General features: G+C 29.9%; 1 protein-coding gene across 1 annotated transcript; it reads left to right on the top strand.

Moving 5' to 3' along the window:
- The first annotated feature begins 30,733 nt into the window (after positions 1-30,733).
- On the top strand, positions 30,734-54,335 carry LOC148303304 (peritrophin-1-like). Its single transcript, XM_088270174.1, has 4 exons — positions 30,734-30,791; positions 51,559-51,623; positions 52,717-52,842; positions 54,066-54,335. Exons 1-4 carry the CDS (start codon positions 30,734-30,736, stop codon positions 54,333-54,335), a joined length of 519 nt encoding a protein of 172 aa, XP_088126300.1.
- Positions 54,336-72,089: the final 17,754 nt, after the last annotated feature.

Below are 72,089 nucleotides of genomic sequence, written 5' to 3'. Positions count from 1 at the left end.
GTGATGCATTAAAAGTTGAACATGCTAGTTAAAACAGAAATTAATCATTAAAATTTAAGATTATAAAGTTATAAATGAACAATATTAATAGATGAATATTTGAGATTTCAACATAGATGAATCTTTATAAACTATGCTTCTCTGCGTTGTATGTATGTCTCGTCCCTACTAGAATCAACATCACACACACACACACACACACACACACACACACACACACAATCATTCGTTTGCTAGATCTACACTAAATATTTTGTACTAATCTTTATGTTTCTGTGGTTAACTATAATTGGCTTGTTTAATGTATATCTTTTAATTGTTTTGTTTTACATATGTTGCTGTTGTTAGCCCAAAAAAAATTAAAAAAGGCTGTTCTGTCTGAATTATAGATTTCTGGGCATTTACAGGGCTTACGGTCGTCATAGGCTCGTTTGAGTGATCTTTTTACACACGTGTAACATTCACATATTCTACCCATGATTGACAATCACACTACTAAAATTCTTGGAACTTCTATACATACATATAGTTCAATCTCGAAACATAGTGCTTCAATTACTAGAATTTCACTAGAGACATCTATTAGTGAGACCTATCATCTTCCATATTCTTCTTCAACTTTCTTGAGATGTCAAAACATAAAATGAAAAATAACACATTTAATTGGAGACAATCCAGATTTGTAAACAAGTATTTGGACACACACAAAATCTTGTAAATATTAATGCCATTTATTATATCAGTCTCCTCCGTAATGTAAAAGTCAGTTCGCTTACGGTGTTTTCATATTAATATTTTCTTAGTACTACCCTGGACCTGAAGTGCAGGGATGATCGTATTTCCTTCATAAATTAACGATCAAGATAATACTGTGTTTATATGATGCACTGCCCTATGCGCCATCGGGTGCAAAGGGCACTGCATCAACTTATATTTACATATTTATGTTTATTATATTTTATGTTTATTTTATTTATTATTTAAATTAATTATATTTTGATATTTTTCAAATATCACGATATTTATCAAAGGTGTATCAACTGAGTATCCATTTTTTTATGAGTATGTGAAATTTTAATATTATTAACATTAAACACTTGAATATACCACTTAAATGAGTTTTATTTATATTTACGACTAGTTTCGAAAACGACAGATGTTTTCATCTTCTAGTACAAATTAAAACATATTGAAATTTTAATAGTTGAGTAATTTTTACAAAACCCATCAAATAGGAATTTAATAAAATAATGGCTTTTTTTCTTCTTCTCATATTCGGCTAAGATAATGAAATTAACGACATTAATCTCGCTTTCATCCCTCTTTTGCTAATTCTATGTTTAGTTTCCACATATAAATGTTAAACCTAATTCAATATTATGTTACCGTTTTATATTATTTTTTGGGATAAGTATGCGTTTGAATTTAGGTCGCATTTTTTTTAAAGATTGAGAATCTTGAAATTTTTATGTATTTTTTTCTTAAGTTTATCCAAAAGGGGAGTAAATATCAGTAGATACCCAGTTAAGGGATGATACCGAAGCTATTCCGAGTAGGAGTTAAATGAGAAAATTATTCGAAATCCATAACTTCACGTTAATACTATTGACGCGAGAAAAGTGAACGTTACAAAGTTTCTCAATTTAACATTACATGAAAAATTAATTCAATAGAATTTCAACATTTATATAAACCTACGTCTAGATATAAAAAATGATTTTTTTGTGCAATAGTGGAAATGTAACTTTTTGGTGAGGACATATCGCTCACTCCTTTCAAGAACGTCATAAATCAAAAATCGTCAATTTTTAGTTGTGCATGTTTTCGAAATGCCCAGAAAATGTACTATATCCTAGCAAAAGCGGCATATTTTTAACTTAATATCTACACGCTAAAGGGCAGAAAGTGTTGTTTATGCATTTTGAAGAAAAGGTATTATTTAATTATTTTTTTAAAAATAAACTAGTTATTTTACAAATGGAGAAAAACCTTCTGGTTTAGCCTAAAAAGATCTGTTGCACAGTTAAAAGTTCAATAAGTGGCTTGATATTTATTTTTAATAAACTGTATTATATTTTTAAACTTAAAAAACGATCTCCTGAAAATCAAGTTTTTTGATTTATGACGTTCTTGAAAGGAGTGAGCGATATATGGTATAAACATGCATAAATACAAACAAATGTTTACAAAAATAAAATATTCATTTGTGTATAATTTGATGAAAAATTAATCCACGAATTATTATCCCAGTTACATAAAAAAATAACGTTAAAATACTTTAACACGTAGATCAATAAAATAGGTTATTGACACATTATTATTATTAAACCATATCCACTCCCTAGGTGGAGCATATGTAGTCCACAAACTGTCTCCAGACTTTTCTTGCATCATCCCAAGTCAGATCCGCGTTCCGAAGTTCTGAGGAGAACTGCCGACGAATTGTCAGCAGTGGTCGTCTTGGGCGGCGCCAACCTGATGCTTTGTAAAAGAGGCCAGCTTGATTAAGGCTCTCAGGAGGCACGCGGAGTACATGGCCAAGCCAACTGAATCGCCTTTTCTTGACGACAGTTTAACCAAGATTTGCTGCGTCATACGCCTTATCTCTTCATTCCGCACAATATGAAAGAAATGTTTTGCAAGTGACAATTTTTTATTTGATTTTTTTAATCAAATTTCCAATTTTTTTCTCTAGTTTTCAGAGCATAAAAATGAGCAAGTGTAAAAACCCTTGGAATAGCAGCGTGAACATGAAATGATATGTATTTTTCCGCAACTCTCAACCCCTACGAATTTATAGCGAAGGGTTTGTTTCGTAAACCGTTTTAGGATCTCAGGGGGATGCTTCATACTCCTCTATACACACCGACTTCGCCTTTATCTAAATTCCTTTTATTTCTGCACCTTTCCCTACCTTCATGCTTTACTCGCAAATTATGAAAATTCGGGACATTTCACCTTTTCTATGGAAAACAGACAGCGCCTTTTGTTCAAGGTGAACGGGGAGTTTAAGAAAAGCCTAAATTCCTTTTGGTGTTGATGAAACCTTTCAATTTTCAAATTGAAAAAAACGACTATATTTTAAAATTTGTTAAAAAAATAACCCGCTGAACACTTTTCATGTTTTCATTTTAATGTAAATTTTGAACTTTTAATTAAAACTAACTAAATAACTGTCGCACTGCTTCCACACAGGGGTAGGCAGAGAGAATAAAACATATTCCGTTTAAGATTTAACATGATTTCTAATGTAAGATTTAAACTTATAAATGAAATATTATTTTTTGACATCTCATCAAAGATGAAGAAAATATGGAAGTCCGGGCAGGTTTAAGTGATCACTTTACACACATGTAACATTCACCAATTCTACCACACTACTCAAATTCTAGGATGTTCTATATATATGAACCAATTTAGAGACCTTGTTCTTGAATCAATGGAACTTCACTAGAGACATCTATTGGTGAGATGTAAAGAAGCTTTTTACTAAGCAGAAACTCTTATATTAGTATGTGAGGTCCGAATCCTGGATTATAATCACACACATGAGAAACGCCAGAAAATACCATTTTCATTTTTATTATTAAGCTGTTAATTTCACCAGATAATTCATCTACAATATATTTATAATTATTGTAAATAAATTATAATTGAAACATAAAGTCATTCAGTATCCCGCCGGTTCCTTACAGGAGTTGGCAGAGAATAAAAATAAAATATGTTCAACACTAAACACCATTTTTTACGTAACATTTAAACTTATAATTGAAAAACTCACTAAATCACCATTGCACCGCTTCGCCACAGGGGTAGGCAGAGAGAATAAAATGCCACACCAATCTGCTTTTCGCCTATTTCACATTCACGCATATCCTCATACAAACCCGCTGATTATTCTGATTCCTGACATGATCACTTTAAAGTATTTGAAATAATTGACAATGCCATGGTTTCCACGGACTACCTCTGCTTCTTTTACCAACCACATTCACCTTATAAATTTGTTATACTATCCTTTCTTCACTCATTCGATTCACATGCCCAAACCATTTCAATACACCCTTTTTAATTTTATCTCAGCCTTTCCTAAATAAATAATAATAAGAAATATGTAGGTACTGCTTACATTACAACATAAACCAATGAATCAAAAATGCCATCTATTTCAAAATTATAAGAATTAAAAGCTCTTTATTTCTATTATTATTTTTGTGATAAAACATATAACGTACATAATGTGATTTATGTATTAATTTAAAATCAAACACAGATTTTTGAGTCTACAAAGTTGTATTTTATTATCAAAAACACATAAAAAATTATATTTGACAATTTTTTCGCCTTGTTAGGGCATTATCAAACGAATGTGAAGATCAAATAGACTACGGTCCTTATGTAGCTATACAATTCTAAGTGACAGTTTTAACACGTGCAGCAATTATTTATGGGAGACAACAGTAGCTAATGGGGGATGTAGGTATGTACCCTTATATTTATTTTCTGGGAAAGGAAGAATTTATTGACATGGCCATATTTTGGAGAATTAATATTTTAAAGCTTAATACAATTGTTGGTAATATTATTTTTAAGAATTTATATATGTAGATGTAATTATTAGTTTAAATTAAAAATTAAACTAATAATTACATCTACATATATAAATTTAAAAAATTAATATTACCAACAATTGTATTAAGCTTTAAAATATTAATTCTCCAAAATATGGCCATTTCAATAAATTCTTCCTTTCCTATATAGAAAATAAATATAAGGGTATATACCTACATCCCCCATTAGCTACTGTTGTCTCCCATAAATAATTGCTGCACGTGTTAAAACTGTCACTTAGAATTGTATAGCTACATAAGGACCGTCGTCCATTTGATCTTCACATTCGTTTGATAATGCCCTAACAAGGCGAAACAATTGTCACAGTATAATTTTTTATGTGTTTTTGTTAATAAAATACAACTTTGTAGACTCAAAAATCTGTGTTTGATTTTAAATTAATACATAAATTAAAATGGAGTTCTACAAATTAAACGCCAAATCAATAAATAAATACATAATGTGACTATATGTAGGAACATCATATTATTATATGTTTCTCTAAATTAGAAATTTAAATTGTCTAGTACTTTTATAATAATTCACCGTTTTAACTTCATATTTCGTTTATTTTTTGTCCACCTCCGTAATGAAATGGTCAGCACGCTGGAGGTCCTACCGTTCTGGAGGTCCCGGGTTTGATTCCCAAGAGGAGTAAAATAAACAGAAGTGATTTTTTCACTGTAATATTTTTTTCAATATTACCCTGGACTAGTACCTGAATCGGAGGGATGATCGCCTTTCCTTCATGTGTAAACGATCAAGATAACACTGCGTTTATATGACGCAGTGCCCTATGCACCATTGGGGTGATGATAAGGGTTTGATCATTTTTTTTATTATTAACTATGTTTTTTCTTATTGCCCCTACTATGTTTATTCGTGTAAATAAACTGTCCTAACAATTTAATTTATACTTTATATTTAAAGCATAAACATATATTGTACAGATCGACTTCGGCCATTTGTAAATAAAAAAAAATCACCAATTCAAAACATTAAGCCATTTCCAAGATATTTTTTTCTAAAATTGTATAATCTTTATTTTAATTTTAGGAAAACCATCAGCTACAAATACAAAACAATAAACAAAACAATTATAGGTCAACACAAAGCCAATGACAGGTCTTATAAATATAAATTTATATAGAAATATATTTATAAAAAAATTGATATAAATATATATAAAAATATATAAAAATATGTAGAATGTATTATGTTGTAGAATGTGATAGAATAATCTTAATGTAAAAGTTTATTCGATATTCCAAAAAGCTTTTTCTTCTTCGTTAAAAGCTTATTACCTGACACAACGTAGTACGCCTCAGAGGTAAAGATATAACATATCTGCGTGACCCCTTTGAGTTTGGGTCTACTCCATACATCTTATATGTGATTATTTTCTTTCAGATTCCCAATAAATAACATGATTTATTACAGGCCGGTAAACGAAGGATTTCACTTTAAATGCTACACAGGATACAAGTCAAGGAATCAATTTATCTTGTTATTATAGATAGGGGTGGAATATTTTGTTATATGTTTATTTTTAAAAGGTCACCGAATGCGTCATAAAATTAAATAATTAAATTTTTTGCATACCGAAAAACTGTATTAAATCTAACGAAGAATTTATGAAGTTACAAAATATTTAGTTTTGTAAGACTACATAAAAAAATGGACAGATTAATTTACAATATAACAACGGTTCCTTTTCATATTTAGTATTTAAACTAATATTATTAATTGATGCGGTATTCACTTTGTGGAGTGATATGTTAACTATTTAAAAATAATTAAACACTTGTATAGTGCCGGTTATTGAGTTTTATTTCATTGTCAATTGTAAAAGTCATAATAAAAGGTATTGGAAAGAATACAATAGATACTCGTATGAAAAATATAAAACGATTAAAAGTGCCAATATAAAATACAAATATTTGATTTCAACAGAAAACTAAAATCCTTAAAACAAATATAAAAAAATAGTTAACACTGAGTTGAAACGTACAAGATATTTCTTTATTAAACCCTCCATCCGCACACGATGGTGCATAGGGCACAGCATCATATAAACTCAGTGATATCTTGGTCGTTAACACGTGAAGGAAAAGTGATCAGCCATCCGCTTTAGGTACCAGTCCTGGATAATATTGAATAAATATTAAGGTGAAAATATCATATAAATTTATTTAATCTCCCCCATGGGATATGACCCTGGGACCTCTAGTACCGTAGTCAAGTATGCTGACCATTACACTATGGAGGCGGACAAAATAAAAAGTTATACAATTTATATTTGAAGCACTAACTTTGTGATTTTCCATTTTATAAAGGCTTTTATTTAAAATCACTATAAATATTTTATTTTAACTTAATTATAATGAAGTTTCGAAGCTAACCGCTTCTTTATCAAGACTAATTACTACTTGAAAGTATTTGTCAGTCTCGATAAAGAAGCAAAACATTTAAACTAAGTTAAAATAAAATATTTGAAGTGATTTGTAAACAAAGCAATACTTTAAATATAGAATAAAAAGTTATTTGAGTAGTTTAAATTTCAGGATTTTCAGTGTTCCGAACAGTTTTCATAGCCCTGAAATGTTGAAGTGTCTGTCTCAACAGTCTGCCAATCGCGTGTGATGCTGTGGGGACATAAATCATTTATCATCTCGTCATCCTCACCCCCTGGCACCCATCCGAAGGTGTCGGAGGTCACCCGGAGTTCGATTATTTAAAAAGCGGTGACATTCATAATATTATATTTCATCTAAATTCTCAACTTAGGAATTCTTGTCAATATCTCAAAGTGAAATGTGTCATTCTGGGGCCAAATTCAATTTCGCAACTTGGATTTGAGCCATGATTTGTCAATTTAGCTTAGTTTTATTTTTTAACCCCTATCCGCATCCGAGTGGTGCGAAGGGCACCTGAAAAAAATGATTCGGTGTTAATATAATAGTTTTTATTTTATTTATTAAATTTATTTATTTCATACATACATACATCTTTTTCTATATGTATTACGGCTCTTTAGGCATGGCCTGTGTTGAGCCAAAATACTTACATGTTAATACAAATTTTTATTTTTGTTTATAGTATAAAGGCAAGGTGATCAGTTCTGTAATCCAGATTTTTGGATAAAATAATGAAATATATATTTATTTAAATTATAAATAATTTTAAAAATTATAAGATTACTTTTTGAGTTTCACGATGAAGATGTTTTCATCAATAGGTGAAAGTACAACCTATCACTTTATTTTTTGTTTGTTAATTTTATAAATGTAAAATGAATTTATGCAGCAAATAAAGTTGGAAATAGAAGCAGAAGAAGACCGAAGAAAACTGGGTACGATGAAGCATTTCAAATACTTGTGCGTGGTCAGGTCAGAAGCCGGAATAATTAGCGGATATACGTATATGAAGGAATGCATGAATACGGAAAAGGCGAAGGTTTCCAAAGACAGATTGGTATGGTGTTCTATTCTCTCTGCTTGCCGAGAAACAGTGTGATGGTTAGTCACCAAGTCAGCTAGTTATACCAAAGTAAGATAAAATATATATTTTTTTTGATGTATGTAAATCAAAACATGTAAACTTAAAATGATTAAGGAAACACTTATTTTTATACCATTTGAATTTATTAATAACTACTAGTTTCGGAAGCTGAACTTCCATCATCAGGTCTGAATAATAACTTATAATGCAATAATTCCTTTGGTGTGTTATTATTCAGACCTGACGATGGAAGTTAAGCTTCCGAAACTTATAGTCATTAGTAAACTCAAGTTGAAAAAAAAACAATAAAAAATATGATTTACTTACACTGAAACCTTACTTATTCTACCTACCCCTGCGAGGTTAGTTAATCAGTTGACACGTGGAATTCTTATGAAGTAAAAAGTATCAAAATATATTAGTTATTTTTATTTTGTATTTTCGATAAGGTTACTTTATTTTTATTTTTAATACTAATTAAAAATTCATTGTTGACTGATTTTTGGTGTTGTTTTTTTTACTGGTTTAAAAAAACTGGTTTAGAACAACAAATCGTAAACAAACACTCAACAACTCAGAGGTTTCTTAAATAAAAAAACAATAAAAAGCTCTCATCATTTTCGCGTTCAAATGCCTGGCATTTTAACAAGGGAAAAGGTCGGGTTTATGACAACTTTAACAAGGAATAACGCTCGAAAATAAGGAAAGAAACTTATTCTAAGTTCAAGTGTAAAACTGGGCTGAGCAAAGTTTGAATGGTATCATAACTGGGTTTATGTGGTCAATATAGGACCCACCGAACTCATTTCCTTCAACTCGCTTTAACAAGGAGTTTTAAATGATTTAAAAAAGCGCTTTTACTAGCTTCTCTTAAAATAAGTACGTATATTACACGTTACGTACAAATGAAACTCTCAGTTATTATTGGAAATAAAAAAAAAACATATCGACAATTTACTACAAACCGAATTTTTATTTTTTACCCTTCAAAATGATCGTGTTGAAAAAAGCTTTATAATACAATAAATTAAAAAAAAATAATATTTTGAAAAAAAATCAGTGTTTGATTTAACATTTAATAATAATAATAATCCGCACCCCAATGGTGCATAGGGCACTGTGTCTTATAAACGCAGTGTTATCATGATCGTTTTACATATGAAGGAAAGGTGATCAGCCCTCCGCTTCAGGTACCAGTCCATGGTATTATTGAATAAATATTACAGTGAAAAAATCACTTATATTTATTTTTACCCCCCTTGGGAATCGAACCCGGGACCTCCAGAACGGTAGCCGAGCGTGCTGACCATTACACTACGGAGGCGGACAAAACATTTAATAGATAAATTAAATTATATTGCGTACTCAATTTTTTTTTATGTTTAAGGTATTTTTCGCTCGCAGAAATTTTCGATTCAGAGTTTGGAGTAGGATATTATCACTAAAGGGTATTTTGCATTTAATAAGAGAATAAAATTTAGTAGGAAATATTTTAAAATTTGTTCATTGTAAATATTTTATTGAATAATCATTTCCGGTTGAAAAATTAACTGCTGAGTACATCCGTTGTTTTTTAAACAAGTCGTGTTTTCATTGATAAACTCAAAAATATCATATGCAAATATTTAAAAAGTATTTAAATCATCACGTTATTCCACAATGTAAATAAATACTAAAGAATTAACCAAAACAAGTAAATTCAACAACATTTTGCGTATGCTATTTGTGTGTAATACTTGTTCACAAATCTGGATTTTTTCCAGTAAGGAGTTATTACATTCAATATATGTACATTTTCATTTCATACATACATTTATTATACGTATTACGGCTCTTTAGGCATGGCCTGTGTTGAGCCGAATACTAGCATGTTAATACAATTTTTATATTATTTATTTTTATTTTTTAATAACATTTTTTAAAATTATTACATTATAAACTTAACGTACAGGAGATACAAAAATAATTTACAGTTTAAAGGTTTTTCAATAAGATAATTACACCTGGACTTTAATTAATTCACTTTCTACCTTGTCCCTTCTAATGCTAAGCAACCATCGACGGACACTGTTCTTAAAGAACTTATATTGTCATTTAACAAATAATAAAATAAAACTTTATGTTTTGTTTCAGTTTCCTTACAATGCACACACACATACATATAAACAAACACACACATATAAAGTCAATACAGTCAGTCTGCAGTCTTTTCTCGTCTGATCTCAGTACCTTTCACATTTTACTTTTTTAATGTCTAATGTATTTATTTTAATTGTAAACGTTTGCTTTGTTAAATTTATTGACCAATTAATATGATTTTATGTTACTCATTATTTTGTGACTTTGTAGTCATATCAATTTATTTTTAATTAAATTTTTGCTAAGTAAATACCTTTATTTCTCAAAATCTATTAAGAAGATGGTTTGTTGGATTTAGCATTAATACCACGGTGCTTGATAATGAAAAACTATATGGATTTTACTAAATAAAATGATCCTTAGCAATTAATTATATTTAACGCTCTAAAATTAAATATATTTTAAGTTTAAGAAAATGAATACTCATAGCAATTGTAATTTAAGAATTAAGCATAAATTACTCATCGTTAATTTCGAATATAAAAGTGATGGACAAATTTAATCTTAAATTATTTGAAGTCTAGTGTTGATCAAATTATTACTTTTGTGGTAGAAGAGAATTTCTCTTCAAATTTCTGAAAGTTTACTTAAAAGGTTTCGAAAGTAGCTTCAATAATATTTAAAATTCAGAGGGCAATGCCCAGTGAAAGCTTTATAAATTGTTTATTACATTTAATTTTTATCTCTTTCATACTAAATTTGGATTTTTAGTTAAATTAGTTTTGTACTCTAAACTCCACTTAGAAGTTTTTTATTCTACTTATTCAGAGTATTTTGTGATATTATATTTTCATTAGTTTATTAAAAATGACGTTGAAAGAGTTAATGAAAAATCGTCAATTATTACAAGATTATAATTTTGATGTTTCTTTAAAAAACGAAGCAGACTGTTATTATACAATGGAAAAGATTAAAATAAAAAAATATGTATAAAACCCTATTTAATTTTTTTTATTGTTTTATTTGGCAGTAAATTTACAGTTAGTGAAAAAATGTATCTGCCAGTATAAAGTCATATTAACAAACAAACAAAAAAATATATTCAAACGAAATAAAACTCAGACATTTTGTGTAGTTTTGAGTGTGTAAATTGTACTATGTCAAGTCAATACAGTCAGTCTGCAGTCTTTTCTCGTCTGATCTCAGTACCTTTCACATTTTACTTTTTTAATGTCTAATGTATTTATTTTAATTGTAAACGTTTGCTTTGTTAAATTTATTGACCAATTAATATGATTTTATGTTACTCATTATTTTGTGACTTTGTAGTCATATCAATTTATTTTTAATTAAATTTTTGCTAAGTAAATACCTTTATTTCTCAAAATCTATTAAGAAGATGGTTTGTTGGATTTAGCATTAATACCACGGTGCTTGATAATGAAAAACTATATGGATTTTACTAAATAAAATGATCCTTAGCAATTAATTATATTTAACGCTCTAAAATTAAATATATTTTAAGTTTAAGAAAATGAATACTCATAGCAATTGTAATTTAAGAATTAAGCATAAATTACTCATCGTTAATTTCGAATATAAAAGTGATGGACAAATTTAATCTTAAATTATTTGAAGTCTAGTGTTGATCAAATTATTACTTTTGTGGTAGAAGAGAATTTCTCTTCAAATTTCTGAAAGTTTACTTAAAAGGTTTCGAAAGTAGCTTCAATAATATTTAAAATTCAGAGGGCAATGCCCAGTGAAAGCTTTATAAATTGTTTATTACATTTAATTTTTATCTCTTTCATACTAAATTTGGATTTTTAGTTAAATTAGTTTTGTACTCTAAACTCCACTTAGAAGTTTTTTATTCTACTTATTCAGAGTATTTTGTGATATTATATTTTCATTAGTTTATTAAAAATGACGTTGAAAGAGTTAATGAAAAATCGTCAATTATTACAAGATTATAATTTTGATGTTTCTTTAAAAAACGAAGCAGACTGTTATTATACAATGGAAAAGATTAAAATAAAAAAATATGTATAAAACCCTATTTAATTTTTTTTATTGTTTTATTTGGCAGTAAATTTACAGTTAGTGAAAAAATGTATCTGCCAGTATAAAGTCATATTAACAAACAAACAAAAAAATATATTCAAACGAAATAAAACTCAGACATTTTGTGTAGTTTTGAGTGTGTAAATTGTACTATGGTGATGAAGGGTGGTATTGTTTGCATGATGTGGTAGTGATTGTCCTGACGAAGAGACAGGTACGTCTCGAAACAGGTAGACATGAAAATCTCGGTGAGTGGTTATAAACTAATATTATTAACATTTTTGTAAAAAAAACTCACAATTTATATACATACCTATTTCAGTAAAAAAACTTTGATAATTTTGTAATAAACGTGTAAAATCTGTTATTACCCAAAAAGTCATTAAAAACACATAAATGTTCAATATAAAAGACAATCATAAATAGATAATGGAGATGTGCAGATTTGGAATAGATTGTATCATTCGTACATGTCGTATTTGATTGCATAAACAATTTCCATTCATTATACTTTTATGAAGAAATATTGTTAAATTTCCTCGGCACGAGAAAACTCAGTGAGGACAAATTATTAAAATTTATAATTTGTGATGAAATAAGAAAAACAAATTTATGAGGCGAATGTAGGTGGAAACAGAAGCGAGAGAAGAACGTAGAACACTAGGCATGATCAAGTATTTAAAATACTTGATGGTGATCAGATCAGGAGTAAAAATAACACTAGCCAATAAAATGAAGAAAAAAAACTGGTGCCGGAAATTTAATAACTGATTTTTAATGTTTTCAATCTGTTGATTTCAAATTTTTAAGTTATCCGCCTTCGTAGTGTAATGGTCAGCTCGCTCGGCTACCATTCTGGAGGTCCCGAGTTCAATTCTCAGGGGGGTCAAATAAATATAAGTGATTATTTCACTCTAATATTTATTCAATATTACCCTGGACTGGTACCTGAAGCGGAGAGCTGATCACATTTCCTTCGCGTGTTAACGATCAAGATAACACTGTGTTTATATAATGGAGTACCCTATGCACCTTTGGGGTGCGGATAAGGGTTTGAATTGAAATTGAAAAAAATTATATCAAAAATGCCACCAGATTTTTTCTATCAGCTCTAGTTTTTGAAATACAGGTTAATTGATGTTTTTTCTGATACAAGCCAAAAACGAAGAAAAATATATAACCTGAACGGCTAAAATAGAAATTACCTACTAGAAATTAGAATTTAACTATCCAAATATATACCTGGAATTAAACCTGATTCAGGTTTATGTTGATCAGGTACAGGTGATTTAGGTTGAGACAACCTAAACAATAAATACTGGATTAACAGAAATTGGCCATCAAGAGACATCATGATTCGAGGAAGAAAAAAACGTAATTGACGAAGCTTTGGTTAGAGAAAAAATATTACTTTCACCTTTGCATATTAAATTGAGGCTGATAAAGCAATTTATGGATGCTTTAAATCGAAATAAAAATTGTTTTAAGTAATTTCCTGGGATTAGCACGGAAAAACTAAAATATGGTATATTTGATGATCTTAAAAAAAGTTGTTAAGATCCACATTTCACTACATCAATAAATGAGGCTGAATCTTGGTATTCATTGGTTCAAGTTGTAAAACATTTTCTTGGGAATCATAAAGCAGATAATTACGTATAAATTTTAATGTTCTCGGTTGTAACATTAGCATAAGTTCACTACCTCCAAAGTCACCCAGATAGCTTTCCAGAAAATTTAAGTAATTTTAGTGAAGAATAGGGGTTAAAGATTTCACTAGGACTAAATAATAAACTAAGGAAGATTGATATCAAGGATGATGGAATATCCGTATGATGGCCGACTACTGTTGGAGCCTTAAGCAAAACTAGCCTTCTTAACTCAATGCTAGAAAGTCATAAAAAAAGGAAATTTTCATGTGATAAGCGACTATGTAAATTTTGCAATAAATACTTAAATCTATGTTTTCCTCTTAATGAATACTTAAATCCATGTATTTTTTAAATCTAGCAACAGTTATAGTTATAACGTGAAATGACATAAAATTTAAAAGTTCATATTTTTTAATGTAGCATATCTCAAAAAAAAAGATCTGAATGAATCTATTTCGGATGCTGCATCCAAAAATTAACGAGAAACAGTTAAAAATCGCAATATGTGTTGACCTGTGTAGTCGGCGTATATGTACGAGGAGATGCACGAATGGGGATGAGCTGAATAACGTTTGCCAAGACAGAGTGGTGTGGCGTTTATTCTCTGCCTACCCTTGCTGTGTAGCGGAATGATGGTTAGTTAGTAAGAAGAAAAATATCACAAATAAATCATAATTTTTATTTTACTTTGATGGTTTTATTTATTAATTTTTTCATTTATTTATATAATGAAAGGTTAAACGAATTGATGAGGTGCATTTTGTTGTAAATAGGAGCAGAAAAAAATCTACGAAAGCTTGGCATGATAATGCAAGCAAGTTAAGTACTCATGGCCAGGTAAGGAGTCATGAATGTGGAAGAGGTAAAAAATGTTTGCAAATACAGGTTGATGTGGCGTTTATTGTCTCTGACTTCCTTTGCTGAAAAGCGGCATGATGGATGAATATTTTTATCATAATTAAATCAACATGTATATCATATCTTTATGGTATTACATAATTTCTCGTCTGTCTTTTACAGTCATATTTTGGTGTGCTAATATTACAGTTATTTATTTATGTTTCCATTTATTATTTAAAGTAAATAAGAAACCTGTTTGAATTTTAATGTTTGAAGAGGAATATAAATCAAATATATACATTTCTTAAAACATTGAATCCTTTGAATGTCGAATTGAGAGATCGGTAAATGTTTTTTAATTTGATTTGTTTTTCCTGAGAGTAAGTTTACTTAATTTCATTATCAAGGCTGATTTTACAGCTAATTTTTAATATTTTAAAATCAGTAAAAAAAAATATTCTAAAAATAATATAAATGAGTTAAAAACAAGGTTTGTTTTATTAATTTTATAATGTTAGTAAAATGTGCCATAAGTGAAAGAATTTTTTTTTAAATACCCAACCAATTTATTTACTAACCATCAAGCCGGTTCTCTACACCGGTAGGCAGAGAGAATATAATATAACTCCAATCTGTCTTTGAACAAGGTTTGCCTCTTCCATATTCATGTGTGCCCTTATACATATCCGCCAATTATTCCGACTCCTGACTGACCACACACAAGTATTTGAACTAATAGATCGAGCTATGTTTTCCTCGATCTTCCTTTGTCTGCCTCCGTAGTGCAATGGTCAGCCTGCTCGGCTACCATTCTGGAGGTCCCGGGTTCGATTCCCAGAGGGGGATTAAATAAATATAAGTGATTTTTTCACTCTAATATTTATTCGATATTACCCTGGACTGGTACCTGAAGCGGAGGGCTGATCACCTTTTCTTCATGTGTAAACGATCAAGATAACACTGCGTTTATATGACGCAGTGCCCTATGCACCACTGGGGTGCGGACAAGGGTTTATTTTTATTATTATTTCCTTTGCTTCTATTTCCAACTAAACTCGCCTCAAAAATTTATTTTACTATTTTTTATTCACTCATTCGATTTCTATGCACAAACCATAAAAACGCACCACTTTTTAATGAAATAGATAATGCTTATCTCAGGCCTGCATTCATTCCTTGTATGAAAATTCGAACATCAAAAATCGTTATTCTGAATAGTATATGCCAAGTCTTCCTCGATCTTCCTTTAATCCTATTAACTAACAACTATGTTAACCCTTTATACACGTTTTAGCATTCTTTCATCATTCATTCGTTGCACGTGCCCAAACCAACTAAACACGACTTTTGAAATTTTATTCATTGAGGTAATAATTTTATAAATTATTATTATTTATAATAAAAATACTGTTTTATCATTTATTAAGGATACACAAAAAAAATCAAATCTAAGTTCCTCTCTAAGCACAAGAGCTTAGAATATTTTTTGGAGAGGTGCAGCGTGAATGGTATAAGATACTACTACTACCATCACGCATAGGCAGAGAGGATGGAACGCCACATACACTTCTGTCCTGACATACACTCCTCGCCTCCTTCACATCCATATATCTAGTCATACATGCCCTCCGATTACGCAGACTTTTGACACCGCCAGATTTTAGGTTCTGATTGATCTGATCGTGCCAAGTCTTTTTCGGTCGTCCTCGTTCTGTTTTCCCTCTCACATTTGCCACATATATTTTCTTAGTGGTTCTCTCGTTATCCATTCGCTCCACATGTCCATACCACCTCTCTCTCTCTTTTTCTTTAAGATACATATGTAATGATATTGAAAATGTCTAACAAATGTGTTAAATTGTTATTTTATTTTTGAATTATGTTAATTAAATATTAAGAAGTATTTCCATTTAAGCTTCTACGGAATATCGTTTTGCCGCATATTCGTCTGACTATGTCGTTATTTCATCTAAAAATATATTTGAATATTTTTTCAATGTTCAGGTTACTAGTCGTTTCAAGGGTTATACAGGATTGAATAAATTGTCAACAAAATGCAACAAAACGCTAAGCGCTCTCCTAAACGTTAGCCTCTCTGATACCCGATACCCACCTTATTCCAGGCAAATCTCGCTCAGAGACAATGCACTTAGCGTCCCATAGTGCACAATGCATACTGCACACCTAGAGGTACAACCTGGGCATTACAGTTTGCTTTCAACTTCACAGACAGATTCAGTACTTGTTTATTTATTTATCTCCCCTAGAGAATAAGATTTCCTTGTACTGCCAACGTATAAAAGTTTCCAATGGATTTGGATCTCATTTCGGGAGATTTATTTGAGAATACCAAATTTCTCCAAGGGAAAATTAAGTCTCTTGTTACGGTATGTTCATGAATATATAACACACAGACACACACATATATATATATATATATATATATATATATATATATATATATATATATATATATATATATATATATATATATATATATATATATATATATATATATATATATATATATATATATATATATATATATATATATATATATATATATATATATATATATTATATATATACATATACACACACACATTTGTATGCACACATACAAAACAAAACCTAACCTAACCTAACCATCACTCCGCTTCCTCTCAAAAAAAGGCAGACAGGATATAATGTCATTCAAGTATTCGACCTATTTGATTATGCCAAACTTTTTTCTATCTTTCACTATAACTTTATCTACAATACATTCTCCTAATACATTTGTTTTATCATTCATTCCTCACCCATTCCTTCCACATGCCTAAACCTTATATTTAGCTTTCCTTATCACACTATTTGAACATCTTACAAACATCGTTTTATACATTAGTTTGGGAGATGGCGTTCTGACAGCATTCAGTCATACCAATTAATTCAACCTGTTTTGATGTTTAACATAATGAGACTGCATCAATACGATGCAGTGACCTTTGCACCATTGGATGAAAATACGGATAAGAAGAAGAAGAACAAAAAAAGAAAACAGTGGATGTAGACGTCGTTTTGATAGTTAAAAAACATACTGTTAGAAATTTCGTTCAGTGTTTTTTGCTGGATATTTAAATTGGATCAATAAACATTTTGTCTGAAGCTTGGCTGGTAGCTTTGTGCATTGGACCCGATATTAGAATAATTGAATTAATCCCATTGAATTATTTAATCCTTACTTTGAACGGAGTTCAGTCTAGCTCAAGGGTAGTTTGAAAATTGACACTGAGGAGGTGAAGGTGAAGGCTGAAATAGGTGTGTTCTATTTTTTGTAAATTTAAAGCATTGTTAATTTTGTGGTATGGTAATATAACACGTTCTTTATCATTCGTCGTTCACTTTGTGTAATACCACTTTAAATATTACACAAATTGAACGATAAATGATAAGGACAGTGTCAGGTGTCTTCTATTTACTTTATATTTTTGACATCAACCCGGGACCTCCAGAACGGTAGCCGAGCGTGCTGACCATTACACCACGGAGACGGAGGTTTCTAACTACATATATTCGCTTCATAAATTTGTTTTACCGTTTTTATCTAGTTCATTCGTTCCACATGCCTAAACCATCTCAACACACCTTTTTCTCAATTTCATCGATAATGCTTTTGGTCTTATAGCCTTACATCCTTTCTTTATTTTTCCATTCGAACATCTATCATACATCGTCTTGCCACACATAAGTCTGAGGGATCGCATTTTGATTACATTCTGTCTATTTTTGTCCTTCTTTTGCCAACTTAATGCTTCATTTCGATACGTAAGAGTTGTAAGAAGGACGTCTTACGTTTACAATATATTTATTAAAACATCTTATATCTTTTTAACTTGCAATATTGTGTCCTCACTGGGTTTTGCCGTGCCGACGGCACATTATACAATTCTCGAGAAATTAAAAGCAACTTGTTCACCAGGAACGATTAGTACATCAATTTTAAAATTATTTTAATTATTACTTGTCTCGCACGCTTATAAAAAAATGTTGGATCTAAAAATGGGTCAAGAAAATTAAATTTTTCATCGTTACGCATAAAAAAAAAACAAACCAAACTGAAATTAATTCGAGAAAATTGATATGGCATTTAGTTTTAACTGGTTAATTTTTTTGCATTATGACAAAAGATATATCTAATTGTATTCTAAGTATTTTCAACGATTTTTTTTGCTTTATACTAAATTCTATTTGAAATATTGTTTTTTTAAAATAAATGGCGAATATATCCTAACTAGTTTAAAAATATAATAAAAAAATCTTCATTCATTAATTTTGTTAAATTCTCATTTGCAATGTTGCGTTTGCACATAAAAACTAATTAATTACATAACAACCATTTATAGGAGAAACTTTACTGTAAGAGTGTTTGTTTTTGTTGTTGTTTTAACCTTTTTTAATATTTGTTATTTGATTCCTTAAAAAATAAAATAAAACTCAATGTATAATAATACATAAAAGTGCGATGATTGATTTAAGCATAATATTAAAAATAATATCATATTCAATTAAAAACTTACAACATCCAGTTCTTTTGTCTTCTATGCTTCAAACGATATTGTATTTATGAAGATCTTTTTTTTCTCATTTGAAATTATAAACCTAATTAATCGTTTTTTTCTGACCTCTCTACATAGATGATGAAGACTATGGAAGTCTAAGTATAAACTAAAAAAATATTAAAATAACTCCATGGGGAGAAAACTTAGATTTGTGAACAAGAATTTGGACACACTCAAAATATAAGGAATCACCATCCTTTATACTACAGGCTTTTTAACATATTACTAACTTGACCACTACTTAAAACTTTTTACTGTCAAAACATATTTAAATCATACGATCCAGTTACAATATCTAACGGCTAACAAATAATAAAAATAACTAACTAACTAACCATCACGCCTCTTCCCCGCAGGGGTAGGCAGAGAGAGTAGAACACCACACCACTCTGTCTTTGCAAACATTCTTCGCCTCTTCCACGTTCATGCATCTCCTCATACATATCCGCCGATTATTACGACTCCTAACCTGACCACTTTCAAGTATTTGGCATACTTGATCGTGCCATGTTTTTCTCGGCTTTCCTCTGCTCATTTTTCCAATTACGTTCGCCTCATAAATTTATTTTACCGTTCTTTCCTCATTCATGCGTTCTACATGTCCAAACCATCTCAACACACATTTCTTAATTTTATCGATAATGCTTATCTCAGCTTTGCATTTCTTCCTAATTTCAGTATTCAAACATCTATCATAGGTACATCGTTTTGTCGCACATTCTTCTAACAGGCCGCATAATAAATAATAGAAAACAAAAAAATTAAATGTTTACCCCACACAGGCCATGCCTTTGTGGGATTTTTTTTATTATTATTAATGTTATATTACATATTTGTACTTGTAATTGTAATATATTGTGAAATAAAAAAATCACATTTTGCACATAAAAAAAATCATAAAAGCACCAAAAAAATTATGACAGTATCATCACTTTATGCATCTTTGTTCGTACAGGAGCTATTACTAGGCATAAGAAAAGAGCGTCAATTCTCAAACCAAATAATTCAACTATTTGTTTGTCTAAAAAATATGTACCTATCTAAAATGTATTAGACATTATCCATCCGCGACGTGGTAAATTTTGCAGAAGCATCATTATTCGCAGGGCGTTTCGGTTTCAGGGTCTGGCCAGATAAATTCTTTAATTATAACATTTAATGAACTCGGTTGTGTTTCGCGAACAAAGGCTTGCCCTAAGGCTACTCATAATAGAAGCATTAAATCTTCAGAACCTCATTAATTTTGAAACAAGCAACCTTATAACGCTGACATTTGATATATTTTTTTAAATCCCTTATTATTAATTAATGAAATGCCTTCAGAAATTAATCGAGTTATTTGTTCCCAACGTTTCCTTGTTATTCGTAATTAAAAATGGATTAGAGTATTAAAGAGAGATTCATATTTTTCTTCATCTATTTTGTGTGTCGGGTTGTAGTCGGGTTGCTTCACCTACACATGACAACATTTGTAGTTCTAGAAACTACATGTTTACATTAATTAACTCAAAAAGTGGTCTTATACAACCGTTTTATTTTTTTATTTATACTACTTAGCAATGCCCCTTAAAATAAATTTCTAATGTGGTAATTAAAAAAAATGTATTAACAAATAAGTATTTCGGCTCAACACAGGCTATACCCAAAGAACCGTAATACATATAATTTAAAAAAAATGTAAAAATAAATCTATGAAAAAAAATTAAGATAATTTAAAAAAAGAATGAGCTAGAAAAAAAGTAAATAAATTTATAAAGCAAATGTAGTTGCGAAAAAGAGTGGAGGAAGACCAAGAAAAACTTGGCATGATCAGGTTTGTCAAATACTTGAAAGCGGTCACATCAGGAGTGGGTATAAATCGCTCATTTGGTGCAAAATTGGCATAATTACACTTTTAGAAATATTACAGGAGATGTCATTTAGACGTTGTAGCAACAGAAATGACGCTATTTTACTCAATTCTTTAATGACACTCGCGGCATCTCGCAGCATTTCACCATAAAATCAATTCTGTCCATGTTTCTCCCGCTGTAAATAGTCTTTCCGCACATTTTAGCATATTTAACTTTTTTAAGTGTAAAAACGTAATTGCTGCACCAACTGAGCGAATGAGGACACGCGTAAATGTGGAAGAGGCGAAAAATTATTGCAAAGTCAGAGTGGCGTGGCGTTCTATTATATGTGCCTACCTCTGCGGGGAGTATTTCGTAGCCAAACGCTCAACCCACATTACAGTAAACCCCCCTATAACGTTGAGATAGGTACCGCGTTGTCGGAGGAAACATTATAGGAGGATAATATTTTAAAATTGTTTTTTTAATTTTAAATGATTTATTTTAAACTTTTCCGCTGGTTTAAATGTGAATACTTATTCAATTTATAAATATTATTTTAATTTTTATCATATTTCCCTCTGTAAACACAAGTACCTAATTAGAGAGGTAGAAACGTTGTATTTGAAATGTATTGTATATTTATCAACTATTTTGTATTTTTTAAATATGTACTTTGTAAAAAAAAACATTAGTCCCATACAAAGTTCCCTCCGATAATGCGGTACCTATCTCAACGTTATAGGAAGGTTAACTGTACTAAGGAGGCAGACATCGCATTAAAAAAATGTGAGAGTGTTTTATTTTATTAATGGAGCTCGAAATAGCGAAGTAAACAGAACATTAGGGGAAATTTCTTTCGGACCATATAGTACGGAAGCACTAAGGTATAAACTGCTTTAACAACCCTGTACTAAGATAAAGTACGTAAGGGATGTATGATATTGCCGCGTGATATGTAATAATGTGCCTTACGTACGCTGGCGTGTAGCCTGCGGCGTACTGATGTATAAGTCTACATACGTCACCTTCTTCCGGCCAAACGTAGTAACGCACAAAAAATGGATGATAGATGTTCATATATATGCGCACACATATTGTAAGTCTTATTTATTAAATGTTTCGACTGTTTGTATGTAAGTAGGAAGGGTTATTGACGAGAAGCAATTATATATTTAAAATACTTTAGACAGTGAAAATTACTCGATGGTGGTCAAAGTTTGAAGCTTTTACAGCTGTTTAAATAAGAAGGAAGATGTAGCTTGTACGTTCATATTTACAATTTTTTTTAACAAGATATAAACAAATACACAAACAAGGCGTATGTATGTATATATATTTATATAAATGTATATTTATATATATATATATATATATATATATATATATATATATATATATATATATATATATATATATATATATATATATGTATGCACCAACAAACATGATTTCATTACATCATAAGAAAATATTGTTTTTGAGGATGTTTCTAATTATGTTGCAATTGATAGAAAACCACGGATTTAAAAAAAAATAGTAAGTTCATGGACTCTTTAATCTTTAATTTTTATTTTTAAATCTTGAATCTTGTGCCTTTAATGACGGATATTTCAATAAAAAAGTTTTTTTGATTGCTATATGGCAGTCTTAAAGTTTTCGAGCTAACGACCTCTTTGGGTAATTCAAGTGATAACTCAATACGTTGTTTAGTATTTTTCACTATTTTCATGATTCTTCAGTGCATAAAATGATACTTGGTCCATGTAATAAAATTTTTATATAAACTAACTAAGTGACTGACCATCACGCCTTTTCTTGACACGCCACCGGGTGTAGGCAAAGAGAAATGTACGCCACACCAATCTTTATTTGCAAACGATTCTCGCCTCTTCTACATTCATGCGATTTTATTTATTTCCTTTAAAACTCTATATAAACATTTGATATGTACATTTAGAACTTTGTTTAGACAATATATTCTAAATGCAAAAAAAAACAAATGAGTTTCTATTTTCACCTGGTGATGGGAACATCTTTAGTTTTTGAAACAAGTCGTGTTCGCATTCATGTACTCAAATGTGTTCTTTTATGAGTGTTTTATTTTGCCACGTGAGCTTTATATGAGATACGGCGTTTTTCCGGACAGCTTTAAATTTATAAGTACTTCCTATCTATTCTACAAGAACGTGGGTAAGAGATAAGTTTGAGTGTTTATGATAACGATGCTAAAATCAATAGGCTTCGACATATTTTCATGGTTAATAATATGAATCAAATGTGCATAAATAAATCGTTTTAAGGGAAAATTTGTTTTATGAGAATGATTCCCTTTTTCTTAAATTTAGTTTTTATTTTTCATATTTCTTCATTTAGCTTATTTCATATTAATGAGGATTTTTTACCTTTAATTTACAACATATCATAGTCATACAGGAGAAAGTGACCAACTGCATTTTCATCATTGACTATTTGATATCTTCCAGCTTAATATTGCCCTGAAAAAAATCCTAAGGGACTTTAAACTTGAAAGTTTAATATATTGACTTGTTAAAAATGACTAACTGAATTGACGTTTATTTTCTTGCAAAGCGAAATTCACTTAAATGGCCCTCCTGAACATTGTACGTTTTGTTAGTTGGTCACTTTCTACTGTACGACTACGATATATATTTAAATCTTCTTATAGTATTAAAAAAAATCTCTCAGACTGATTTCATTCTTCATACGTTCAGGCATCTCACCAGACAAATTTTAACCCTTGTACATACTACAATTTTGCGATAATGTTAAAAAATTTGAATGTGTTTAAAAAAAAATATTTGTAGGGTTAATCGATAAAAATCCATGAAAATTGTAAATATTGCGCTTCTTCATTGAGTTAAATTGACATAATTGCTTAATTTTTGGTTATCTGTAGAAATAATTGCGATACATGACTGTTTCGTGTGAGATGATATTTAAATGCTTTGGTGTATTTTTGCTATTTTAAAAATTGTTCGTCTTACATTTTTGTATCACACATTAATTTATGTTCGTGAATTTGAAAGTGGGTTTTTCATGAAATTTATTTGTCGGGTTTATCGATAAAACTCCTAAAATATTGTTAATATTACGCTTCTTAAATGAGTTAAGTTGGCATAATTTCTCAATTTATTGGTTTTCGGTTCGCGGAGTTCCCTGGAGTAAGTGAAGTCACCCAAAAGCCACAATTTCATCACTAAACTATCTTCCGACCGTACTAAACTTTGTAACTTATGGGCCATATACTACATGCTCTGACCAATACGCGCTACAATCATACTTTTAATACAGTCTCTGAAACTAGATTAACTTTGCTAGGAAGCTGGGGATGCAAAATTATTAACGTGTGCATCAAACCAGGAAATTGAATTGCAGAGCCATGTTAATTATTTTACAACATTTTGAGTGTGTCCAAATACTTGTTCACAAATCTGGATTATCTCTAAGTACAGGAGTTAATTTCATTTAAATTTTTGACTTCTCATCAAATATGAAGAAAAATATGGAAGATACTACGCTCACTCCTTTCAAGAACGTCATAAATAAAAAAACTTGATTTTTCAGGAGAGCGTTTTTAAAGTTTAAAAATATAACACAATGTATTAAAAATAAATGTCAAGCCACTTATTAAACTTTTTACTGTGCAACACATCTTTTTAGGTAAAACCTTAAGGTTTTATCTCCATTTGAAATATATTTAATATATTTAAAAAAAATAATGAAACAATACCTTTTCTTCAAAATGCAAAAACAACACTTTCTGCCCTGTAGCGGGTAAATATTAAGTTAAAAATATGCTTCTTTTGCTGGGATATAAAACATTTTCTGAGCATTCTGAAAACATCCACAACTGAAAATTGTCGATTTTTGATTTACGACGTTCTTGAAAGGAGTGAGCGATATATAGAACTTCCAACAATTTGAGTAGCGTGGTAGTCAATAATGGGTAGAATTGGTGAATGTTACACGTGTGTAAAGTGATCACTTAAACCAGCCTATGACGGTCGTTAGCCCCGTAAATGCCCAGACTTCCATATTCTTCTTCATCTTTAATTATTTTGTTTTTATATTTATTATAATTTTATTAATGGATTGCTCAGTCACTTTGTAGTAATATAAATATTATTTTTTTATTAAAGTCTTACTTGGTAATGACCACTGTTTTTAAAAATCTATTTTGACTTTTGAATTTTGAGAGACCGTATGTGAAGCTAAGTCGAAATTTTAGATTTGTGTCCTTGGAACGTAAAGGAAGGGCGAGAGGGCGCGAAGAAGGAACTGTGTCTAATTTCTCGTTACTTAGATTATTATTTTTATCACTGGGAACATAGGAAATAGAGGTGATTTTTTAGTCATTGTCATGCTGTTAATTATGGGTTTATTGTTATTTTTATTCTTCAAGAATTCATATTGTTTAAAAATGTCGGAGTTATTATTTTTTTTGGCTTTCTACGTTATTGTTGTTATATGTGAGATCGTTATGTGTAAAATGGTACAAAACTATCTTTTATTATATCATTTATTTACTTCATCCACCATATTTTTATAATTTTAAATTTCTATAAGGGTGCTTATATGGGTTTTCGCGTGCCATGGGCAAAACATTAAATATTTTTTTTCTTATTCGTTTAAAACGAGTCATGCAATCTTGTATGACATGTCTGAATTGTACAAGATTATACTACATTATCAAATTATAAAAATTCCCGTTATTTAATGATTCTTAAGATAACTTATTGTCTCCGGTAACGCAATGCTATGGCTGAGTCCAGTCAAACAGTAAAGAAAGAAAATGGAAAGCCAACATTTGTGGCGTTTTTAAATGGAAAATGCTTGTGAAGTAATAAAACGTTAAAAATCTATAAAATATTATTGAAATCATAAGAATTTAAAATTCTTCAAAAAATCCATATTCAAGGGTTGGTATCAAGACTGCATTACGTTCTACCAATTTAGTTATAACTGATTTCAGTGCACCATTTGCTCGGTTCTCAGTATTGAGTCTCCTATTCAGAAACTATAATTTTTTTCCACCCCTAGAAAATATACTCCCTTAATATACAAAAATATCTACCTGTTTTAAATTTTCCATTTAATTATGTGTTGGTGTATAATGCCTTGAGAGATGATAATTTAATTATAAAAAAATCAAAGGTTAAAAAAGAGTTGTTTAATCTTATCGAAAGATAAGACCTTTCTAGGAGTACACTTATCTGCAAATTATCCGATCTTTTCAGCTAATGAAAAAGGTAAGAATTTTCTTCGAAATTCCGCCTTAAATGGGTGAAAAGTGGATTTTAAGCATTTAATCGGCACTCCAATTTTGCGAAAGTCAAGTGGACGAATGAGAAAATTCTCACAGAAAAAAGAAAAATCTAATATCTTTATTATTCATCTTTCCTCCCATGGGTTGAGTATGATGAAATCGCAAAGTGTGGTACATTTATAAAATGTATGATGTACCAGATAAAATTATCTGCTAGATTATCACGTCAAGTGTTAAGAAAGTATTAAAATTGTATTTTTATTACTTATAGTACGTTTATTACTTCTAAAAAATAAAGTCTTTTAAAAACATTTTAAATATGTCCAAATACTTATTTACAAATCTAGATTATTTTCAATAAAATGTATTTTTTTTCGACACCCTCAAAATGTTTTAAATACATTAACTGGTCACCAAATTAAACAACATGATTTAAAGAGTTTAAAATCATGTTTTTAAGCATTTTTTAAGTACGTGAATATGATCCAGGATTCTCCATGCAACACTGAGTGCGGATAAGGGTAAAAAGAAGAATATATGATATTTATCTATTTTACATCATTAAATAAACCTGGAAAGAAAGTATATAGAAGTAATCTATTAGTTACCATAATAGTTGCCCATACGTTAGTGCAGCTAAGAGTTCTATCAGTCGAGCTACCTATGTAACAAAAAATTGTCCAATCGTTCAGTCGGCTCTAACTTCTTAACTATCGAGGTCGAATCTTTCGTTTTCAAATTGAAATTTACGTTTTGAATGAAAATAAAATCTGCAATGAATGAGCCACATTTTTCCTGAAGACAGAACCGAGGGTTAAGAATAAGAACCCAAAGCCTAAATTGGAGGGACTTATCGCGGACTTAGTGGAGATTTAGCTTGGACCAAAAGCCTTAACGCTTACTTAAGGGTGGGTCATTTGTATCTGGCCCCTTGGTAAGGATAAAGTAAAATATTACCGATTTTTTCGCTGTTTTACTGCTTTCCGAGAAAGGGTTTCTTTAAGGAAACAGGTATGTGGGGGGGGGTACTTGGTTAAATATTTGGTTACTAAGTAAAATATATAGGTCCTTAATTGTCCGTCATCACAGTGTAATGGTCAGCACGATCGGCTACCGTTCTGGAGGTTACGGGTTCTATTTCTAAGAGGGATCAATAAATATATGTGATTTTTTCACTGTAATATTTATTCAATATTACCAAAAAGGAAGGCTGATCACCTTTCCTGCATATGTAAGCGATCAAAATAACACTGCGTTTATATGATACAGTGCCCTTTGCACCATCAGGATGCGAATAAAGGTTTGAATGAAATGAATGTATTAGGAACTGGTATGCTTTGTGATTGATTTTAAGCTGAAAAATAAAATATTTGTAAAAGTTGACATGTTATTATATTTCAAATCCTTGGGAATGGTCAGGTTAGGAGTTCGAATAATCGACGATTATGTCTTTGTTTAATACTGGACGCAAGAAGTAGGCTGAAGCCGTTGTATGAAGAGATGTATGAATGTGGAAGAGGAGAACACAGATTGGTGTGGCTTCTTGGCGTTGGTCAACGGCGTGGTGGTCAGTTAGTTTCTAATTTATGATTGCTTGTACAAACCGCACTTACTTTTAAAAATTACCAAATAAAATTTCTAATCTTGGGGATAGTGTTGTCAAACGTTTAACACGTTAAACGCCATGGGGGGCACCATTGACCTGAATCAAGAGCTTAATTGTAATAAACTAAATATATTACATTATTAAAATACGTAAATAACCGAAAAGTTTTCTTTTGTTGAGAATTTCTAAATTCCAAAATTTTTGTATTGGCGTTTAACGTGTTAGTAAACATACTCGTTTATTTTATGTACCTACATTTTTTTATTTATTCTTATATATATTATATATATATATATATATATATATATATATATATATATATATATATATATATATATATATATATATATATATATATATATATATATATATATATATATATATATATATATATATATATATATATATATATATATATATATATATATATATATATATATATATATATATATATATATATATATATATATATATATATATATATATATATATATATATATATATATATATATATATATATATATATATATATATATATATATATATATATATATATATATATATATATATATATATATATATATATATATATATATATATATATATATATATATATATATATATATAAATATATATAGGGTCCGCCATCTAAAGTTTTTTTTTCAACTAGTGCTTATTTCGTGAATGGTAACACTTAGCTCATGTCTGATTTGACAGATAATTAGTTTTATCCTTCCGCTAAGCGAATATGGTTGTGTATACGCTTGAACAACGCTGGGAAATATTGCGACATTCGACTTACAGAAGATGCCGATTTTGCCAAAAAAATCATCTTTTCGGATGAAGCTCATTTTGATCTTGGCGGGTATGTAAACAAGCAAAATTGTCGTATTTGGGGCACAAAAAACCCGCACGCATACATTGAAAAGCCGGTACACCCAAAACGAGTCACTGTTTGGTGCGGATTTTGGTCCAGAGGCATAATTGGGCCATTTTTCTTTGAAAATGAGCAAGGAGTGGCCGTTAGTCAATGGCGATCGTTATCGGGCCATGTTGAACGGATTTTTGTTCACAAAAATTAAAGAGGAGGATATTGGCAACATTTGGTTTCAACAGGACGGCGCTACGTGCCACACAGCCGAAGCTACACTCGATGTTTTGCGCCCCATTTTCAAAAAAAAAATGTTATTTGGCGGACCCTTTATATATATATATATATATATATATATATATATATATATATATATATATATATATATATATATATATATATATATATATATATATATATATATATATATATATATATATATATATATATATATATATATATATATATATATATATATATATATATATATATATATATATATATATATATATATATATATATATATATATATATATATATATATATATATATATATATATATATATATATATATATATATATATATATATATATATATATATATATATATATATATATATATATATATATATATATATATATATATATATATATATATATATATATATATATATATATATATATATATATATATATATATATATATATATATATATATATATATATATATATATATATATATATATATATATATATATATATATATATATATATATATATATATATATATATATATATATATATATATATATAATATTCCCGATGAGTAATTTCTAATACCAAGATGAAAAATGAAAAACTTCTCGTTTAATTTACTCAAAATCACGCTCTAATGCTTTTATAAGAGAAAATAGAGCTAAATTTTCTTTTTTGAAATTCTTCATTTGATCATTGAAATAGCAACAAAATAATATTGAAGTATTTTTTCTTTTTAACTTATATATCATATAACATACTTAATCTTATTCCTCGGGGTAGGCCGTGCAACGTAATGTGTGGGTGTCTGGATGGTTCCATTCTCCTCACATGCGCATATCATTGTTTTCTTCGTTGACCCCGTCTAACGACATCTTCGATCTCGCATATTTCTCTTATCCTGGTGTTCCTTATTCTGTCTCGTAGATTTTTATCAGATATGCCCCTAGAGTATGGGTGTCCAACCTTTTAAGCAGCCGGGCCAAATTTTAGAAATGAGATTTCCTTTCGGGCCATAAAACATTTTTTTTTAATTATTCCAAGCAAACATGTAATATATTGTTTTTTTAAAGACAATTTAAAAATGATAACTTAACATTTTTATTAAATGAGGAATGATAACTTAACATTTTTATTAAATGAGGGTTAGGCAATAATCAAGCGTATTTATTAAATTAGGAACAGGGTTAATTTAGAGAAATCAGTTATCTTTTCTGGACACAGAATTTTAACGACACTCTCCAAATTCCGTAACCATTTCACAATCTGAATATTGGTTCGATTTTTTGATAGGTCATGGCTACTACATAACTAGCTTTAACAGATTATATTGACTCTTGAATCCCTCTAGTCAGTCGGTTATAGTAGCATCAATGTGTATTTAAAAGTCGAGCGCAAAATGTTGTGATTGTTTGTTAAAATGAAAATACCATGGAAGATAAAGAGATATTTCCAAATATGGGATATGATACGAACCACGCACGATGGAATGTTCTTTTGGTGGTTTTATGTACACTTGAGAATATGTGACATGCTCCGCGGGTCTCAAGAAGACACCTGGCGGGCCGCATACGCCCCGCGGGCCGCAGGTTGGCCACCCTTGTCCTAGAGTCTACATTTCCGACACTCTAGGTGCGGTTTTTATTATTGCGGTGTCCGCTCTGCATTCGATACCATATGTCATGATGGTTTAATATATTATATTTACATTTGTTTTTATAATTCGACAGAAGTTGATTAAATAGTTTTAGATAAACGTAATTTATGGAATGATGATTTGGGAAATGGGTCGATTTAACAAACTGAAATGATGAAACTAGTTTCATAGCAATATTCAGTTACCGGAAATAAAATTTAGGATACAATTTCAGAGAGTGGTCGCAAATTTATACACCAAATGAATGTGCTTTTGTTCTACTTATCTACTTAGTTAGATTGTAATAGGAAATAATGTTACTCCCATGAAAAACGTTTTCAGTAGCAGGCTGAAACTGAAAAGTTTATAGTTTTCACAAACAAATGCATAACTTTTAAATTGATCCGTTTTAAATTCGTAATGTTTTAAGTGTTGCAAAGTTTTAATGCAATATGGAAATGCATTGTATGATTGCAAAAAGCAATTAGTTTTAATACATTTTTAAAAAGCTCTCAGGAGATTGATTTATTTAAAATTAGATTAAAACAAATTGTTATTCCTTTAATATGTGTCTTAACTTGATATGTAATTGAAATATAGATTTGGCGTTAAATTTGTAGAACTCTTATTATTTTTTGACATCTCATCAAAGATGTCAAAAAATAATATGAAAATAACTCCTGTAATTGGAGATAATCCAGATTTTGTGAACAAGTATTTGGACACACTCAAAATGTTGTAGAACTCTATTTTAATTTATGCATTAAATGTATAATCCAAGACTGATTTGTTGAGTCTACTAAGTTCTGTTTTATTATTTAAGTACCTAGAATCGTATGACTTTATAAGGACCATCAGTCCATTTAATCTTCACATTTGTTTGAAAATGCCATAACTAGGCGAAAAAATTGTCACAAAATTTATTTTTGATGTGGTTTTTAATACTTAAATACAACTTAGTACACTAAAAAAATCAGTGTTTGACTCAACATTTATCACATAAATGAGATGTTATATTTATCGTTTTTATTTTTGTACAACAATTAAGATGGAAGTGCATCCCAAGGCTTACAATCTGGAATTTGGCTTGCTATAATAATCACTTTATACACTTGTGTAACGTTCACAATCCTGCGTATTATTGTAGATCTATATTGTATTCATTTTTGAAAAATATGATCACACAAATGAGCGTCAAATCAATACATAAAAAAATGCTTGAGTGATCAAGGCTAAGGAAAGCATTTTTGGTAAAATTTAAAAAGGTGAGTTAAGACAGTTTCGACATGTGCAACAAATGAGCAACGAAAAAAAGGTTAAACAAATATATGAGGTGAATTGAGCCGAAAATAGAAAGAAAAAGACCCCTAAAAACTTGGCATTAGAAAGTTATATGTATTTCTAATACATGAAATTGGTCAGGTCAGGATTTGGAAAATCAACGGGTATATATAAGGAGTTCCTTGAATGTGAAAAAGTCAAAAAATATTTTGCAAAGACGGAGTGATATGGCGTTCTATTTTCTCTGCATACCCTTGGGGTGATGTGGCGTGGTAGTTTTATATTAGATCGGTCGTTTTATATTATGGTGTTAATATTTTTATGATAATATAAATGGCGAAAAAAGGAAAGTATGCAAGGCTGAGATAAGCATGATCGATAAATTAAGAAAGGTGTGTTGTGATGGTTTAAGCATGTGAATTGAATGAGTGAAAGAAGAACAGAATAAATTTTTTTAAACGAATGTGGAGTGTAATAGAAGAATAAAAAGACCGAGGAAAATTTGGCATGATCAATTATTTTAAATACTTGATAGTGGTCAGGTCACGAGTCGGATTAATCGGCGAATATGAGGAGATGCATGAATGTGGATTGTTTGCATAGACAGAGTGGTATGGCTTTCTATTCTCTCTGCCTACCCCTGCGGTTAAGTGGCATGATAGTTAGTTAGTTTAAAAAAATATTATTTTGGTATTAACAATATATTAGACCATATCGTCTCATTCAGTGATTTATATCCATATAATGAAGATAAATGTGCTATAAAAAAAATCCACCCTTAATTCTTCGTTTAAACATTTCAGAAATACAGGGTGGTGGTATTAATTCTAACGGCTAGGGTAAAGTTTCAGGTTTTATTTATTATTTTGTTTATCCGGAAATAGGTCAGGTGAGGGGAGGTCAGACCGGAACTTCTAAACTCGTTAAGGCATATAACTTCTCGATGGAAATTATTAATTCTGCGCTGCCTTCCGACGTTATTGAAAAATTGTAGTTCTCCCATACTCTAAACCAAGTGCCGGAGAGAAATTGAACTTTTATGTATGTTTTATTTTTCTGTTTTCTCATCGTAGAAACTGGGGAAAGGGGCTATTCTGGAACTGCACGATTCTGCCCGCAAAACTTAAAACAAACAGTAAAAAATAACCTTTAAAAAAAGTTGTGTTCACAGCATTTTAGGTGTGTCATAATCGTTTTGGGTTTGTATACTTATAAGTCATTTTAAATTTTTGACATCTCAACATATATAATTAAAATGGAAGTCTGGGTATTTACAGGGCTTATAGCCCGTCGTAGGATTATTGAGTGATCACTTCATTTGCGTGTAACATTCATCATTCTACCTATTGGAAGTTTGGGTATTTTCAGGGCTTATGACCTCTCATCGGCTGGTTAAATGATCACCTTATACACGTGTAGTATATACCATTCTATCCATGATTGACACAAACACTGCCCAAGATGCTTACTTCATTTAGTAAGCATCTAGACTCCCCAGCCCTGCTTGATACCTCAATGTTTCTTTCATGTTCCGAACCAATGAATCCCCAACATGCGCCTGTAGCACCATATCTCCAAAGCCTCCAGCTGATTTTGCTTTATACGATTGCATTTTTATATCATCAACATAATTAAATCATCGACATCATCAAGAGGTCGACATAATTAATGTCAATATCATCAAGTCGTTGACATCATCAAGTCGTCGACATAGTCAAGTAATCGATATCATCAAGTCGACGACTTTGTCAAGTTGTCGACATCATCAAGACGTCGACATCATTCATTCGTCGACATCATCAAATTGTCGACATCACCAAGTCGTCGACATTTTATACTACGGTTAGTGAATCAGGGCCAACGAATATTATGATGGCGAGTGTTTCCGTTAGACAAAGAGTAAGACGTCATAATGTCAGTATTTTATGGTCGTGATTATTTTTTTATTATTATCTTTAGAACAGTTCGCTTCCCGTATACGAGCGTATACGAGGCTTAATGTCGCATTCCCTAACTAATGATAAAATATAATGTTATTATACCTATTCGTGAAATGTATTTTGAAATTGATAAGTTATTACATACCTACACTCTCTGTTTTCACCGATGAAATACAGTCTGGCTCACACATATTCACAATTGTTAAATGAGGTGTTTTTGATGACTTATTTTCTTCGTAAATTTGGCGACATATATGTGCAATATATTGACATATCGCTCACTCCTTTCAACAACGTCATATACCAAAAATTTGATTTTTCAGGAGATCGTTTTTAATGTTTAAGAATATAATAAAATGTATTTAAAATAAATATCAAGCCACTTATTGAACTTTTTACTGTGCAACAGATATTTTAAGGTAAAACCTGAAGGTTTTTTCTCCATTTCAAAAATATTTAGTTTATTTAAAAAAAATAAACAATACAATTTCTTCAAAATGTAAAAACAACACTTCATGCCCTATAGCGGGTAAATATTTAGTTAAAAATATACCGCTTTTGCTAGCATATAGTACATTTTTTGGGTATTCTGAAAACATGCACAACTGAAAATTGACGGTTTTCTATATATGACGATGTTGAAATGAAATATGAGCGATATATAATATAAAAATTATTTGACACGTTCTTTTTTGTGACAAGCGTTTCGATGCATTACGCATTATGCATCCAATAGATGTCATTATATATTAAAATAAATAGTAGTATTTACGAAGTAAATTTTGATTTAAACACGGATAGATATTTTACCACAAAGTGACTGCAGAAACAATTAATTAAAATAATTAATTTCATTTTAATTTTGTTTCTTCAGCTGTTATTTATATCGAGTTACCAAATAACATCTATACTTTCTTGATATCTCAACACAGATGAAGAAGAATTTGGACGTACGGGTTTTAACAGGGCTTACGACCTCTCATAGGGTGGTTAAGTATAATATTTTTAATCACTTGACATGACTGACAACCACACTATTCAAATTTCGGAAGTGATATGTATGATCTTATGAAGTTCCATGAATGAGTTCTTCTTCATCTATGTTGAGATTTAAAAATAACCTTTCAAAGAGAAACCCAGATTTCTGAGTTAGTATTTGGACACACTCAAAATGTTCACATTTTATGCTTAAAGTTAGTACGATTTCGTGTAATTTGTGAGTGAAAATTCTTAGAAAAAATACTGGCCATTCACTCGTAGATTGATCTGTTTTATCAGATACTTTTCGAAACAAGAGAGTTTAACCTCATTTCTCTCCATAAACACTTGAAAGGCGAGGTAGAGACATTTTTCGTAACCTGCATTAGTTTTTTTGTTTCTTCTACGTTTCTACACTACACTAAATTTCAGAGGTTCTCAAATGCTCGTTCGCAGAACAACCATTAAGTAATAAAGCTGTTTTCCACAATATTTTGAGTGTGTCCGATTACTTGTTCACAAATCTTGTTTTTTTAAAAAGTTATTTTTACATTTATTTTGACATCTCAAAGTAGATGAAGAAGAATATTCAATTTGTGGGGTCCCTAATATCGACTAATACTTTTGTATCAGTTTATAACTAACAAAATCAACATTATATTTTTTTCTTCAATAATCATTTGGATTGCCATAATAAAAATGGATTTCTCATAATTCAAATAAAACGGTCTCTACAATATAAAAGCTTTGTGAACCAGCTTACATGGCTACTGTGAACTTATATGTAATGCCTCACAAGATCTAGGAGTCCCAAAAAAAATGTTTGGTTGTCAAAAATGCCAGTTAAACTTTACCAACTAATGAAAGGTCATGAGCACTTAAAATACCCAGACTTCCATATTCTTCTTCATTTATGTTGAGATGTCAAAAAATCATATGCATGAATGAGTATAAATGCTGGGAAGAGAGTGAATGGTTCACTAAAAATATTGTAGTAAAAAAAATATATAAATTCTTTTATTGATTCGTCATTTTTGGTGAAATATATCGTTTTTTTTTACTTTATTTTAAAATATGGTCTTTGAAAAAGATGCGTAATGCATTAAAACACAAAAGATTTTATTTTATTTTATTAAAACACAATAGCATAACAATAGATTTTAAGAAATAGGGTTATTTTCCAAGTAAAACGTGAATTAAAAAGACAAAATAAATAAAAACTAACTAACTAACGAAACAATTTTTTTTTAAACATTGCAAATAGCAAAATTTGAAAATGGAGAATTTTTGTTTTCAGTCAATACGGGGTTTGTAAAATTATCATTTCCCTTGTAAAATTTACATTATACATTTCTCACTATATGTCAGTTCCAGATCTGCCGTTTTGATTTATTCATAAAACGCCTAAAAGCATATTTATTGGATTCTGGCAAGTTGTAATGGTTTGGGAAACCCTCCAAATGACGAGTCCGCCATTACAGGATGCCTGCTCGCCCCACACTGCACTAGAAGCATCCCTCTACTAACGTTACCACTGCAGATGTCGTCCAAAGAAAACGACAAGTATTTTTGTTTCAACATACAGCCTGCTTCAAAATAAAAATATTTAATTTTCAATTACATAAAAAAACTTTCTTACTCTTAAATACATCAAATGGTCCATACTGCATCGTATTCTTATAAAAGTATTGTTGAATATGTGATCAGTATCTGTGATAGTAAAAAAAAAATATTTCTTTTTTGACTGATATGTCAGCGCCATCTGTTGAGCGTAACAGAAACACACGCAATACTAAACATTACTCATGGTGGACAAGGTGCTACTCGACAGCTGTTCTCACTGAAATGTTTCATCGATATCAATATAAATAGTAGGTATGAGTTCTAAAAATTTGAGTAGTGTGGTTGTCAATCATGGAACGAATGGTGGATGTCACAAGTGTATAAAGTGATCACTTAAACTATTCTTTGATAGGTCGGATGTCTTGTAAATACCCAGACTTCCATATTCTTTATTATCTTTATTAAGATGTCATTATAATGATTATCATTCATGCATCTCCTCACAAATACCCGCTTATTATTCCAAATCCTGACCCGACCACTTTCAAGCATTTGACATACCTGATCATGCCAAGTTTTCCTCGGTCTTCTTTAACCCTTTAGAAGCCAGAAGGTATGCCCAACAGGTCGTGATTTCTTTCAACAAAAATTTGAAAGCTTTTAGAAAAATGACTGTAATTTTGATAACATTGGTAAATTGTAATATGTTAGTATTTTTTGAGCTTGCTAATAGAAGTTTCTATATATTCTTATCAATAAATATTGCAATTGGATTTGATATTGGGTTGCGACAAGCTCAAACGAGAGCGCGTTTACGCGCTCATTTTGCATGGCCAGCCTGGCGAGCCGTATTGGCGGCCAGCCACGAGCGCGTTAACGCGCTCGTGGCACCAGACCGGTTAAACAATTTCCATATTAACAATCTAAAAAAAAATAATCTGTGTTCGGCGGTCTCTTTAAAAAAACACCCTGTATCTTTTCTGACGGAAGTATCACTTACACGTGTTCTCGTTCTTGTTAGAGAATTGAAAAGTGAAATTTTAATGGATAATTTTATAGGGTACTAATACTCTATAATAATATTATTTAGTTTATTGGAAACCAAGGTTTTACGGAACAAATAATACCAAGATAAAAATTCTTACTCATAATAAGAAACGTACACGACATTGTCTTTTTAATAAGATTAAACGTTTATTTATTAATACTTCGATAAAAATCTTCTTTTTATTCATCATCGAGATCAATGATGAGCATCCAGTTATTCTAAAGGGTATGCCAAATTCTTCATCATAAATTGATTTCTCAAAAAAGATATACAAGTAGCTACTTTCAATGTTAGAATATAAAAATTTGAGCGTTCTCAGGGCTAACTTTCTGTTATTGGCTGGTTTAAGAGATCACTTTATACACAACATTTCGAGTGTGTCTTAATACTTGTTCACAAATCTACGTTTCTCCACAAAGGAGTTACTTAACATTTTTGACATCTCCACAGAAATGAAGAAAAATATGGAAGTCCGAGTATTGATAGGGATAATTACCTATCATTGGCAGGTTAAGTGATCACTTTAAAGAAGTGCGACATTCATCATTCTACCCATGATTGACAACCACATTGAAGATATCGAGTCGATATATAGATAGCAAGTCGATATCGACTATTGGGGTTTATATGCACCACTTTGGGAGAGTATGGTTTATATAGACCCCCTGCAAGTTGATATTGACTCTTGGGGTCTATATACACAACTTTGGATACGTATGGATTTTATAACCCTCTGCGAGTTGATATCGACCCTTGAAGTCTATGTACACCACTTTAGGAAGTATGGTTTATAGAGATCTCCTGATATCGACCCTTGGGGTCTTTATACACCACTTTAAGATAGTATACTTTATATAGACTCCTGAAGGTCGATATTGACCCTTGGGGTCTATACGCACCACTTTAGGAAAGTATGGTTTAAATAATAGGATTCAAGATAGAATTCGGTTCATGCTAAAGCAGAAAGAGAGGTACCTAATTGTCAGGCTGGCCCCGCGCCATCGCGGCTGACCAAATGCCATATTTGGAGGGCTGCCAGAATGGCAGTACGACTTCCTGTAATCTATGGACGTCTAAATTATCCGACCACGGACGAATTTCGCTATTCAAAATTAAAGCGGTGTTTTAATTCCGATTTTAAAGTACGAAAATTAAAATTCTCATAAATATTAAAATGAGATATTAAAACTGCACCCAAATATCGACCATAGACAAAAAGGTAAGGTAAACGGACGTGTTGTTGGCCTTCAACACAATTATTGGCTTTGTTGATTTTTGTTTTATGATATTTACCAAATTTGAATAGTATGCCTGGTCTTATGAATATTACAAAGTTTTTCCGGATCTATAGTGTAGCGGTGAGTACAATTTCCTTCCATGGTGGAGATACCGGCTCGATTCCCAGGGAGGTCAAAATGAATATAATTGCTTTCTCAAATGAATATTTATTGGATATTACCTTTAACTGATCCTGAAGCGCAGGACGTTTCACCTTGCCTTTATAAAGACAATAATAAACGAACAAAGAAAGATCAATTTAGTGTCGTGCCCTATGCATCATATATACATAAAAATGGTATATATTTATATTTATATGTATATGTATATATATATATATATACATATATATATGTATATATATTTATATATTTATATATATATATATATATATATATATATATATATATATATATATATATATATATATATATATATATATATATATATATATATATATATATATATATATATATATATATATATATATATTTATATATGTATATATATATATATATATATATATATATATATATATATATATATATATATATATATATATATATATATATATATATATATATATATATATATATATATATATATATATATATATATATATATATATATACATAGATATAAATATATACACATATATGTTTATATAAATAAATACATTTATTTATTATTTATTAACGTCCTAAAATGCAAAACATTTTGTCTTATAATCAATAAAAATATTATTTTTGATTCTAGAATTCAAAAAATTTAGACATATATTACATAAAAGATGGTAATTAGACATTGTTTTCCTTCATGTTTGTCCTTCAAAGATCAATGAATTTTCGTGTCTTTTAATATTTACCAAATATATTGTTTGTTTTTTGAAAAGCTCCAGTTTTCTTAGACTGCACAAGTCTCAGAACTTGTGAAACATTTATAGAAGGGATTTTAGTGCGAAAAAAAGGATTTTATACTTTCTACTAGTGGGTACTAGGAATGTTTGCTTAAACCTCCTGGATATATGAGTTTTAAGGGGTGATAAAATGGACGCAATTTATAGAATATACCATGTTAGTAAATATGTACGTTCTGAGCTATGGATTGTTCAGAAATATAAAAGAACAAGTAAAAAAAAGATTCATCGATTTATTTGAGGAATGACATGTTGATTATTAAAAATTACACATTAGTATTAACAAAGACATCTTAATGAGTTTCAATCTACACGATTAGTTTCAAAATCGAATAATGTAGATTTTTTCATCACCTGTCGATGAAAACATGTAGGTATGGTTTGCAAAAAAAGTGTGAAATAAAACTTAATTAGTTTTCTAATACGTAAAAGTGTTTAATTTTGATTAAACTTCAATTATTTTCTGTTTGAATCATTGAATTTGTGAATATACATGTAAAATTTATTTATTTTATTACGTATTAAAATAATATTAAGAAGAATTTATCCCTTTATCCTCAAATTATGGTGCATAGGGCACTGCATCGTATTGATGCAGTGTAAGGTTGAACGTTACTTAATAAAGGCATGTTGATCCAACCGATCCAGGATAAAATAAAATAAATAAAAAATAATAGATATTACATAAAAACGGCTCCCAAATCAATGTAAGAAATTATTTTCGATCCGTCAAAATATTGAGTTAATTTTATAAAAATTTTTGAGAGTGAAACCCTTAATTATAAACAAAACACTTGCTTTTTACCACTTTAGAATTATACTGCGTCGACTATTTTTGGAAGCTACATATGCTTGCATCTTCGGGTTGAAATATAAACGGTTCTTATGAAAGTTTATATTTAAACCCGTAGATGGAAGAATTTGTAGCTTCCGAAACTAGTCGTACCAATAAAATACTCAAGTGGTAAGAAAAAAGTTTTGCATTTATAATTTACTCATGTTTTACCACAAAGTGAATGCCGAAACAATAAATAACATTATATAACAACATATAAAAACCATTTAATAATTTTGATTTTCGTTTTTGTTTGGAATATGTACAACTCTGTAAATTATTTATTGATTCGGCATTAACTTTGTGGAATGACATATTGATTATTAAAAAAAAAATTAACACTTGAATATACCACTCGATGAGTTTTATTTATATATACGACTAGTTTTGAAAACTGTAAGTTTTGAAAACTAGTCGTATATATTCAAGTGTTTAATTTTTACTTTGTTAATATTATCGGACGACTTTGTTGTCAGTCTTCATAGTGTAAAAGTTGTCACCACGTTGGAAGTCTAGGTTAGTTTTCCCAGATGAATATTCAATATTATATTTATAAATGCCGAATCCATATATAATATAATAATAATAATAAAACCCTTATCCGCACCCCAATGGTGCATAGGGCACTGCGTCATATAAACGCAGTGTTATCTTGATCGTTTAAACATGAAGGAAAGGTGATCAGCCCTCCGCTCCAGGTACCAGTCCAGGGTAATATTGAATAAATATTACAGTGTAAAAATCACTTATATTTATGTGACCCCCCTGGGAATCGAACCCGGGACCTCCAGAACGGTAGCCAAGCGTGCTGACCATTACACTATACATATACGAATCCATATACGGAATCAATATTAAAAGAAGTAAAAAAGGAGATATTATTTTTTATATTTATACTTAGGTGATAAAAATTTCTTCCATTATATGCCTGAAGTCTCAATACATCCGGCTTAGATATGTGGGAACCGCTATAAATTTTTATATCGGCCAATTTCTTTGACTGAAATGAATCTTCGAAAGGATAAGGATACTGGTTTTAATGAGTTTTCCTTTCTACACAGGAATTTTAATATATTTTTAACCTACGAAGCCATATCGAGTTATTGGTATTGTTATGGCAAAGTCATAAAAATATATCGTTTTTTAATAAAATAAAAAAGGTCATAAAAATCTGCAATGTCATTTGAAAAATATGAAATATCGGCTTGTAAAAAAAACTGGATTCCGTGTTTACAGACTTTTGTGTTTGTATTGAATTCAAATTGATCATGGAATCAATTATATAAACAAAGTTTTATTAAAAACGGTTGCAAAAATACAATAATTAATAGTATTTCCAGAGTGTCACAAAGTTTGTCTTTTTCTCTACTAAATTATTTATTCGACAATTTTAATAACTCCGTTTTTGAGGAAATCACATCAAAGGGTTTTCAAATTTACAGTTATTTAAACATAGCTAAATAACTGTTTTTTTATATTTCTATTATTAACACAATTTTACTCAAATAATTAATTTAATTATATATTTAAATTCGTATATCTTCTTCCTTCTTATGGATCCTCGGATCTGTTTGTTTCGTTATCTGTCTCTTGTGATGTAGACTGCCAGCTGTCATGCCATCTGGGTTCTTTTGAAGAGCAATTCTAAATAGTCTATTTTCTTGAATTCTATCGACATGGACATTCCAAAATCGTCCTAGTAGTCTTCCCTATCTGGCTATATCCTCCGTACTACACATTATCTGAACTTTCGTGTTCATTATTCTATCTCTTAACATGTTTCCGGTTATGCACCTTAATGTCCTCATTTCCGGAGTTCTTAAAAGGGATTTTATTCTTAATGTGCCTGTTGTGGTCTTTCCCATATGTGGCAATTGGTTTTCCACACGTCATATATATTTTCGCTTTTTATATATATTCATGTCGCTCACTCCTTTTAAGAACGTCATATATAAAAAAAACTCGATTTTTCAGCAGAACGTTTTTAAAGTTTAAGAATATTATGATTTGTATTAAAAATAAATATCAAGCCATTTATTGAACTTTTTACTGTGCAATAGATCGTTTTAGATAAAACCTGAAGGTTTTTTTTACATTTAAAAAATATTTTGTATATTTAAAAAAATAATTAAACAATACCTTTTCTTCAAAACGCAAAAACAACACTTTCTGTCCTGTAGCGAGTAAATATTACGTTTAAAATATACCGCTTATGGTGGGATATAGTACATTATCTAGGCGTTCCGAAAACATGTACACCTGAAAACTTAAGATTTTTGATATATAACGTTGTTAAAAGGAGTTAGCGATGTGTTTATTCTTATATATAAATTTGATAAACATATGAAAAATAAACTTTACTATAAACGGGAGCATTTTATAAGAATATGGAGCACTGGTTTGATCACGACATCTTCATATACTCTAAGATTAAATGAATAACGCTTCAATTTGATATGGATTATTTACACCAGCGGTTTTCGATTTTCTTTTTGGTGATGGAACCCATTCGACACATTTCGTATTATACCGAACCCTGAAATGAGCAATATATGGTTAAATGTTATTTTTTTACAATAAATGTTTAACAAACATCACAGAAAACGTAAATTTTACACCACTAACGTCTAAAACAACACACAAAAGTATATATTAATACAAAACACATAATAACTGTGTAACTAAATTTTCCAATTTAATTTGGTTAAAAAAATGTTTCCACCTAATGGGAGGTATGACGCAATGTTGCCTGTCATGGTTGAGCCCTCACAGAATACTTGCAGATCACACTTTGAGAACATCTGCTGTAAAGGCTTTTATTTAAAATAAAGAAGTTATTATTCATTTCCTTGATAAACTATGATCATATTTTTAAAGCCAATTGAACATCGATATAGAGATATGTCTGAAAAAAATATATCAAAATGTAGATTATAGATTATTCTGCATAAGCAGTTTTAGAAGATTAAGAATTGTTTTATTAAAATTAAAAAACACAATGCTTAGTGTAATCCAGAAGCATTATATCAATTGAGATTGATGAAGAATTAATTACGTCATATTAAATGGAGGTACCTTATGTAACTTTTTGCAACTATGAGTGTAAGGTTATTTTCATAAATAATACAAATAAGATTAAAACTTCTTCTTCTTCTTATAACCCTTATCCGCACCCAATAGTGCATAGGGCACTATATAGATATTTTAAAAAGCAAAGGAAAATATCAATATTATTTTTACTCTACGAGATACACAACATTTTTAGTGTGTCCAAATACTTGATCACAAATCTGGGTTCTCTCCATTTAAGAATTATTTTAACATTGGACATCTCAACATAGGTGATCAATAAGAATGATTGGAAATATGGGTATTTATAGGTCTTATGACCTGTCAAAGGCTTGGTAGGTGATCACTTTACACACGTGCGGCATTCACCATTCTATCCATGAATGTATACCACACTACTCAAATTTTCGTAACTCCTGGATATATGATCGATCTTGAAACAAACGGTGTTTGAAAATTATTTTGTCAGCATAAAAACACGTGTCCCGATAGATTTTGAGGAAAAGTGATATTTATTCGTTAAAAAATAATTTAAAATAAAAAAAATTGAATGAGAAACTTAAAATTAAAAACTGAAAGTAAAATAAACTTACGTTATAAGGAGACAATGAAGTATGATGTGAATATATGGAAATTTAATACATAGTTTGTATGTATGCATATCGATACATATTTAGAAGCTATTATAATATATTTTTAAAAGAGTGATGAATTATATTACTAGGTGCTTTAAAATTGTTATCTTTTTATTACTATTTTGTAGTATTTTTTACTTACCTAATCGATTCCGGAGAAATGTTTCTAATATCTTTTCGTAGTGAATTTGTCCAAAAAACTTCCACGCACTCCGTATACTATATGAAAATGTGATTAAAAAAACGGGAAAAAAACTCCTAAATGTTGCTTTTATTGAGCATTGCGAAGCGAATACTATTATTACTGATTATTTTCTATTTATTAAATTGGCTTCGCCAAGTTTGCTTAAGGTTTATTGATAAATGTTGATTGGGTGAGTGAAATTAAATGAACAAATTGATTATATGCATCGACATATGATTAACGAATGCATTATAATTACTGTCAAAACTTCAATTATCGAATCACTCATAAAATCTGATGAAATAAAGTAAGATGATTGATGGCATTAGGAAGTGACAATCGTCATTGATAAAATAATAACAGTTCATTGAACGGATTTTATATATTAAATAAATAATTAAATACTAAGTCATCCCAACAATCAAATTCTCATATGCTTAGAATATACACATTTAAATTATTTTTGGGTAATATATCCAACATTAAATACGGTGATTAGATTGAATTTTGCTATTATTTACATATATATATATGATAATATGTGATGCGTTTCGTCTTATTAAGACATTATCAAACACAATAATGTTTCATATTATTCATAAAGGGATTACGGCCCTCACGAGCTAGTTAATTCTACCCATTATTGACAACCACACTACTCAAATTCTCGGAAGCTCCATATATATATATATATATATATATATATATATATATATATATATATATATATATATATATATATATATATATATATATATATATATATATATATATATATATATATATAATATATATATATATATATATATATATATATATATATATATATATATATATATACATATATATATATATATATATATATATATATATATATATATATATATATATATATATACATAAATATATATATATATATATATATATATATATATATATATATATATATATATATATATATATATATATATATATATATATATATATATATATATATATATATATATATATATATATATATATATATATATATATATATGAACCAATTTAGAAACATCGTTCTTGAATCAATAGAACTTCAGTAGAGACATCTATTGGTGAGATGAAAAGAAGCTTTTTATTCAGCAGAAACTATTATATTCGTATGTGAGGTCCAAATCCTGACACACTCAAAATGTTGTAACTAGAGTATTTGATAATGCTTTAATAAGACGAAACGCGTCACATATTATCATATATATATGTAAATAAAAGTAGAATTCAATCCAAAAACCGTGTTAAATTTTGGATATATTAACCAAAAATTCAATATGGAAATCTACCAACTGTCTGCAGTTACAATAAATATAAATTATTTACAGCAATTGGAATAATTATAATTCCTAGAGTAATATCTCTACCGATTCTATAATAACTCGACGATGAAGAAAATTTTATTTTATTTTGTAAATTAAAAGCGTTGTTAACTTTTGGTATGGTAATATAACACTCTCCTTATCATTCATCGTACACTTTATGAAATACCACTTTTAAAAATAAATGACCAATCAAATTTAACTACAAGTCCACTTTTGAAAAAATATTCCCAATGTCATTTGTTTCTCTCTCTCTCTTTCAAATTTAAGTTTTGTATAAATGTCAGAACGTAACAATTTCACTTAAGTGTACATTTAACCTGATGATGGAATGATTATTCCGAATCCGGTAGTCATTAAGTAGTGATTTCGAAGTGGTATTGCACAAAGTGAACGATGAATGATAAGGAGATCGTTAAAATTATATTTATTTTATTTTGTTCAATATGCAGAACTCCATAATTTGTATTTTGTAACTACCACTTCTACTCTACTACCATCACGCAGAGGTAGGCAGTTAGGATGGAACGCCACACTCTTCTGTCCTGACATACACTCCTCACCTCCTTCACATTCATACATTTAGTCATACGTCATAGTCATAGTCATTTGTATAATAAATGTCAAATATTTAAATGTCACTCTAAATAAGATTGTATTTTTGATACTGTTTTTATTACCTGAACTGTTTTTTTTTTAATTCTAATACTTCATACAGTATGAATATAATTTGTTTTAATACCATAAAACTTTAATCTCATTAATGTGCTTACTGTTATAAATTTGGATTACTTTTATGGGGACTTATAGATTTGAAATATTGAAAATGTTTAATCTTTAGACGTTTTCGTGTGTTGAGATCATATGTAATCGCGAACACTAACCTACTATGAACGTCTTATCTTATCAATTGTATCAGAAGTGTTCGGAGAAAAAAACTATTAAGCATATTTGCATAAATTTACTTATTTATTTAAACTCCTCGTACCGATTATCTGAACATTGGCAGTTTTATGCTAAGATTTTTTTTAATATTAAATATACTACTACTACCACTCAGTTTACCTCCATAGTGCAATGGTCAGCGAGTTAGGCTACCATATTAGAGGTCCCGGGCTCGATTCCCAGGGGGGTCAATAAATGTGGGTGATTTTCACTCTCATATTTATTTAATATCATCCTGGACTGGTACAAGAAGCGCAGGGCTGATCACCTTGTCGTTATGCAATTAACGATGAAGATAAATCTGCTTTGCCACGAAGCAGTGCCCTATGCACCATTTGGTACGGATAAGTGTACAAAAACTACCACCATCACCTTGTTTAACAGTAGGGGTAGGCAGAGAGGATGGAACGCCACACTATTGACCTGACATACAAACCTTGATTCCTTTACATCTATATATCTTGTCATACATGTCCTTCGATTACGTAGACTGTTGACAACACCTGATTTTATGTTCTGATAATTCTGGTCTTGTAAAGTCTTTTTCGGTAGTTCTCGTTCTGTTCTCCCATTCACATTCGCCAAGTATTTTTTTAGTCATTCTCTCGTTATCTATTCGCTCCACATTTCCATACAACCTTAAAGAACTTTAACACGTAAAATTAAAATTGAAAATACATTTTTTTGATAAAGAATTACTTTGTAAATTACTTTACTCGGAACATATATAATTACAAACTGTAAAATATAATTAAAACTGATGAGTCATGTAAAAAAGGAATGGAAATAATAATTTAAAAGAATGTATAAACAAACAATTAAAAGGTAAAGGTACCTTAAAGTGCTTTTTCCATTAAAAATTATCATATTATTGTCGGGTATTATTGACTAAATAAATGTGTCACAATTATCTTTCCCCTGCACAATTTTATCACTTATTTATGTTTGTTGTCGTAAAAAATTCGTTGAATGTACATTTATCAACCAATTTTTACGAAATCATCATCATGAACCAATTTAATAAAGCAGTAATAATAAAAATGCATTTTATATCGTAGATATACATATATATATATATATATATATATATATATATATATATATATATATATATATGTATATATATATACATATATATATATATTTATATATATATATATATATATATATATATATATATATATATATATATATATATATATATATATATATATATATATATATATATATGTATATATATATATATATATATATATATATATATATATATATATATATATATATATATATATATATATATATATATATATATATATATGTATATATATATATATATATATATATATATATATTTATATATATATATATATATATATATATATATTTATATATATATATATATATATATATATATATATATATATATATATATATATATATATATATATATATATATATATATATATATATATATATATATGTATATATATATATAAATATATATGTATTTATATGTGAGTCCTGTAAAATATTTCTTAAACTGTCTCCTGTGTACTTATTCATATTTTCTATTGATCGATTAAAGATTTGCTTTACGTTGCTAATGAGTTAAATTTTGTTTTCTATGAAAATTTAGGAATATTAAGTTATAAACCGTAAATGAGTTGTTTCTTTTTTTATAGTTTGATCAATTATTTATTTATACTTTTTTCGATTTTTTATCAATATAAGATGAACAAAAATATTTTACTTTTTAATACCACGCATTTGAGTTTATTCGGATTACTCCGACATTAAAATGCTGTATAATTAAATCAAACATTTGCTTTTATTTGTATATCAAATTCTGAATAAATGTATGCGTTAATTTCCATGCATTTCCTGTTATGTTCCCTCGACAATAACAAGCTTGAATTCTGTGCTGCAGTTGGTTGTAAGGCGTCCTGAATTTTGTACTTTTGCCCCAGACGATTGCACTTTACACTAGGAAAGAGAACCGCAACCAAGTTTGCGCTGGTGAGAGGTTGTGTTCCAACTACTAATAAAAGCAACTTTCAAGCAACTAAACAACTAGAACGTTTCAATTCATCATAATCAGTCACTGTCGACATCCTTTTCCTATTAGATTTGCTTGAAAGTTTTCGAAATAACTGTTAAAGTAAGTTTTGGAAATTCTAGATTTTATTTTTAATATTTTTTTGGTTTTCTTTACGATACTACTAACCCGACGAGCTATGAAGATATTAAACAGATTTTTTAAATACAAAAAGTATTGTTAATTTTTTGGTATGGTAATATATAACACTCTATTTATCATTCATCGTTCACTTTGTATAATACAACTCAAAACCACTTGAATTAAACTATAATTTAAACTTTAATCTACCCAACATAAAGAACACTATTGAAAAGTTGCCAGTGATAAAAAAAGCAGCGTTATTCCAAAAAAACTTTTTGAAATATTTTTAGTAATATTTTAATGTAGTTTTAATTTACTATAGCGTATTTGTATGGTGAACGAACGGACAGGATACTGTACTAATGAAGGAAAAACTGTAGCAATATTTTTTTAGTAAGACATAAAAAAAGTAACAATATTTGTTTATTTTCAATCAAAGTGCCCCCCCCCCCCCCTCTGCGGGTGCCAATGAATATACGGGATGTATATAAAATTATCTGGCTACAAAGGGAAAGCCTAAGGTGACAATGTCCGACCCACCGTACACGGCCAATTTCCATGGTATCCTCTGGTTCACCATATGATCCACAAGTTGTAATTTCAGTTACATCTAACAAATTCGAAAGTTTCACGGATAATAAATTAACGACCTGCCAAATGACCACGGGTGACATTTTTCGACAGGATATCCGAACCGATCTCAAGCAAATTTCAAAATGAAAAAAGTTTTAAATTAAATGGATTTGAACGGTCAGATCGCGAAATTGATATTGAAAGATTTTTGCATCCGGTTTGGTAGAGATTATTTAATAAAACGGATTAAATTAGAAACCTGCGAAAATGTATCCATCTGGTTAAATAAAAAAAATTGCAGTGAATTGTTTAAAATGCTTATATTTACTTAAGTCAAAATGAGCTGAGATAAAGAATAATATGTGGCAACTATATTACAAATTGTCAAAAATGGAAGTAGTTAAAGTAAATATCAGCTTTATTACAAATTGTCAAGAAATATTACCATATGAATATGCAATTTTTTTATATGTTATTTGAAGTATACTTTGTGATAAAGTCATTTGCATTTTTACCGTTTTTGTTGTTGTTTCATAAATGTTAATATATGAACACTCATCGATTTTTTGTCTACCGGTTTTGACACGTACCCATCTCTTCGTCAGGACATTAATTAAACAAAGAACATACTGTCTGATTGATAAGTGTATCTAATCTAATAAAAGTTAATTGTAGAATAACTCCAAATATTGGTTAATACTGGATTACATGTTGCATTCAAAAATATTAAAAAAAACTAATATTTTTTTTTTTAAATGAAGCGTCTCACAGAATCTTTAGTTCAGTTTCTTAATAAACCGATTCCGGATAATCGAGAGTCTTTCGTTAAATATTTATTTGACGATTTTTAATTCAAGGTTTATTTGGTAAATACCACTATAAAAAAATCTATTGTGACACGTATTTTGATAAAATCCGCATCATTTTCAAAAGTCTGGTGCTTAAAAATGACGCGGAATGCATCAAAACACATGTGACAATTGATTAAAGTAAAATTTGGTATTAACCAAGTAAAACTTTATTTTGAAATGGAAAGATATTACCACAAAGTGACTGCTGAATCAATTAATGTTATTTGTCTTCTTATCCGATGACTAAGAGCTTTACCACACGTTGTAAATACGGTAATAAAGGTTACTTTTTTTAAGACAATAAAATTGTGAATTATCAGGTGATCGCCAAAGTTTTTTTGCGATTAAAGATAAGAAGTATCATATATAAGAGAGTGAGTTTTACTATTTAATTTGTATTCATAGTGAGTGACCAAAAACATATTATTATCAATTACTTCTACCTATTTCGAAGTACTCTAAAAAATCAACTATGTTTGGTAAGAAACCATTAATAAGTCATTTTACAGTCAGTTATAATATGAATCCATTTTTAATTGAGTTTTAATTGGTAAATACTATTTGCTAGTATTATGTTAATGACCAAGAAAAACTTATCTTATAGTTGCATTACGGAGTTGAACATCAAAATTGTAATTTTTAAAAAATTGTGTTATATACTCAATACAATTTATTTAAAGGGGCATTGTAAGGTAGTATAAATATAAAAATGAAACTCTTGTATAAGACCACTTTTTGAGTTTATTAATGTAAACATGATTAGTTTCAAAAACTTCAAATGTTGTCATAAACGGTGAATAACCATATTTTATTTTTATTATTTTACTTAAATGATCACATAGTTCTTCAAAGTTGGTGCCAAATCAAAACGTTGTGACATATATTTTTTATAGATATTTGTAAGGACATAAAAGCCGTATTTTCTAAAAAATATATTTTCTTATATATCAATCGAAAAATCGATTGCACCAATAAAATATAAAGGGGTCACTCAAATCAGTAAGCGTTAAGACTCAAATATTTTTATCTAATAGTTTATGTTGAGATATCTATAATAAAATCTGATATTTTTATTTTTATTTTTCATCAGGAAAAGTGACCTTCCTGTTCGCTGGGTTGTTCCTGCTGGTATCATCCCAAAGGCCGAACGGTGGAGTAAGTGTTAATATACCTAATATGTATTTAATTAAGAGCTGGAAAAAAGGGAGTTTATCAATATTTTCTCTTCTCCGGTAATTTCCCTTTCTGCTGAGGATCGTGATCCCTCTACAGGCTTCCTCTAGAACTTCAGACAACACTACGTCATTGGTGTCCCTGTATTGTGCAGCCTTTAGAGCTCCCGTAACGAAGAGGCCTGTGATGTCTTTCATCTGGTCGGTTCATCGGGTTGGAGATCTTTCTCTAACTCTCCGACTTTCCAGGTCTCCAGTTTTCACATGCCTCTCCAGGTTGCCTGGTAATCTACGAGCAATGTGGCCAAATAACTGGAGAACTCGTCTTCGGCAGAGTTGACAGGCAATTTGTGATCCTCATCTGCTGAAAGATCAAAACGTTTGTTCTCATTGCTGTCGACGGGATTATCAACATCTTCTTTCAGCACCAAATCTCAAATGCGTCTAGTTTTTGACGTTTGGCAGCTCTTAGGGTCCAAGTTTCTGACCTGTACATGCAGATCGAGAACACCAATCCTTACATCAGGTGCTTCTTTGTCGCATTGGTGATGATTCCTTTTTTTTAAAAATTTATTGTCAAAGCACCCAATTTTGGGTGATACCTGAGGTGATGATTCCTATTCTTCATATTTTCTCTAACTTAGATATAGATATCAGATATTATTTTTTGACATCTCATCAAAGATGAAGAAGAATATGGATGTCTGGGCATTTACGGGGCTGACGACCGTCATAGACTATGAATATTAGCAACATAACAAAACACATAATCGATGCTGCAATGGGTAGGCACCGGAATTCTATGTTTCTATTGAAAATTGTCTATTTCGTAAACTGTCTAAATTTAGTGTCATTTCGTCATTTATACGTCTATTTTTAAAGAATCTGACGCTTACGAGTCGAACATCCTGGTTTCTCGGACGAACGAAAGCAAAGATATTTTTTTTTTAAATAGAGCTTCAAAAATTTCTTCTGATTATCGTTGAAATTTCGAAACAAATAGGTATATTTTGTTGAATATAATATTTTACATCCCAGTCTAAAAATATGTATGAATATTTTATGCAATATTTTAGCCCTGTCCTGAAAATGAAGCCTTCCATCCCCATGAAAGTGACTGCAGCAAGTTCTACAAGTGTGACCACAATGAGCTGATCCTTTTCTCCTGCCCTGGAGGACTCGAATGGAGCCAGTCTGAGAGCGTTAGTATCAATAATATTAAAATTCTATAAAAAATCGTATTGATATCTCAACACAGATGAAGATGAATATGAACGTCTGGGTATTTGCAAAATGCCCGAATTAAACATTCTTTATAAAATTAAATAAATCCTAACATTTAGGATTTTCACGGAGTGTGTGAAAGTTTTTGGTGAGAGTGTTAAATGTTTTTAATGTTTTTGAATTAAAATAAACCCTGATGATGGCAAGGTTCTTGTCAAAACCGGTAGGTTATATTGTTTTAATAAAAAAGTGGTTAAAACTAAGTTATTTAATTTTATAAAGTTTATAAAATGTGCCACAGAGTATCTGCGGAAAACATTCAAGAAACTATACATTCTTCTTTATTTATAGTGAGGTATCAATAAAAATGATGGAATAACTAAGCCAGAATTTATGAACAAAGATTTGAATACACTAAAAATATTACGAATAAATGACTGTCTAAAATAAAAGTTTGTAAAATTGAAAATGATATTGTTAAGCGTTTTTAGTAGGTATGTAAAATAATTTGTTAATAATCCTACATAAACTAAAATCAGTGAAAATCTAAAAATTAATATCGCAGGCGTAATGTTTGATTGAGTTATTTTTTTCGTGATTTCTTGTTAATTTAGCACATTTCTGATTTTGGCACCCGGTAAATACGCGAGTAATAGTTAAATGGACCATAATTATTGGTAAAAAAGAAATAGTTCCAGCTTTATGACACGGTTTCTTTTTATAACTAGGTTGAATTTGAATGCCTTTTATGCTTCAAAAGTATGAGTCACGCGTGAGCATTATTATTTTTTGGACTGATTTATACCACAGAAATTAATCTGAGCGTCATACTTTTTCTGCATTAAAAAAAATATTTCTCTGTTTGTTCTCGTTTTCTCTGGTGCAAAATATAAGCGCGTCATATTTTTACCAAAATAGGTATGTCATACTTTTCCGTGCGGGACAAATTTTCACTTTCAGGGATACATTAAACTAGTATATTTGCAAACCTATTTAATAAAGCTTATATGAGGATGTGTTCATATAATTAAATAAAAGAAATAGAACGCCACTTCAATCTGTCTTTTCAAACAATGTTCGTCTCTTCCACCGTCATGTAAACAAACATAAAGACCCACCGATTATTTCGACTCCTGACCCGAATACTCCTGATAACTTTAAAATATTTAAAACACGTTATATAATGTATTTTTTTCTTCAGATTTGCAACTGGCCAGCCCTTGCAGGGTGCAACCTTTCACCCCCTACTGAGGCACCCGAAGGCTGCAGCGAGAACGCTCCAGAGCCCACCTGCCCTGAACACGACCCCAACGGTTTGGCGGTGCATCTCGCTCATCAGTACGACTGCACCAAGTTCTACGAGTGCGACTGGGGAGTCAAGTACCTGATGGGCTGCCCAGCGGCTCTTCACTTCAACCCCGAGCTCCAAGTCTGCGACTACCCCGAAAGGGCTGGATGCCTCTGCGCTTAAACAAGCAATAAATGACACTTTTTCAACATTTTTTTACAATTCAAATATATGATTTTATCATGATCTTACTATCTAATAAATGAAAGTGTTATACTTACGAGAGTTGACATTATTTGTATGGTGATTTTTCCTTTCATTATTTAAACCTTCATTTTTTTATACCTTCAAGTCTGCGACTACCCCGAAAGGGCTGGGTGTCTCTGCAACTTAAATTACCAATAAACGACATTTTTTTAAAAACACTATTTACAATTCAAATATATGATTTTATCATGATCTAAATATCTAATAAATAAAAGTGTTATACTAACGAGTTGACATTATTTGTGTGGTGATTTTTCCTTCTCATTTTATCTCCAAGTATGCGACTACCCCGAAAAGGCTGGATGCCTCTGCGCTTAAACTAGCAAAAAATGACTTTTTTAACACTATTTAAAATCCAAATACATGATTTTATCATGGTCTAAATATCTAATAAATGAAAGTGTTTTACTAACGAGAGTTGACATTATTTGCATGGTGATTTTTCCTTTCTCTTTAAACCTTCAAGTCTGCGGCTACCTCGAAGGGGTACCGGGTCCCTGTGCACTTAGACTACTAATAAATAACGCTTGAACAATTTTGTTTTAACACAATTTACAATTTAAATTCAATGATTTTATCATGATTACAAAAATTAATCGGGCAATAGTGCAAAAAGATTTTCAAATAAAGTGGTGTCATATTTAGAAAATATGACAAGACGAATGAGACAAACAAATAAACTTTATGAAAAATCTTTATTGATATAAGATATTGAACGATTGTATATTTTAAATTATATTATGTATATTGTATCGATTCTGTAATCAACCTCGTTTATTTATATTATTTTTGACATCTCTTCAAAGATGAAGAAGAATATGGATGTCTGGGCATTTACGGGGCTGACGACCGTCATAGGCTGGTTTAAGTGATCACTTTACACACGTGTAACATTCACCAATTCTACCCATTATTGACAACCACACTACTCAAATTCTTGAAAGTTCTGTATAAATGAACCAATTTAGGAACCTTGTTCTTGAATCAATAGAACTTCACTAGAGACATCTATTGGTGAGATGTAAAAAGAAGCTTTTTATTAAGCAGAAACTCTTATATTAACTCTCATTTATTTATAATTTAATTTCTCCATTCTTTATTTTACAAGTTGAAATATGCTTTGTATCCTTGTACGAAATAGACACTGAAAACTTTCTTAGGCTACTGATAAATATGGAAAAAAAGGTAAGAGCCTTAATAGATCGATATTTAGACTCACAACCCAACTTAAGTAATTTGTTCGAAAGTCAAGCATTTGTGTGAATGAAAATACAAAAATTATTCATTCAAATATTACGAAATGTGGCTTGTAACAGTTATACCAACAAATGCGAGAACAATATTATAATACCCAAGAGACATCACAATGAATATAATTTTATCTCCCGTACATCATCTTTATAAAGTTATGAAAGTAATTAAGTGCTAAAGCGTGTTTCTTCGTCCTCTCACAATATGCATGAACCAAGATTCCGAAAGGAGAAATCTTTATTACTAAATACATACTGGTATTCCTGAAACTTTATTATCATCTCCTGAATGGTTGTTGCTTTCCTACTGAATGCTTGATACTGAAAACTTTGGCAGATTTCATGAGGGTAGAATTATCTCGTTAAATCGTATAAAGGTTCTACTGCGAGAGGTGGAAAAGACAATATTTAAAGAGCCTTTAGTGTAATAATATTACATTCAGTCTTTGACATAAAGCGACTCTGATTTAATTTGATGCTGAAATTTTAGACGATATTAAAAGCCACTTACCCTCCCATATTATTTTTCGTTTCGACTGCTTCATCTAATCACAGCACAAATTTGAAAAAAAATCCCATTTTCAATACATAAATTTTACATTATTTTTTACATCTCAACAAAGATGAAGAAGAATATGGAAGTCATGGCATTTTCAGGGCTTGCGACCGTCATAAATAATAATAAATTTGGATAATTTATAAAGCGCCATTTTCGTAAAATACTACCTCAAGGGCGCTCATAAGCTTGTTAAGTGATCACTTTACACACGTGTTTTTGTTTTTTTTTTTTAAATTAAAAACAGAAATATTAGTGTTTTTATTATTTGCACAAAAAAGCAATTTCTTACTATTTCTGTGAGCCTAAGTGACTCATTATTGGAAATAGGTATCAAATTGTGTTAGAGTGGGTTCGAACTGAGAAACTCTGACTTCAGAGTCCGCGACACTAACCACGGGACCACAACCCGACACATTCACCATTATACTTAAACGTGAAGACCACTTCGTTATGGAGGTGGACAAGTCTGTTGATTATTATTAATATATTTGACATCTTAATATAGATGAAGAAGAAAATGAAATTTCTGGGCTTTTATGGGCTGTATATTTTAAATTTACTATTATTAATGGCGGTCGTAAGCCCTGTAAATGTCCAGACTTCCATATTCTTATTTATCTTTGTTGTGATGTCAAAAAATAATGTAAAATTAATATGTAAAAAATGAGATTTTTTTACAAATTTGTGCTCTGGTTTGATGAAATAAATAAAGTAGAAATAAAAAAAATAATTAAGAAGGGTAGGTGGTTTATAATCTTGTCTAAAATTTTAGTATTAAATTATAACTGAGTCACTTTATGTAACCGTATTCTTCTTCATCTATGTTGAGATAATAAAATATCATACTAACTGACCAGTATTGAATATCATTCATGTGCCCTTTTATACATTTTCCTTAAAACTTTTACGCTTCTAAGTTAAACCTTATTTTTTCACGTTATTATGTCACTTTTTACATATATCCTTTATGTTGTCAATATCTCTGACTTACACTACATTGCGGTCGGTATATTGAGTGAAACTAAGGAGAACATTCTAAGTTCTCATAATGAATACAAATCGTGCCCGTAAACGAATTGTTTATTCCTTTCCTCCAGACAGAATTGGGAACACAATAAAAGAATATATTTTTTGTAACTAGCATAACTTTACCTCACAAAAATGAGGATAATTACTGAAGTAGTTAAGTAATTGAGAAAATATATTCTAAGTGTTTATAATATGGGCCTGTTGCGAAAAAATCTTCAAATTTACTGCAATATATTACAAAATAATGACTTTAAAAACAGTTTTTTTTTATTTTACAAAATAATCGTCATGTTTGAATTATATCGATGGATAATGAATAAATGATCAAAATTAAAGGTGAAAAAAAAGCGTTTATTGAAGATTTCATTCATTAAAAAAATAATGATTTATGGTCTTAAAAAAAATTATGAGCACAAATTTCTTACTATGTATATTTTTCTTCTTTCTTTAACCCTTACCTACATCAAACAGTTAGTAGAGCACTGCATTGAATTTAAGTAGTGCTGATTTTATGACCATATTGAGTTTTACAGTCTACATTTGACCTAATGATGGAATGGTTATTCCAAAGCTAATATATTGAAGAAGTGTGTTTAAGTGGTATTACACAAATCGAACGATGAATGATAAGGAGAGTTCAATATATAATTTGTCTCATTAAAGACGGTTTTTACATAAATCTTGATAAACTGTATCATTCGTAAGGTGAAAGATCCGATGTCTGACAGAAGATATAAAAATAAAAAATATATTTTTCAAATGAATATTTTTTTGGCGCATCATCCCTATTATCGTCCTTTTCTGATACAAACGATTCTGTTGGAAAACCTGGACTGGGACCAAATTCTATTTGATTAAGTCTTCAATTTATCGGAAAAACAAGAACGGTTTATTTTAGGTTGATTACTTTAGACTTAAATATTACGCAGAAGGAGGATATAGGAAGGAAAGAATTTAATAAAAAGGAGACCGACGGATTTCGGAAAATTACGATCGAATAATTACGGAGCGCTGTGCCGATAATAATTGATTACAAGAATAAAGATTTAAATTGAATTTTTACATTAAATTCTGTATTAAAATAAGAATAAAAAGATCGTATTTTGCAAAGTTTAATTCTGGGCGCTCCAAAGCTACGACTCCAGAAGAATAATAATATCATTATAATTTTTTGATTCTGAGGAAATTTTAACAATAAATATTAAGTGTAAACAAAGTCAACGATAGTAGAATTATTTATACTTGGATATATTATAATATGATTATTTGATATAATACTATGTTTAATCATTAATTTTTTTACAATAACCGGTATAATATACCTTTTATATAGGCAGAAAAGCAGCGCCTATTCTTACTTACGAAACGAAACCAGTACATACCCTATCTTACTAAGCGGTACCAGCTTACCTTACTACCTACCTCTACTGCCTACCTTAATTAAATCTCTGTGTAAACACGTGTCACAATAGATTTTAAGAAATAGTGGTATTAACCATTTAAAACTGAAATCGAAAACAAAAAAATGTTATAAAATGCTTAATTTTCCCCAATAAAAAGTTGATTTACTAAAAGACTTCTTCTTTTTTGTTGACATATTAAATCAAACGAATCCATATTTTTTCACTCGTTATCCTGAATTCCATATCTTATTTTGTTGATAATTAGGGGAAAAACTGTTAAGAAAGTTAATATAACAAAAGGGAAAATTCTAAAATATACTTGACTGATCTGATCTCAATTTACCTTATCTATTGATAACCAATATATTAAAAACGACTTTTCATTTATCAATATTATTTCACTTAAAAACACATTTTTTTCAGTTTTTACAACTTATTTCATATCAAAAATGGTTACTAATTTAAAAAAAAGTTATCTACTTCAAAAATAAAATAGAAAAACCTATGTAGAATAACCTTAACGTCTCTTTTCTGACCTGATTCCTCTCTGCCCTACATATGTAGATATTACCAATATATTTCATGACAATCCCAATGCAAACAATAACCCGATGAGATTTTGATAAAATCTTAGAATTTCTGATTTGAAAGAAGGGTGGGTTGATTGAAATGAGAAAATGGGACAAATTTTATGTGAGATCACGTTTAATGGACCACCCTCGATAAAAAGAATACAAACATGTAATTTAACATATATCTTAGTTATGTAAAAGCTCCTTTTGAGGATAACACTATCTTTATCATTCATCGTTCACTTTGTGTTATACCACTTCAAAATCTACTTTACGATTACCGGTTTCGGAAAAACCATTCCATCAACAAGTCAACAGACTGTAACAAATTGAACGTTTTTATGTACTAAGGTGGAGGAATTTACTCTGTTTTTCTTTGTTACGTCCGCCTCCGTAGTGTTATTATGGTCAGTACGTTCAGCTACCGTCCTGAAGGTCCCGGGTTCGATTGCCAGGGGAGGATCAAATAAATATAGTATGAGAGATTTTTTCCACTTTAATATTTATTTAATATTACCCTGAACTGGTACCTGAAGCGAAGGTCTGATCATCTTTCCTTTTAACAATCAAGATAATACTGAATTTATATGATGCAGTGCCCTATGCACCATAAGGGTGCGGATAAGGGTTTGAAGAACGTGGTGGAAGATGATTACTTTGACTTTGGTTTATTATTAATAAGTATGTACTACTAGGTAGCTGAAAGTGAGTGACTGGTTTCTAGGATAAACGAATTTAGAATCCGCTTGCCAGACAATGCAGCAATGCACACAATTGCCGACTTGTTGTTGTCGCCAATGTGTCACAACATACCTAAATTACAATTGTCGATCAGAATTATACAAATAGCAAACATATTCACAACATTTCGAGTGTGTCCAATTATATGTTCACATATCTGGGTATCTTTTCTTAGGTGTTATTTTACATTCAGATGAAGATGAATATGAAACTCTAGGTATTGACAGAGTCTGCGGTCTGTTATAGGTAAGTTAAATGATCACTTTACACACGTGTAACATACACCAATTCAAACCATGATTGACAACCACACTTCTCAAAAATTTGGAACTTCGTGATACAGTATGTGCGAGTTTACGACAGCCATCTACGTTGGGATGAAGAAAGCCTTCGAGGTCTTGTATTAACGTACTGAAGACCCGCCTGAAAACATGATTTTCAATTTTTATTTAGCTTATAATTAGACCAGTAAATTTTGGGTAAAAACATTTTGAGTATGTCTAAATAATTATTTGGGAACAAGTATTAAGATACACTTAAAATGTTATTCATTTTAATTGTTTTTTAATGCTAATGTATCTAATACAACAAAAATTTTGATTTTTTTTTCATCGTCTGTTTTTTGATTTAGTGATTTTATTTTGAGGCTTTAATCCCTAGAAGAAATGATTTTAAGAATCTTTGATCTATTAGTATACCTAAAGACATGCCAAAAACGGAGGGTTGAACCCAACTTAAAGGGAATTCGAAATTGAGAATCAACAGACAATATTCCAATTTAATATTGATCGAATCAAATCAGTTCGCATTGAAAATCATTCACTAATGAAGACGTATTTGAACAAGATTCTGTGTTATCCGGCGTAATTGGTTAAATACTGGGATTTTCCAATTCGATTTGTTTTGTCTGATGTCGCCAAGAGGATCGATATTTGAGGGGTTGAATTTAAAAACGTGTCTAACCCCACAAACCTAAGTAAAAAAAGTGTTAATATTTTTTACATCTCAATATAGATGAAGGAGAATATGGAAATTTGGATATTTACAGAGCTTACGACTTGTTATAGGCTGGTTAAAGCGTTTAAAAATCAGTTAAAAAATATTATAAGTAACTTTGGGTAGAATGGGTAGAATAGTGAGGGATGTTTTTTGTGGTCAATATGCGAGTCAATCCATTATTACCTTTATAAAATAAAAAAAAACTTTGTTTTAACCACTTTTTATTGGTACACTTTTTCCAACCGGTTTCGACAAGAACATTGTCATCCTCAGGGTTCATGAACTAATTCTAAAACATTGGAAACCGGTTGCAAAAGTGTACCAATAAAAAGTGATTAAAACAAAATTGTTTTGTTGTATAAAGTTTTAAAATGTGCCACAAAGTATCTGCGAAAATATGCAAAAAAAATCCATTATTAATTTAAAATCATCATTCAAATTTTCATTAAAGTTAATTGTGACACGTGTTTCCTTAAATTTTAATTTTATTTCACTTACTATCTAACTAACTAAACGCAGCTTACTGCAGGGGTAGGAAGAGAAAATAGAACGCCACACCATTCTGTCTTTGCAAACAATCTGCATCTTTTCCACATGCATGCATCTTCTAATATATACTTGCCTATTATTCCGCCTGACCACTGTCAAATATTTGAATACTTGATTTTATCAAGTTTTTCTCGGTCTTCCTGTCTTGTTCTTCTTTTTCTAACTAAATTATTCGCATTTTTTTTTCACTATCATCTAATACCGAACGGTAATTACAAACATATTTTACGAAAAAGTGGTATCTTACGTATAAAATAAAATATAAAAATTAATAAACAACTTTCGAATTTAAGCTAAGGCGTAAGCTTCACATACGGTGTTAGATAACGATTATTGCATTAACCTTGTATTTTGGTCACATAATGAGAGGTATAAAGTATACCACTCTACAGCTGGTCATTAAAGGAAGATTGAGGGTCGAAGATTGAGAAGCTCATAATTTGACCAGATAATTTATTTACAACATTTTGTATGTGTCCAAATACTTGTTCACAAAATCTGGATTATCTTCAATTACAGGAGTTATTTTCATATTATTTTTTGACATCTCATCAAAAATGAAGAGCAATATGGAAGTCTGGAATAATTTTTTTAAATAACTCCTGTACGTGGAGATAATCCAGATTTTGTCAACAAGTATTTGGACACACTCAAAATGTTGTATCCCAAGTGATCGCCAACGTCCGGGGGGACTCGGCAGAATAAATGTAGAAGAGATGCATGCATGAACACATGTCTCGATAGGTTTTTAGAAAAAGTAGTATTGATACAGTAAATTTGAAATAAAAATACGAATATAAAAAATGGTGAAAGGTTCGTTTTGATACTCACTATTGATTTTTATGTTTTAAATCAAAAGATTTTTTCACGTTTTAAATCAAAACGTTTAAAGCAAACGTTTTAAATCAAAAGATTTTTTCATTTCCTTTGGGATTACTTTTCGAAATAATGACGATTGACAGAGCCTGATTGATTAAAATCGGACTTTATTGTTTACATAATTACTGATTAAACTTTCTAGGGTGAATTTTAATATTTAATCGACAAAGGAAGCTCGCCTACTTACTTATTTAGAGATATTTTACCCTGTGAGAGAAATAGCAAGGGAATGAAAAAGCTCTTTCGCTAGATTTATTAATTTTTCATCAATAAAATTCTTGTTATTTCCCTTTGAGAATCTAATCCAATAAAATGTTGGAAAAAGCGTATTTCAATGTATTAAAGAATAATGCTAATGAAATTATACAACGTTAAAAGGGGAAATACATTATTTCTTATCAGTTCTTAAAGATTAAAGTATAAACAGAAAAAAATATGTTTTGAATATTGAAAGCATTAACTTTGTGGATCATATTGATATTTTATTTCGAGAAATAAAAATACTTTGTGTTCTGATCCACTCACAATGTGAGTGGATCAGAACACAAAGTGTTTTTATTTCTTGAAATAATAGAGAAAAAACATATTTTTTATAGTTAATATTCAAAGCTTAACGAGAAGGTACTCGTAAAATTAAATAACAACTTTATAGGTTTTTTTTCCACTTTTATTTCAACTGATTTGTGACCAAGTTTCGTGGTTTTGATATTTCTGATGATGCTATTAGGAATGTTGGCAATGTCACAATCAGATTTAAGTTTTACGCTGGAATTTATTAAATGTGGATTTTTAGTAATATTACAAAAAACGTGAATATATTGTAGTATTTTTCACGATCAGTTTATTTGACCAGTGACCAGGTTTTATCGTTATCAATAACATCAGAAATATTGAAAGTGACGAAAACGCGTTACTGGTAAAAAAAGTAAAAATAATAATTATAAAAATGTTGTTTTATTGCATGTAATGAAGTTCTCTAAAGAAATATCGGTAGAAAACCAAAATTTGTTGATAAATGATTATTTAAACAAATGAAACAAATGTAAAGAAATATGAAAGATGCGTTTTAAACACAAATGTTTAAACTTAAATTAACTTTTTTAATAAATGAAAATACTCATATATTTTTATATTTTTTATATGTAAAGGAAAAATTAAGAAACATACCAGTACAATTATTTTTTATCAGTTATCAACTTTTTAATTATTATTATTAAATTTTTCGGTAGCGACAAACTAGTGATTCATCACTGAATCGTTTATTTTACATAACTCTGAATTTGTGCCTGAAGCTAAAAACTGAACACCTTAACTAACTAACTAATGTATTGAATGTCACACGACATTCTTCGACTTTCCCAATCCATACATATCTGCCGATTATGACAACACCTGACCTTATAACTTTCAAGTATTTGAAATAATTGATCGTGTGAAATTTTCCTTTTCTGCCTTGCTTCATGTTATTAGCGATGAACATAACGCCACTCTTTGTACCATTTGATGCGGATAAGGGTTAGAATATCAATATATAATACTTTTTTGGATTTACATATCGCTCACTCCTTTCAACAACGTCATATATAATAAAAAAACTAGATTTTTCAGGAGATCGTTCAAAAAGTTTAAAAATGTAATGAAATGTGTTAAAAATAAATATCAAGGCATTTATTGAACTTTTTACTGTGCAACAGTTCTATTAAGATAAAACCTGAATTTTTTACTCCATTTGTATACTATTTAGTATATTTACAAAATTAATTAAACAATACATTTTCTTCAAAATGCAAAAACAACACTTTCAGCCCTGTAGCGGGTAAATAATAAGTTAAAAATATGGTGCTTTTGCTGAGATATAGTACATTTTCTGGGCATTTCAAAACATGCACACCTGAAAATTGACAATTTTTGATATATCACGTTGTTGAAAGGAATGAGCGATATATTGACTTCGAATTGCATCTACATATGGTTCTTTGTATCTAACTTTAGGTTTTATTTGAGAATATCGTTTGCTGACATCGCATTTTCGATTCAAAAATATATAAAGTATGTGATACTTTATCTCAGTATGTGCAGAAAACTTCAATGTTCTTATTGTTAAAATTTAAATATGATATATTCATACGAGAACATTCTACGAGGAAGAGCTGCCAAAGAACCAGAAACTAACATTTTATTAGGGTTGCCACAATAGCTGCAAATATATTTTAAATTTTAAATATAATTATCATCCTTTTACAACTATACATGGTCGACTAACTACATAAAAATACTTTTTTGTCATTTGTGATTTGTTTAATATGTTGTACACATAATAATCAATTAAAATTGATAATAAAGATCAAACTATTGATGCTTGTTAGTTAAGTTTTGTTAAAATATATTTTTTCGCATAAAAATACACACAAGTATAGAATGAAAAACACACACATACAACACACTCATTTGAAAAATATAATGATTTTGAAAAAAAAACTATATTCACGACATTATTTTAAAATGGAAAATTGAAAATGAAATAAAAGGCCAAAATATTTTTTAAAAATATTTACGAGTATTTAACACTTATTCAAATTAATAATTGAAATGTCATATTTTCAATTCCGTGTAGTATTTTTTTTTGTTGAAATATGTTAAAATACTTTTTCAGTAAATAATATATCTGTATATTTACCTGAAGATTAAAAAAATATTCGTTCACTCATTTTTTACGGTAGAAACAATAAAAACTAATGAAACATCAAACTAATTAAATGTCAACAAAAGTTACATAATTTGTTTTCATTCCATGTATTTTTTTCTGATACTTGTTATATCTTTCGTAATGCTTTATTACAAGAAAATAATAAGGTAATATTAAAATAAGCCATCACATTATAAGCTTACTTGGATTCAATCTCCGAATTCATTTGTTTCAGTTTTTAAGCATTTTTGTACATCATTAACATTAAGATGGAAGTATGTCATCATTTATTAGTGATAGATATCTATTAGTATATTTTGAGTTGCCCAAAACCCGTAGTTAAAATAGTTGTCATTACATACACGCATATTCATATAAAATTTCCATTTATTGATTCCACAATCACTCTGTGAAGAAAATCTAAGTATTTTTATCTAAAGTTTTATTTAGTAAATACCACAAATGTTTAAAATGTATTATGACACATTTTTTGAAAATTATATGGAATGCATTGACATACGTGTCACATTAGACTTCAACAAATAATGGTTTATTCAAGTTAAAACTAAAATTAAAAATCAATGGTTTATTCAAGTTAAAAGTTAATTTTTTCGCAGCCCTGAACGTATGATTGCGAGTTTGCACTTGTCAGGGTTGCGTCTATTCGTTACAAGCCTTCTTCGGGCCGGATGCAAATCGGCCCTCGGAAGTCAGAACCGGAAATAAGGAAACGGACTCCAGAAGGGGCTGGAAAAACTACCCTCTCGAGAGGAAAATGGAAAACGGATATAAGAAAGGAACAAAGGTGATATGTTGGGGGATATTTGAATATCTAATGCTCGGGATGTTGAAACAGCTTACCATGCTTCAAAATTCTACCGAAAGTACAAATTTAAAAATCGTGCATACATACACTCGTATGCGTGAGAGTATAGTAGTGTATAGAACTTGATGTGGCTTGATTTCATTTAAAATCTTCACTTACCTTTAATAAATTGCTATTGCATCATAATTATATGCTGTTTTTGTGTACAAAATACAATAATTTTTTGCTACTTTATTTCATGTTAATTTTTACTTGAAATTTCAACTATGGAACTTTTCAATTTTGCCATAATTGAATTTCATTTCATTATAGGTAATATCGATCTAAATCGATACCGACAAATGATATTTGGAAAATTTGTATGTTTAAAAAAAAAAACTTAATCAAATCTAATACTAGAGCCACTTGTGCACTACACGGAATTTTACCGTCCGGCAGTCCGGTTAGTATGATAAAATGGATAATTGGGTTGGATTGGTTTGTGCTTTTGGCCGTCTTTCTTCGGATTGGTGCGTGATCAATTCATTCACGCTTAACTGTCGTAATCGCTTTTATTTAAAAAAAATACCGGACGGTAAAATTCCGTGAAGTGCACAAGCGCACTAAGTCCGAATAAAGAAATCATTAAAATAAAAAAAAAAGCGATTAACGCTACAGGGTTCGAGTCCTAAGAATTTGGATAAAGTGTACCAATAATCTTTTTAAACGATAACAAATAAAAATTGAAGTAATTAATTATTGCAGTTTCGGCAATCATTACGTTAAATTGAACATATTAAAATTAAACTATTGAAATATTATTTTTCTTGAAAGAAGTCTTAATTGTCGAAATAGTTGAAAATAATTTCTGCTTTGGACTACACGGTATGATTGAATTCAATGTGAAATTCTAGAATTATTTATATAAAAATGCAAATCAATATTAAAACTTTATAAAATTAAACAACTTTGTTTTAACCACTTTTTTATTAAAAGTGCACATTAACCTACCGGTTTCGACAAGAACCTTTTACCAATAACTTTTTTGGAAAGGGAATGTAACTAATTATGAGTATTTTAATGTTTTAGAATTGAATAAACCCTGATGATGACAAGGTTCTTGTCAAAACCGGTAGGTTAAAGTGTACTAATAATAAAAAGTGGTTAAAATAAAGTTATTTAATTTTATAAAGTTTATAAAATCTGCCAAAAAGTGTCTGCGAAAAACATTCAAGAAACAATACAAAAACATTTATGAAATCTTAGCGAAGTTCATGCAAGTTAAAATTGATGCTACAAAATAAAAATAAAACGAGCGATAGTTTATTTTTTATAAGAAGCAGTCAAGTTATATTTGATTCAGGTAGTTCTAGGACTGTGTTGTATATAAAGTACTTGAATGCAATTTAAAACTTTTGTCTTTTTTATTTAAAAATGCAAATCATGGAATTTGATTGCAATATTATTATTCCGGAAATGACGCATTGGTAGCGGCGCAGTACTGTTTGTACACTGTGAAGCGAAATTCAATTCAATTTTCTATCTCGTTCGCAGTATGATTCTCTTATTTGATGCAATTCTTCATTTTGCTTCTTTATTTATTCTTTACAACATCGGATCGTTAAAACTGTTACAATATTAAATGCAAAGCGTTTGCATTTTCTTCCTAGAATTCCGTACTTGAGAATTTAACTGAATAGGGGTGGAAATGGAAATGGAAATATGAACACAATCAATACGTATAAAAATAACGATGTAAAAATCGTTCGTTCAAAGCTTAAACTTCTAAAGTAATTCATTAATGTGTTGAAATTTTTGCCCAACACAATATTTTTACATACATCTGTAACAGGTAAAAATATATTATTTCTTGACACGTCAACATAGATGAAGAAGAATATGGAAGTCTGGGCATTTTCAGGGCTTAAGCTTGTCATAGGCGGGTTTAAGTGATCACTTTAGACACGCGTAACATTTAATAATTCTACCCATGATTGACAATCACACTACTCAAATTCATGGAAGTCCTATATATATGATCCTATTTCAAATATTTTTCTTCAATCACTAGAACTTCGCTAGAGACATCTATTGGTGAGATGAAAATAAGCTTTAATTGAGCAGAAACTCAGAAGTTCTAGTGATTCAAGAACAAGGTTTCGAAATTCGATCATATACACTTATATAACTTCTAAGAATTTGAGTAGTGTGGTTGACAATAATGGGTGGAATTGGTGAATGTTACACGTGTATTAAGTGATCACTTAAACCAGCCTTTGACGATCATCAGCCTCGTAAATGCCCAGACTTCCATATTCTTCTTCATCTTTGATGAGATGTCAAAAAATAATATGAAAAACTTCTATAAGTGGAGATAATCCCGATTTGTGAGCAAGTATTTGGACCCACTCAAAATGTTGTAATTCGTAAGTCAGTCACATATTTCTTCCTTAGGATAAATAACACAGTGTCTGATATTTAAGTATATCTAGTAAAGTAGACAATTCACACGATTCTCAATCTGAAATTTCCCGATGTGATGTATGTCACTTTGGGCTGGGAGGGAGATGACAGAAGGGATGCAGAATTTACTGGAAAATGGAGTATCGGAAATGGGATATTGGTGTTGAGATTATATCTGTCAAGCAAACAGAGCTTGGTCAGGAGTCTCTTTAGTATGGCGTTGTACTTTGTATGACGTTGAATTTAATAAGGTGGTATAACAGTGACCCATTTATAATATTTACAAAACATTTTTGTAAACATCAATATACTAAATGTTGACTTAAAACGAAAAGCTATATCTTAAAATGAGATGAAACATCTTCTTGTACATTTCAATATGTTAATTTTTCAATACTGACTGAAATATATTGTTTAACACAAATAAATAATAAAAAAGTGGTAAAAAACAAGTGCGTTTATTGATTAGGCGTTAAATTTGTAGAATTCTATTTTAATTTTTGTATTAATTGTTAAATCGACCGCAGATTATTTGAGTCTGCTGAGTTGTATTTTATTGTGAAAAAACACGTAAAAATTAATATTGTGACAAGTATTTCGCCCAGTTATGGCATTTTCAAACGAATGTCGTTCGTTAAATCAAACACAATATTAAATTTTATGTATTTTTAACAATAAAATACAACTCAGTAGACTACAAAAAACTATGTTTGATTTAATAACAAATACATTAAAAGTGTTTTCATTAACAATGTAATTAATAATCAAATGTAAGTATGCGTTTGATTTCTAAATACAATAATTGAATTGTAATTGTTACTCATAAAACACTTGAATTCCACTTTTCAGTAAATTAATGAACACACGACTAGTTTCGAGAACGACAAATAAGATCACCGACTGTTGAAAATAATAAAAAAAAACAAACAAACGGAAATAGTTTTGCATACTGCCACGTTGATGAGAATATCCGAATTTCTCAAAACTAGTTGTGCTTACATTAATAAACTCAAAAGTAGTCTTATACAAAAGTTTAATATTTATATTGAAAAAAAAAACATGAAAGTGATTCAATGTCGAAAAGTGATTGTATTAATCAAACGTTTACTTACATAAGATTATTTATAATTGTAAATTAAAATATTTCATTTCTTGAATGATTTTCGCAGATACTTTGTGGCACATTTTAAAAACTTTATAAAATAAAACAACTGTTTTTTACCACTTTTTATTGGTACACTTTATCCAACCCATAAACCCTGATGATGACAAGGTTCTTGTCGAAACCGGTTGGATAAAGTGTACCAATAAAAAGTGGTTGAAACAAAGAAGTTTTATTTTATAATGTTTAAAATGTTTCAGACTGTAAACAAACAAATTAAATTAAGTTTTTTTTATTTTTACCTGTTATTGAGAATATCAGTAGTTTTCTAAACTAGCCGTGTTCACATTTATATTAAAGGTATCTTAATTTGAGATGAACGCTTACTTCAATTGAACGTAGGTAAACTCCGCTGAACCTATAATATTGATATATCATCAGTTAGGTGAATAATCCAGGATGAAAAAATAATAATAATTCATAAAAACCAAAAAAAAATAGATATAGGCGGCTGTACTTTTGATTTTTACCAGTTACTCTTAGGCCGGGAGAAATTCACGTATCGATATTATTATCAGTCAAAGTGAGGTCAAAGTAACATTTGATCGACTGCACCGCTGTGGACTTTGCCTGGCACTGTTGAACTTGCACTCCCAATAAAGCACGTGCCGAAAGTTCGGTACAGCCATAAGTTTTGCAGAACCCTGCGCTAGGTGGCATTACGTATCTACTAGCGACTCATTTTACTTCAGACAGAGTTCATAATGTGAAAAGATTCAGCGCGTGTTCGTGAAATATCATCAAAGTTCTCCTAAGGCCTTTCGATGTCCTGAGCGAGATTTAGGAACAAAGTTGCAAGGAGTCCGGAAGGTGGTTCATGAAATGAGAATTATGTCCAGCGGTACAATTTTTTCGTTACTATTAAAATATATCGTGGTTAAACAGTTTTAATTTTTTATTTCTTCATTTTTTATGTAATATGAGGTCAAGGGATTTTGCATCCCTTATGTCACTGCGACCATATTAGGTCTATTGTGACCTCCCTATGTATCATAGCTCACATAAGTCAGCCCAAAATGTGAAATGTTCAGGAGGGCCGTTTAAGTCACTTTTGTTTGGCAAGAAAATAAACATCAATGCAGTTAGTCATTTTTAACAATTCAAAATATTATACATCCATGTTTAAAACTTCTATGGGATTTTTTCAGGGCAATATTAAGCTAGTAAGATATAAATTAGTAAATAATCACGTTTTTGTAATAAATGCACTTGGTGACTTTTTCCTGTATGACTATTATATTTTCTTTATTACGAGTACATACGTTTTAAGGATGAAAGTAGACTAAATGCAGTCGAAATGCGATCTCTTAGAATAATGTGCGACAAAACGACGTATGATAGATGTGCGAATAGTGAAATAAGGAAGGAATGCAAAGCTGTGATAAGCATTATCGATAAAATTAAGAAAGGTGTGTTGAGATGGTTTGGACATGTGGAACGAATGAGTGAGGAAAGAACGGTAAAACGCATTAATGAGGCGAATGTTAGTGGAAAAAGAAGCAGAGGAAGACCGAGAAAAACATGGCACGATCAGGTATGCCAAATACTTGAAAGTGGTCAGGTTAGGAGTCGTAACAATCGGCGGGTATGTGTGAGGAGATGCATGAACGTGGAAGAGGCGAAGAATGTTTGCAAGGACAGAGTGGTGTGGCGCTCTTTTCTCTCTGCCTACCCCTGCGGGGAAGCGGCGTGATGGTTAGTTAGTTAGTTAGTTACATACGTTTTCTATACGACTTTTGACCTAAACACTTTCAAGTATTTGAAATACTTGATCATACCAAGTTTTATGGCGCCAGTAAGTATCTACTGACGTCAGTAACTGATTCAATGTAAACCCGCCTTATGGGATACAATATTTACATACGTTTATTTTTGTAAGAACCCATTTTCGCTTCTACAATAATATTTCCAAAATATTGGTAAGATAATTTCTCCCCCACGCATCGCCATTGTATCGACATTTAGGAACGTTTCAATATTTTTTTCTTCTCATATCTTTCGTGTTTCATTGAATATATTTTTTACAATCGATTTAACTCAATACCTTTCTTTGTACTGGCGTGTTGGATTGCGTTTTATGAAAATCATCGTATTTATGAAAATGCGAATAGATTCTGTATTTCAAAGGGTGATTGAAGTGTGATAAATACGATTATCGTTCTAACTGGATGGATATGTCTTGTCTGTGAAAAACGTAAATAATTGTATTTTGTTTTCATAAGGTAAAGCTTAGTTCACAATATTTTGAGTCTATCTAAATATTTGTTCACATATTTCGGTTTCTCCACTTAAAAGTTAATTAAAATATCGCTCACTCCTTTCAACAACGTCATATATAATTAAAACATGATTTTTCAGGAAATCGTTTTTAAAGTTTAAAATTATTGTAAAATGCATTAAAAATAAATGTCAAGCCACTTATTGAACGTTTTACTATGCTTTTTTAACATCTCATCAAAGATGAAGAAGAATAAGGAAGTCTGGGCATTTACGGGGCTGACGACCGTCACAGGCTGGTTTAAGTGGTCACTTTACACACGTATAACATTCACCAATTCTACCCATTATTGACA

The sequence above is a fragment of the Brachycentrus maculatus genome, unplaced genomic scaffold, assembly GCF_059751285.1.
Source record: "Brachycentrus maculatus isolate JH-2025_06_01 unplaced genomic scaffold, ASM5975128v1 h1tg000373l, whole genome shotgun sequence".
NCBI classification, from domain to species: Eukaryota; Metazoa; Arthropoda; class Insecta; order Trichoptera; family Brachycentridae; genus Brachycentrus; species Brachycentrus maculatus.
This window is presented reverse-complemented; position numbering and strand designations above follow the sequence as displayed.

What these genes read in the sequence shown, in the direction of transcription:
- LOC148303304 (XM_088270174.1), top strand. Translation starts at nt 30,734, where the DNA reads ATGCTCCGCGGGTCTCAAGAAGACACCTGGCGGGCCGCATACGCCCCG. An exon ending in ATACGCCCCGCGGGCCGCAG is followed by an intron (nt 30,792 to 51,558) that starts GTTGGCCACCCT and finishes ATTTTTCATCAG; the next exon opens with GAAAAGTGACCTTCCTGTTC. An exon ending in AATGGAGCCAGTCTGAGAGC is followed by an intron (nt 52,843 to 54,065) that starts GTTAGTATCAAT and finishes TTTTTTCTTCAG; the next exon opens with ATTTGCAACTGGCCAGCCCT.